This window comes from Lucilia cuprina, chromosome 3, assembly GCF_022045245.1.
Source record: "Lucilia cuprina isolate Lc7/37 chromosome 3, ASM2204524v1, whole genome shotgun sequence".
NCBI classification, from domain to species: Eukaryota; Metazoa; Arthropoda; class Insecta; order Diptera; family Calliphoridae; genus Lucilia; species Lucilia cuprina.
The window spans coordinates 64,894,237-64,966,325 of record NC_060951.1 but is presented as its reverse complement, the minus strand read 5'-3'; the positions used below and the strand labels follow the sequence as shown (position 1 = coordinate 64,966,325).

Below are 72,089 nucleotides of genomic sequence, written 5' to 3'. Positions count from 1 at the left end.
ATGCTAAAAACTAATATGTATAAACGTCGGGGTCAGGGTTTCTGCCAATATCCTGTTCTAAGCCACAATGTGCAATAAAATACAGAAATAAAATAAAAAAGATTTAAGTTCAAATCAAAAAAAAAAAAGGAAAACTATTTGAAGGAATTTAGCAATTTACATGAAATTACAATAAAAGCAATTTTACGCACATATGTACGCACAAAAACACATACATACACACTAACAAAACCCAGTAGTTTTGCAGGGGAACAATGTATACAACAATTTTTAATTGTATAATTTCTTACTTAAATACACATATTTTTTAATATTCTTTTTAATTATCCTGTAAATATTCAATTATTACTTTAGTGTTTGTAATAATGCATTTAGTCTACATAAAAGAAGTAAAGTTTTAATACAATATGAGACCAAGCAACACGCCTAAACAGGGGAAACCTCCAACTACAGGAATGTGAGTTGTACATACATACATATGTATATGTTTGTAATACTATACACTTACATTTGTAAATACACAAGAGTATAGTTTATTTGGATTGTTAAAGGCGAAGAAGTGAAATCAAAATATAAAACCTATTCGAACGATTGTTTGAGAAAATATTTCATTTGTATTTATTTACTATATTTTCTAAAGGGTGTCGCAAAATTTTTAAAAATATGATACCATTCCAGTTGCCTATAACTGTTCTTAAAAGTTAGTAGTAAGTAGAAAATTTTTATTGATCGTGAGTTTTGTAACACTCTTTATGTAACAGTTAGTGTACATATATGTAAATGTAACTATGTTGTTTGTCTTTATTGCTGTTGTGTTTGAAATTGGTTTAAATCAGTTTGCAAATTCTTAAATACTTTCTACAATGTTGTGGTACTTTCATTTATGGGTCTTGTTTTCGTAACAATTTTATTATGTTTATTTTTTTTTATTAATATATATATATATATATATATATATATATATATATATATATTTTTTTTGTTAGTTTTTTTAAAAAGCAAATAAACATTGGTTTAGGTAAATGAATCCTTTTTTAGTATTTTGGTTATGTTACAGTAAAACCTAGATGAAATTAAGAGAATTATTTGATACAAAAAATACATAAATAGTTAGTAACGCTTTTCTGCTTAATTGCCTTTGGAATTCAATCACCCACAGTTTGATTTTGGAATTTCAAAAGAGGACTTCATTTCAGCCTCTGCTCATGCTTTGTTATTATTAAGCAACGATAAGCAACATCGATACTTCAATTCCTGCCTTCTCTGTTCATGTTTTTTAGATATTTTATAAAAAAAATCTCATAAACTATTTGAGAATTATAAATCATACATCTGAACTTAAACCAAACAGCAATTTATAATTTGCTAACTTTTTATACCCTACACCATTAAAGTGTGGGTATTATGAATTGGTGCTGAAGTTTGTAACACCCAAAAATATTGGTTATACACCCACATTAAAGTATACCAATCGTTTCGGAATTACGGAATCAGAGTCATTTTAGCTATGTCCAACTGTCTGTGATTCCATGTTGAACTTGTGCGCAGGCTACAAGTCGCAATTTTCAAAATAATTTGATGACTTTTGATTACTTTTCTTTGGTCCAGGAACGAACGCTATTGAAAATGGTTGAGATCGGTGCATTATTTCTTCCCTAAAAATAGGTCATTTGAGCACTATTGTAATGCAGGGTATCATATGGTCGACAATGCCGTACTATACTTTTCTACTTGCTTAAATACAATTACGGTTTTCCTTTAATTCAAGTTTCCTCTGTATTTCTTAATATTCATATTGAACATATTTTGGTTTTAAAGAAAATATGTTTACTTATGTTGTCGGAAAAGCTGTTCTATTTTTATAAAAAGGTCTCTGTATGAAATATAAATTCAAAATCAAAAGTTCGGATACAAACATTTGTCAAGGAAATAAAAAAGGAACAAAAGAATATATAATGTAATATTCATTGTTATCACAGTAAGCTTTTTAGTATTTGTTTGTAATAATGTGATTTTTGATAAATAAACAAATAAATAGAAACAAAAAAGTACATTTGTTTACAGTGTGGGAGAAAAAAAATATACAAATTACAAACCAATGCTGTAGTTGGACTATAATTCACAGAGTAAGAATAAATAATATCACAACAAATTTTTTCATAATATTTATCAAGATATTGCGTATAAAAAGTAAAAATTAAATTAATTAAAAAATATAAGTTTTTCTTTAACGAAAGGTATTTATGTTTCACAGTCTTCTGACTTGTTTTTCATTATTTTATTACAAAATTTCATACATGACGCGAAAAAATTCTTAATTTTTAATTAGTTTTCTTTGTTTTACATTCATTACTACGAACATTTTTTATTACATTATAAATTTTAAATATTCTTTATAAGTAATTTCTTAAAATATCAAAATATCTTTGGTAGGTCTTTTTTACATATGTTTGTCTGTTTGCATTTAATTATGCCTTAAACTTATTTTTTACACTGATATCATTGACATAAATGTCAAAAAGTTAACTTTATTAACACAAACATACTAGTAAATGTTATTACTGGCATCAAAAGATTCGTGACATTATTATAAATTGATGATGCAAGTGCAGTGATATCGAAAAGTCGCCTTATATATCCTTACTACAAAATGTCCTTTAGTTAAAAGTAGTCCATTAAGTTATATACCAACATTACCCTGTGTTCTATTTATTTCAATAAATATATACATATTTGCTTAAAGCATTTTTATATTTTAGAATTTTTAATCCCTAATTTAAAAAGTTTTCTCAAACTTTATAAATCACAAATTTCAATGAAGACGGTGTTAGAAATAATACATTTGTAGGAAATCTTAGAAAAAGGGTTATACATATTTTAAAATAAATTTAAAGATATTAAATCTTTTACTAAAATATCAGTCAAAAAACTCATCAAATATAATTATGACGTCATAGCGGTTTTGTATGGGGACTGCGTGATATAACGAGCTGATTGCAATAGTTTTCAAAAGATTTCGTCCTCAATCCAAAAAATCAAAAAGACAGCTAGGAAGCCTGAAAGACATCCGGACAAAAGTGCAGACAGAAGAACACACTCGAGCCGATTGGTATTAAATATAAAATTTTTTTACAAAAATATGAATTTCTTAAAAAAAAACACTCTTTAACTTAAAAAAGTATTAAATATCTGTAGACATGTTCTAGTATAAATACAAATAAATAATTTTTTTTCTTACATGAATATAACTATGTTATGTTGGTGCCACATTTACTTTTTGCTACAAGTATCTACAGCCAGTAACAGCACTTGAGTAAACCCAGGAAAATAGAAAGTGAAGTGAGAAAATAATTCAGTTACAAAAATATTTACAACATGACATTAATAGAAATCTAAAGCTTAACTAAAGAATACGCTTTAGATTATGTTTTCTTTTGTATAAAAAAATATATATCTTAAAAAATAAACATAAAAAATCAACAAAAAAAAACTAAAGGAAAAGTTTTAAAACATTGATTGAGTAGTTTTTAAGTGTTTATTTTAAGGGTTTACGAAAGGAATGAATGGATGGATGGCTTTCAATCTACAGCTAAATAATGCTTATACTTTCATGTCTGTCCTCATTTTTCTTTTATGTGGGTGTTTTTTTATAAAAATAAACTTATGTAAAATAGTTTTACTAACTTATTTAAAGTTTGAATTGAACCCAAAATAAAATTTATTTTAGGTTTTAAAAACCACAAAATTTTGGTTTATAATTTAAAAATTAAAATATCAAAATAAATTAATTAGTTTCATTGATATTGGTACAGTGGTTAAAAGTAATGTATTCATATAATACTATGTACACATATAATATGAAATCAATAAAAATTTAATCAATGATTTTAATAGTTTTATTATACCCTTTAACTCATTGAAGTTCGAAAAGTAATAAATATTGTCACAACATTATTTAAAAAAAAGGAAAAAACCAGCAGGATAATATTTCATAATAACAACCAGAACACTTTTTGAAAAATCTTACAAAGAGCATGAAAATGAAAAATAAAGAGATTTTTCTTAAGGGCAATATACAGTAATAAATTTTTGTTTTTCATTAAAAAATAATCATAATAAATTAAATTGTTAAACACAGTGTGATATTTAAAATATATTGATAATTAAATTTCATAATATTCGAAAATATTAATATTCCTATGAAACATTTAAATATAAATCTTCAATATTTTGAAAATATTTTTTTTTAATTTTGCATCTTGAGAACCAGGAAAGCAAAAAATTAAATATAAAATAAAAACCATATTCATAAACAAATTTTTATTTTATAAACGATTTATAAATCAAATTTCGTATGAAAGTTTTGTTTTATAAGCCCTTTATAAAAAAAATGCTGTCTATGAATAAGGGGATAATTGTTTAATTGCTTAAAGTGCTGTAGAGTATTACACCATGACCGGAAATTGATATGGAGACACCAACCACATAGAGCATATGATCAACAAGGAACATCAGTGCTAATAGAATCTGAATCTTAGTCCTAATATTACATAATGGCTTTATAAAGGTGTAGTTAAAAAAATATAGCTTACACTTCAATAATATGACTTTCCCGTAAAATATGCTATTCTTTTACAAAAGTATAAAAAACAAGTTCTTAAAATATTCGAGAATATAAATTTCCCATGGATCATTTAAGCAAAAATATTTAATATTTTGAAAATATCTTTTCTAAGTTTGCCTAAAAATAACTTCTTGGAATATTCATGAGTACCCGGAATGCGTGAAAATAATATATTAACTATAAATCGAGTCACAAAAGTTTATAATTATAGTTTTATTAAGTTAACTTATTTCATATACAAAGTCAATTCTTTAAATAGCTGTACAACACAAATTTGAAAATTAATATTTTTCAGTGAACAGTAGATTGAAATTCTAAGAAATGTTCTTAAAATGTGATTTTAATCCTCTGGTTTCTGCGTGACAAATAGTTTCTTATTTTTTATATATAAACTACGACAGAGACTCTAGAGACAGACAGCATGGGTATAAGTGGTGCTGCAATGAGTACTATGTCCATCAAGGCTGTAGGACCTGTCGTCGTACACATTGACATTGAACGTGCCTGATCGCTGATCCCAGGAGGAATGTCTTCGTCACTTTAGAGTAAATACTCTTAGAAATCCGTTCATATACGAATTGCTCAATGTAGATATGTACCTAATCACAACACAAGCTTCAAGTCAAAATTTTAGACAGGCCTTAATATATTTACCGACAGCCAAAAGCCAATTTAGTCGATATCTGGTGATAAAGATAAATCTATGATCTTATTAGATTGTAAGAATGCATTAACTGAATACTCTACCAGAGGTAAGGTTTGCATCATATGGATAATAGGTCACTCGGGAGTAGTCAGCAACGAAAGTCCGAATTATTAGCTTTAAATGGAAGGGAGATCGAAATAGTTAGCCTGAGGAATGCAAATTATTTAAAAATTAAGGTCACCCCTTAGGGTAAGGTAATGAGGGCAAGACGACAAATCTCCTAAAAATTACCAAGTCCAAGGTTAGTATGATGGAACGTAGAGTAGACACATAGGATAAGGGAAACAAATAATTGGTCAATGAAACTGTGGTGCACATTCTTAAGCACTGTCAGGTATTCGTGAAAGTAAGATCCAAGTATCATTATTCTGGAAATAGCATTCCTCTCAAAAATTCTAAGGAATTACATACGTAAAACTGAATTTCTGATTATTGAAAGATAATAAATTCAGTGAATTTTTTTACCAACAAAAAATTTTTTCTTGCTTGAAAAGAAGCGCACAACAGTTATGGCCTAGGTGTATTTCATCGGATTTGATGTAGTATACATCCTCCTATTAACCTTGTTTTAACAAATAAAATCTAAATGCAAATATTAATTATTAAAAATAATTAAAATTACACCTGTTTTTACCTTATTACAACTTTTTAAATAACAACTACTATTTTAAAAACTTTTTCCTATAAAAACAAATGTTTTAATTAACATAATAAATTAAACTATTGTTAATATGTATATTTAATTAAGATTTTTTACCACTTTAAAAAAAAACATAAAAAAACTAAGCTTATTATAAAATTTAATTAAAACTTGTAATTTATCAAAACACATTTGCATTTTCTGTCTAATTTAAATAGTGGATATTATATTTTGTACAAAAAAATAGGATTATACAAAAAAATCCGAATTTTAATAAGCTTGACGTACAAAGTATGCAAATAAAATTATGAATCCCCGTCGCCTAAAAGTAGGCAATGAATAGATGAACAAAACTTTGTATAAAGTGAAATTAACAAAAGGCAATATACAACTAAATCTGGACATAAAAGAACTGTAAAACACAACTAAATAAAGTGTTACGGAAAAAATAAATAAATTCTCAAAGGGATCAAAAAAAATAATTTAATAAAAAAATATTTATACGAAGATAATTATTAGTTAAGGGGAAAAGTAAAATCCTAAACTTAAAAAAAAAAAAAACTAAAACATAAATTAAAAATAATTTGCAATTTGTCTACTCTTTCATTAGTTAAGTAGTTTTTATTTTATGATTAAAATAAATTTCATGTATGTCCTCCGATTAAAAGAAGCTCTTTTTCACTTTGTATTTTATTAACACACCTAACCAATTATGACCAGTAAGCAAGACGGTTTGAGATTAACCAAGTTATGAATAAAAATATGCTAAATAGGCAACTATTTCTTAAAGCTTTTTTGCTATTTCGTTTATAAAATAAATAAAATAATAAAAGCAAAATTGTTGAATACTCACTTTGAATTGTATAGAGTCTGTAGGAAAGTATTTCTTTCTTTTTATTATCTATATTTGGTTCATTATTTGGCGCTATATTGTCCACTCGGGTCGCATTCCAAGGATCTTGTTGTTGCTATTTTTGTTGCTGCTGCTGGTGTGAGTGTGTAAATAACGCTGCTGCTGGTGTTGGTCGTATTACAGCTCTGTTATTTTGTTTGGTGTTATATAGTCAAATAAGTATCTTTGGCTTTTGTTAAATTTTAAGAATTTCTTTACTTTATTTTTGGCATTTTTTATAGCTTTCACTCTTTCTTCTTTATTTTTGCGTTTTATTTTTATAGAATTATTTTTGGGCAACTGCCATTTTTATTGAAGCACAAAATGGAGACTGGAAAAATCCCCAAACAAGTAAGAAAATAAAATATTAACTATAAATCATGGCATGACTAAAGTTAAGTCATTATGTTTTGTAACGATAATGCGTTAAGTATATAATTCACACTTTAAAAAAAAAGCTTTGCTACAGCAGCAAAAATTGTTTAAGACAAATTTTAAAGCTAAATATTATGTTCAGTCACAGTGGGTTTAAAAATAAAATTTCGTTTTATAATAAAAACTCTAATATTAAATGTTATTATAAGTTTAGAATGAAATCTACTAACGGCTCTTTTAATGATAATTCAAAATTTTATTTAAACATTTCACTCTTAATGCAGAGTAGAAATCTTGATTTTTATATAGATTGTACATAAAATATGCAAATAAAATTATAAATATATACTGCCTAAAAGTAGGCAATTTGTTAACAGTTGAGCAATAAAGTATAAATGTTGTGAAATTTGTTGATGAAATTTTGTAAACGTTGTTCCGTACAAAATCAACTATTGTGAATGAATTGTTCACAAGTTCACGATGCAATTTTCCTTCGAGGGAAATGAAAAGTTCAAAGGAACACAATTTTCACTTCTATTGGCGATAGGATTAATTAATGAGAAGAAAGTAAAGAGCATAGTGAAAGCAATGACATAACAATCCTTTATTTAGATATCCCGAATGGTGTTTTCAACTTTCAAATAGCTTCATCGAATAAACCGTATAATGCCAGTCTAGCATTTCATTGACACAGAAGCAGCGTTTGGCTGTAAAGAAGTCCAAGAGGATATAATTTCGCTCTTTGAAAAACTCTAAACTGATGCATATATTCGTGTGCTATATAAAAATTTTAGTAGGCATTTCGATCGAACTACCTATTTAACCTCCGATTAAGGGCTACACCCGACCACCGACTGTCCAGGTGATTAGCAAATTTAATATTTTCCAAGAGGGAGTCGATCGTCACCCTATAGATTACAAAAAGACAGTCAAAAGGCTTAAGTTGGTGTTCTGTTTGCATGATTTGGTGAAGAGCAACTTTTGTAAGATCTCTCATATATTTGGGGCCGAAAGAATAAGGAAGACTGATATTTGACCACCCATACTGGTGGAGATTTGTAGGCGAAAATGGTGTTGACTAGTGCTCAATCATGAGATGAAGGAGCTCAGCACACAAATGAAATAAAATTAGTTGTAAGAATAATAATGATTATTGGAGACAAAATGGATTGAATTTGAAAAAGATGAAGAAACCCGACTATTTGATGAAGAAATCTAAATCTAAAATAAGCCTTTATTCCGAACTTTTGGACAAACTATGCACCATCTATAAAATAAATATGTAACTAACTTTTTATATGAATGTTATTTGTCCTTATTCTTAAAAAAATAAAATTTAAAATTTTTTGCTGCTTTTAATAATTTCCCAAACCAAAATCAAATTTAAACCACTGTGATTGAGATTTTTACAATATTTTTTTTTTAACCATAATGACTTAAACCCCTAAGCAGAGTAAAAGGATATATTCACTTACACTCTTATACTTTAACACAATACACAATTTATAATATTTTTCACTCTTTCTTTTTTTGATTCTTTTAGGAATATATATTTTTTTGTAATTTTTTTTTATTATAGAATATTTTATGAAATTGATTTTTTAATGCTGCTGCTGCGGAAGAATATTTGCTTGGTTGTTTGTTGGGTTATTATGTGTTAAACAATTGTGGTTTTATTATGCATACTTTTGCGGTTTGATTAAACGTATATAGATTTTGTTGCTTTTTCAAATTTGATTTAAGCTCTTTTGTTTTATGAATTTAATTTTAATTTGTTTTAATTTAATTACTGCTTTATTATATTAAACATTTTATGGTGTTTAGTGATTTAATAAAATGTAATAATTAATATTGCACTCTTCAGATAAACAAAACACTTTATTTGCACAAATTTGTAGCATTAAACTCTTTATTGCTTTTTCACGAACATTAACACAATGTATTCTTTAGGTTTTATCCTGTTATATCCTGTAGAGAACATGTTTTTTTGTTTGAATACTTTTTTTTTTTGTTCATATTATTGTTGTTCATTTCATATTTGAACTAGTTGTTGTAGTTATTTTTAATAAATAGAAAATGGAGTCCAAGTAGAAGAAAGAACAAAAAATTGAAACAAAGAGTAAGTTTAATATAACAAACAATAACGATGATAATAATGATGATGATGATGATTAAATGGTTTTCTTTTTTGTTGTTTCCTGTTAATGGTTTGATATTATTACATATTTTTGTTGCTGATGATGTTTTGCTGTTATATGCTGCTGTTTGCTATTGTTATAAGCAATGAATTATTGTTGTTTTATGATGCTGTAAAATAAACAAGACAAGACAAAACAGGTGGAGTTTGAGTTTTTTAATAAATTAAACAAAAAAAAAATAAACGAGTTATTAAATTTTAAAAACAAATTGTCTGTTAGCTTTGTTACATTATGTTTTTTCACAAAAATGTTATGTGAGCGAATAAAGCATGAAAATACTTTGTGTTTAAAATATGCAAATTTCCTAATGAATTTTTTAAGTATTTTCTTTTTTTTGGGTTAAAATGAAAAAAAGGTTTTAATTAAATTGTTACGTTTTGTGGCTGAGTGTAAAAGTTGGTTTTGTTTTAAGTAGTTAATTAGTGAAACACCAACACACATTATTTGTAACAGTTTTTTGGTGTTTAAATGAGCCGTAAAGGTATTCAAGTTGATAGATGGTTATGAGACAAATTAAAAAGTTGTTATTCGTTAAAGAGGATTTCTTTGTGGTTAGAAATTTGTGATTTTTATTGTTTACCTTTTTGTACGTAATTGCCTTATTTATTTTATGTTTGCAAATTCTTAATTAAAATTTAAAAAAAAGCTGCAACAATTAGAGTCATCAATTTGATGGAAATGGAAAATGGAATGACTAAAAATAGTGGGCGTGGCACGTATACAACTTTTTAATGCCGGTTTTTATCCTCATACTAATATTTCAGCTATTAGCTAAAAAGTAATTTTTTAAAGGCCACATATGGGGCCAGGAACAATTATAGCCCGATCCTTATGAAGTAAAATTTAATTATTACAATTAAATTTTACTTCATACAATTTTGAAAAAAAGCTTTCACACATAGAAAAGTTGATATGCTTGTGAAAATAGATTCCAGTTATAGCAATTCTGCGTACTCTGATTTTTTAATCCTAATGAATTGAAATAAATCATATTATTTTGAAGCTGACTTTCGCATCTTCATTTGATATTAACTTTTTATATAAAATTGAAACTCCATCTTTATGTCCTTTTAATATTAAACTGAGTACGCATAAAGAAAACTTAATATAGGGATAGTGTCTATTATGAATAGATTTTATAAATATTGATCTATATCAACATGGCTACTTTTAGTCATTTATGAAAGTTAAACTTATTTTTTGATAAGGACCCCATATATCAAACATAACCTGATGCTGATGACATTAAGGGAACTAGAATTATATATGTATGGACTGATATCATACGTAGACCGATATTACTGATTTACTAACCGAATGTTTTTAAGATTTGGTAAGACATCAAAACTTAATTCAGACTCAAAAGGCGGATTGCACAATCCCCCCTATATAGGGGGAAGGGATCATATATAGCCAGAACCTAATGAAGTTAAGACTAAATTTGGAAGGATTTCAAACGTCATACTTTATTATGTTATTTCTGCGTACATGAAACAAACTTGTACGAAAAATGCATGTAATCCGGAGCCTCATGTATGGAAATAGGTGAAAATTTATACCGATATTGCGTATTTTGTTAGTATGCGTTAAATAAACTGACAAATTGTAAACTGTAGTTAGAAAAAACGTTAAAAACAATTTAGAATAGTCTTCCACCAACGAGTTTCAGAAGATTGCTGTTCAAGTAACTTTGGCTAATCTGTTTACGCCACTTCTAAAATTATTTAACTTCAACCAATTCTGTAAATTTCTAGGAAATATTTAAAAATATTCACTAAAAACCTTCCTAATTTAGTAACTCTGCAAAACTGGTAAACTTAAATTCGTCTCCTACATTTTAACAGAAAACTTAAAAAGCTAGATATGACAAGTATTAAAATCATATTTTTATATCTATTTAAATGATGTATAATAAAATCTAATTTAAAGCCAACATATTGTTGTCAAATAAAATACGTACTCTGCTTATAAACACACAATAAAATACAAATAACAATTGTAATGAAAATGTGAAAATATCACGTTTTAAATTAGATTTTTGATTTGTTTTAAAGTCCACATTCAGAAATGAAATTAAAAACTTGTTTAAATATAAAAAACAAGAATAGAAAGTGATAATATTTACAATTTTTTTTTTTTTTCAAAAAGAAAATTTTGCTAAATAAGGAGAAAAACAATGGTTTACGAATAAATAGAAAACAAAACTAATTTTGCAATTTGTCTTTTATAATTGACATTTTGAAATATTTTTGTGTAATTTATCCTAAACAAAAATAGCACAATTTGTATCTTATAAAAAATCAGCATATTTCTAAAATAAGACAAAACAAAGCATAAATTAACATGCTGGTAAAATGTCAAAGGGTTTCACATTTCAAAAACAAAAGCATTTTTAGTTAAAAATTCAGAATTCCTAGAATTTCAAAAAAAAATCACAACAGCACATTACTAGCTCTCACAAAGTAAAATAACCAACCATACCATACACTTTGTTAATGTTTTTTGTTTTTAACTATGTTAGCAGCAAGCAAATTTGTTGCATTTGCTTAAACATTCTGTTTTTTTTTTATTTCTTAATTTTATGAATATTTGATTATGATGGCGCTGGATGAGCTGTTTTTCATTCACCCTGCACTGCACTTTAAAAATACCGTATATTTTTCATAACTCTATTAATCCGGTATAATAATGACTGACTGATTCGTTCGCCACTACGCACAGAAAACACTTTGTATTTGTTGTTTTTTTTTTATTTAACAGCAAACGTTCGCTGTCGTAGTCGAATGGTAACTACTACTGCTACTTGTTGGCAATATTTTGTTATGCTGTGTTTTTGTGTCAGTCTTTTTCCTGTTCTGTTTTTCTTGTGTGTTTCGTTCGTTTTTTATTTCTGTTTTTAACTCCTTTGGAATGCAAACCAAAACATAACAGCACATGTCTGCAAAACAACAGTTACTTGAAGTGGAAAAAGTAGGACAGAAGAAAATAACTGAAAATCCCAGCAGACAAAGGACAACAAAACACAGCAACAAAAAAAAGAGAACCACCACATTTTTAAGAATTTGTTGAACATATACAATAGAAGAGATTTTATTGTTTACATTTAACTATTGCTAAAAGCTTTTTTTGTTTTTAAAAGAGCTTAAAAGCTTTATTTCATCTTTGTACTATTATATTTATGCTTTCAAATTACTTATAAGTTTTTTCTGTTTAAATTTGAAATAGCTCATACGCTCCAGTGGCTGTTTTGTTTTTTTATTTCTTCTCCCAAGTGTAGAATTAACCAAAAAAATTAGGTTAAAATTAAAACAAATTTTGATACACAATACTGTATGAAAATCTAACAGAAAATATTAAGCCCATATTTCTTCTTTAGCGAAAGGGAAGAATTATATGAAATTTTATGGTATTTCAGTGGTTTGCCATTGCAACGTTTTACAAATTGCAACGACCCCGATTTCGTTTCGGTTGCGCAAATCGAGCCCGTACAAAATCCAGTAAAAACAAAAACAATACACAACGAAATGAAACTAACATACGAAACAAAATACATAGCGCAATGAAACCAAATACATCTAAACATACATCTTTTTTCAAATACACAGTGTTGTTGTTGTTGCTTATTTATCATAGCAGGAGAAAAATTGTCTTTTGTTTTGATGAAATTTTCAGAGGTCGTCATTTATGATTGAAAATTCGCTTCTTACATATGTCTGTCGTCTTCTAACAAACACACATACCATGGCTTAATCGATTTCGCTACCTATAAGGATCCAGAGCCCGTTTCTTGTTTTATACTACAGACGAAGTATGTTGATAATAATCCATAGAACCGAAATAAAAGTCCATAACTCCCTTATAAGCACTAGTATTGAGTTAAAATTAGTCATTAGTGGCTTAATCGATTCTGCTACCTTTAAGGATCCAGAGCCCATTTCTTGTTTTATACTACAGACGATGTATGTTGATAATAATCCATAGAACCAAAATAAAAATCCATAACTCCCTTATAAGCACTAGTATTGAGTTAAAATTAGGCATAAATAAGTTTTATATAAAAGTAAATTATATATGAAGTTAAATTTCATAAGGATCTATCAATTTTTAATTCCAGTTTAAATATAACACCGTCAAATTTTTCTTGCGTGAAAATTCGAACTTCTTCCTTTCTGAAAAATTAGCTTAATTTGTATTTTATGCAGTTGGTATAAATTCATTTCATTATGGGATGTAACTTCTTACTGATATTACATACCTACATAGAAATAACAATATACAACTGCAATTGGAATATTCTTTTTTTAATGATATTATCTATATAGAGATAACAATGTTAAAAATGCTTCAATCTTTGATTGAAATTGTATTTAAATTATGTGCAAATTGATTTATTGAAAACAAAATTTAATTAATGGTACAAATTGTTAGATGATTCCGTTAAATATTAGCACTTAATAACAAGATGGGAATATAGCCGTACAGTTAATGCTCATATCGGGCTTGTAAAAATAACTGTGTTTCCGCAAACATTTGTGCCATTTCATAAGTTTTAAAAAGCGTATGCTTCTTTTTGTATTCCAACAAAAATTCGACAAGAATTTTTTGGACATACAAGTGCAGGCAGTTAAATTTCTATTCTAAATAAATATTAATAAAAAAATATATAGTACCTTTCATTTCACCAATTCTCCTCTATTTTGTAGGCGACATCAGCAAATTCATCATACATTTCCGTTTTATAAAAATACAAGTCTTTTAAGGTCTGTATTTGAGTATTACCAAAATTTTCCACATCCGAACGTAAAAACAGCAAACCTGTGGTCATACATAAGATGTGCCCATCATCTAAACATTTTGGCAATTGGGCAGCTATGGACTGCAAATATGTCAACAAAGAAACGGTACAGAGGGTTACCTTTTGCATAATGGAAGCGGTAGAAAGACTAGCAGCAGATTGTGCAATTAATAATTGCGACAAATCGACTGCAACCAAAGATGGCAATAGAGACCAACTGTGCAGTAGTAATAATTTGCGAGAAATCTCATCAATGGTTTGGTAATACCTTAAAAATGAATACCTTTATAATAAATGCTGGTTTAAACCGAACAACTTACATTATAATTAAGTTTTTCAGTAAATCTTTGTTAATGTCTAATTCCAACAATAAATTGGAAAAGTCATACAACTGCGAGGTAATGATTGCTATTACCCGACCATTTTTCACTTTTGCCAGGCACAACTGAAATGGTATAAAAACAAATTGTTAATAAATCCAAGAAATTATGTTTAATTTTAACCTTGTATAGTTGTGGCAAATAATCCGATGAGTTTGTAACAATTAAATAGTTTCTTAAATAATCTGATAAAGAATTCATTGGAAATTAAACTTTGCGCGCAAAACAATGTTAACTAATGAGCGATTTTTCAACAAACGTAACGATTTTATAAAACAAATGATATTGTAGACATACATGTATTTTTGAAATCTGTAAAATTCTTTAATTCGATTTCAAAATAATCCAAAAAATGATTTTAACCGACATTATGATAATTTTTTCAACACAAATCGTTTTTTATTATTAATTTAAAATACAATTAAAAAAAGATTTTAAAAAAGTGTATTTAATTTTACATTTTTTCATGATGGAATAATAAGGTGAAGTCAATTCTACAAAAACAACAAATGTGGTATACCTATGTCAAAAATAGTATATATGTTGCCAGCTTAAAAAAATACTCTTCAACGCGTAGAAATTCTGTTTTTTTTTATATACTTCAATTGAAACAGTTTTCATAAAAACTCACGGCATACAATAATACAACCCTGTCAAATGCAGAGTGGCATTTCTACGGTGTAGCAACGCCTCAAAATGGCGTCACGTAGTTGCCAGTTCACCACGGTACATGAAAGACAAGATAAAAGAAAAACAAGCAAAGAAGAAAAAAAATTTTTCATCAAGTGTAGAGGCGACAGCAAAAATATATTCTAATTTTAATTCTTAAATTTTACTCGAATTTTTAACCATTGAAAATTTGTAATTAATTGTCAATAATTAACGCAAATTATTTTTTATTGTCTGTCGTATTATTTGCTTGCACATTTTAAGGCCCACTGCATAAAAATAAATAAAAATCTTTGAAAATTTTTTCTTTCTGTCTTTGACATCAAAATCAATTGACGTGAAAATCAGTTCACAGCGTTTTACGACGAGTGTAGAGGAGAAAACACGTTCCAGTATTCCACAGCCGTCTAAAGTTTATACTTTTTCTCGGCTGAGGAATGACAAGAAAAGAAGGTGTAGCTACTATTAACCTCCGTTGAAAAGAAGAAGAATTTAATTAAAATCTGAAAAAATATTCAAAGATTTATAGAAAAGTTGCAAACAGAAAATTTCCAAGGGGCCTCAGCGGAACGTCAACGGGAAAAGGGCGGCACTCGGCCACCCTAATTACAATATTAGATCGCCCCAGGGCCTATTAGGAAATTTCGCAAATCTCAAAAGGAAAAAACTGCATTAAATTAAAAACTTATCTAAAAACTTGGATATTTAATTGGACGGAATACAACAACGTAAAAAGGAAAGGAAATTGTGGCGTAAACATTGCATTGATGGTAATGCATGCTAGAAAACCGCAACGCATGAACGATGGGTAAATAAATTTTATAATTTTAAGTTTTTTTTTAACTAAATTTTAAGTTTATATATACGGCATTTTTTTCTTCATTTAACTAGCATTTTTTACAGTTTTGCTTTGTTTTTATTATTTCACCTCAAACTAGCGCTGTCATTTCTTTTCTTTTTATATACACCACCTTTAAGCAGCTCTGCAGCAGAGCTGTCAACTAGGTGGAAAACACAAAAAAGAAAAAACTCAATAAGAAGCAGTAAAAAATTAAAGTAGTGTAGCAAAATTATTTAAAGAAATGTGAAAAATTTAATAAGCAAATTACAAGTTTTATGGTGAAATTAGTGATTTTGTTGTGTTTATAAGCAGAAAAAGTAAAATATTTACATTTCAAAGAAGTCCGTTCGTATGCATAATCATTATTAACTTCTTTTGCCGCTGCTGCTGCAGCAATCCACTTGTATCTACTGTGAGGTTTCCCCATAATACATATTTCATGGTTTTTTTTCTCTGTTTGAAATATTATTTTTCATTTTCCTGTGTCTCCTCCACTTGTGTATGTGGAGTCTGTGTATAGCTCTATACATACAATTTGTATTTGATTACTTCTGCCTTTGTGCTGCCCGTCGCACCACACACCATTTCGTACATGATTACAAATTTATGTTTTTATTAAATTTTGCTGAAACCTTCGTATAAAAATCTCTTCAACTACTTCCACACACACCAGAGCTGTCGTCGGCATAAATACTAAATTCATCATTATCGTCATCTTATGCAGTCTGCATCCACAACGACGTTTCTATTCTTAATAAACATTTTCTAATTGTTTATTTTTTTTTTTGCTTTTGCTGTTAGCTGCTGCTCGGTCTCATTTCCTTTTGAAAATGCGGTAAATAATTATTTTTCTTTTCTGTGTTCTCCATTTTTTATCAATTAAATCTCGTGAATAGTTTTGTAAACAATTTCAGTAAGGAAATAGAATTTAATTTATTTGTACTGTCTTCATTAGTTTTCTGATATTCTGTATAAACAACTTAACTCTTTGCAATTTGTGGGAGGGATAAGGAAACTATATTTGTTATAAGAAAAAAAGTAGACTAAAGTAGTATCTTTCGTGGTAAATAATGCTTTAAATATGATATTTTGGTATTTAGTGACAAAGTTTTCGGTTCATTAATTGTATTTTGAAACAAATTTTCTAACTTTATATTAAAATCTAAGTTTTTTGTGGCCTAAGCAACTAGTATTTGAAGTACCGTTTTTATCATAGAGATCTTTCTCTGGACTAAGCGGAGGATGTTCCTAAATATATTCAATTCATTAAGGATTATATCGTAATAAGGTACCTCTTCCCGCTTTTTTTACGATCAATAAAGCAGATCCATTTGTGTCACACCCCTAAATATATCATAACTCGACCTCGATATGATACCAAATCGTCTCAAAAGTTGTGCAAATTTAAAAACAAAAAGTAGGAGCGCCATACTTAGATTAAGTAGAACACCGTTAGTGTGTAATAAAAAATCTACTTACCGCGACAACTTATACAGAAGTCGTTAAAAGAAAGAAACGATTTATCTTAGAGATAATTACAGTATTGTTCGAAACCTAAGCAACTTTTTTTGGCATTGTATACAAAGTGCTATATTTTATATTTTAATTGATTTATTCAAAATTTTATAATTGATAATAATAATATTATGTGTCTACATTATAATAACAACAACAAAAGTTTAATTCCATTTCGCTGTGAGTTACAAGAATGCCGTCTTGAGTCGGGAAATTTTGATGGACAATCAAATAATTTGGGTCGCATTACTCGATGACTACTCTTAGATCAACTTTTGCAAAGGTTTTGGTACATTATCATGCTGAAAATCGCAACAAAGTAAATTGTTCTGTTCGTTGTTCTAAATCATATAATTCATTTTGTCGGCGAAAAACGTCCCAAGAAGAAAAACAATCCAACTCTGTGAGAAGGGTTAGTCCTGTTTCAACATCAGGACTAACCCTTCTCTTCAAAAATCATGGCCGCACCCTTAAATTTTTGCTCTACATTCATTATTGGGCCTTCACTAAAAGGATATGTTATAACATTTCCTTCAGCCTTTGAGACTCACATACTTTGCCTGCATTTAAGAAGGAAAATGTGGACCCGTTTATAAATAAATTTTTTTTTTATTAGTCTTGCGTAATCTATTTCAATATTCTACCCAAAATTGTACAGAATTTGTAAAAAAATCGAATTTCTTTAAGTAAACTTTGTGCCATGTCACTGCGGGATTCATATGCGGTTACATGATCGTACATTAAAGGCTTAAAAACATGGAGGTCAAACAATTAAGGTTGTGGGCAAGATTTTTGGTGAGTAGAGAAAGTCCTGATGTTAAAATGCAAATAAAATTGGATTGTTTTACTTTCTGGTACATTTTTGGCCAACAAAATGAACCATAGGATTAAGTACATTAAACAGAACAACTTACTTTATTGCGATTTCCAGCATGATAATGAACCAAAACCTTTGGTAAAGTTGAGTAATGGAACCCAAACTCTTTGATTGTCCATCAAAATCTCCCGTCTCAAGTCCCTTAGAGATGCTGTTCGGCATTCTGAAGCACTGGGTCGAAACTCGCAGTTTTAGAAAACATTGCAGCTTTCGAATGGCTTAAAATCCGCATGAGATTAATAACGAACTACTCTAGTAACTAATCTATTCCATAAAGGTGTTTGGAACTCAAAAGGACCAAAGATTTTTATAAGAAGATCAAAAAGTTGCTTAAGTTTCGAACAGCTATTTATGGAGTTAATTCAGTTATTATTTTCTTGTAACTCACGGCGAAATGAAATTAAACATTTGTTGTTGTTAGTATAATGTAGACACATAATATTATTATTATCAATTATATAACTTTGAATAAATCAATTATAATAGAAATTATAGCACTTTGTACACAATGCCAAAAAAAAAGTTGCTTAGGTTTCGAACAATACTGTATATAATATGACATTGATCATTGAAAGTCTCCTCAAAGTCACTGCACTATAAGAAGACAAAATAATAATTTATTAACATATATGTATGTCGCATATATAAAATAACAACAGGTCCACATGATACTCTTTTGCATTCAAAAGTCCGACAAAAGCATCTGTTAATATTATTGTTTTTTATAACATAACGTAAAAGAAACGTTGGACTACTTACTGTCTTGCCCATTGTGCTAATTGTTTCTATCCAAAATTTTTCACTAACAAATCGCGCTTTACGTTGACTATTTTTTCGTCTATGGATGATCAGTTTAAGGTAAATCGCGATCGTGACCTATTACATGCTGGCCGTGTTGTAATTAAATTAGGATAGATAGATAGATAGATAGATAGATAGATAGATAGATAGATAGATAGATAGATAGATAGATAGATAGATAGATAGATAGATAGATAGATAGATAGATAGATAGATAGATAGATAGATAGATAGATAGATAGATAGATAGATAGATAGATAGTTAGAAAATAGATAGATAGATAGATAGATAGATAGATAGATAGATAGATAGATAGATAGATAGATAGATAGATAGATAGATAGATAGATAGATAGATAGATAGATATATAGATAGATAGATAGATAGATATATAGATAGATAGATAGATAGATAGATAGATAGATAGATAGATAGATAGATAGATAGATAGATAGATAGATAGATAGATAAATAGATAAATAGATAGATAGATAAATAGATAGATAGATAGATAGATAGATAGATAGATAGATAGATAGATAGATAGATAGATAGATAGGTAGATAAATAAATAAATAGATAGGTAGATAGATAGATAGATAGATAGATAGATAGATAGATAGATAGATAGATAGATAGATAGATAGATAGATAGATTTTAACTAAATGAAGTATGGACTGATCTAAAATACAACAGTAATTTACTCATTAAAACCAACAAGTTTTCAATGCAAGATCAATTACTACATATCTTTGTAATGACAGTAAACTAACAAGGTGTCAAGTATAAAGGATAATCTCCTTATACAGTTCAATTCTAGATAAGAAACAAAGCTTTTATATTTGTTATCCATTTGAGTGTGAACAAAAATTTTATTAAATAGCATAAAAGAACTTTGAAATTACAATATCATACTCATAAATGCTTAAAAAAGTTATTGATGGTTTATTGTAGGAATTTTGTATGGAAAATGTGCGTAATAAACCTAAAATATTCGATTATTATATTTATAAATACGGGGGTTATTCTTTAGAGATGTTACATATGATTCAAAATATATTAGAATTTAACCTTTTTCAAAACTATAGACAGTAGAAGATAACTAATGTAATGTTTTTTCTATGCTTACTTTGTTTTTATCATTATTTAGCTCTTTAACATTTTGTTACAAATGTTTTATATATTTTTAATTCTTTCAAATACACATCTGCTCAAAATAATAGATACACCTAAATATATTTTTTTAAAACGTAGAAAAATAACAGTATATTGTAAAATCAAAAAAATTCATGCGATTTTATTCAAAGTTGAAAGAAAAGTAAAAAACAAACACAAAATATTTCAATATTAATAATAAATATTATAAACTAAATTAAATTTCGAAAAATTTGGTGCTCATTATAATAGATACATTTTTAAAAATTCTTATTAAACAAAAGCTAATAAATTTTTTCTTAAAAACAATATTTAATTATTAAAGTAAAGCTAGTTTCCAGTGTATCCACCTTTATTTTGTAAAACTTTCTCCACTCTTCTGGGCATACTGGATATCAACTTCTGACACTTCTCCAATGGAATCTCGTACCATATTTTTTGCGTTTTCTCCCACAAATCATCTTTACTTTTGAAAACTTCCTTCGAAAGCCTTATCTTTAATTCACTCCACAAATTTTCAATTGGGTTCAAATCAGGGGATTGGCTGGGCCAGCTTAATACACGCACGTTATTCTCCAGGAACCAGTTTTTAACCAATCTTGAACTATGTTTCGGGTCATTGTCTTGCTGGAATGTCCATATTAATGGCATATTTTCCGATGCATATGGAAGCATTACGTTTTCCAATATGTCTCTATACCCACTTGCGTTCATTGTATCTTTTATTCGGAATATCGGACCAACACCGTTCCATGAAAAGCAACCCCAAAACTTTATGTTTCCTCCGCCATGTTTTACCGTCTTTTTTGTAAATTTAACGTGGAATTCTTTTCCTTTTGGACGGCGTACATTTCTTTGGCAGTCGTTTCCAAACAAATTTATTTTTGTTTCGTCGCTCCATAAAATATTTCTCCACTTTTTTTCGCCTTCACACCCTGACCATTGTACGTGCTTTTAGCAAATTCTAATCTCGTCTTGATATTTTTTTGGCGCATTAGTGGCACTTTTCTGGCAATTCTTCCGGGCAATTTAGCTTGTAAAAGACGACGACGAACTGTTTGTGGACTGATTTCATTAGATAGTTCCGCAGAAATAGCTTTCGATGATATGAAAGGGTCTTTTTTAACCATTAGGACGATCCGCCTATCTGTTTCTGGACTTGTTTTCTTTGGTCTACCGCGAGTTTCCCTTTTTTGTTTTTTTGATAAAGCATTTTGGACAAAATGTAATGATCTTCCTATGCTCTTTGCTATTTCTCGCAATGATTTTCCTTGATTTCTCATTGTTTGAACAATTTTTTTCTCATCTTCGGTACAATGATGATTTCGTCCCATTTTCGTAAAAAAAAGTCCTATTTTTTATAAAATTGTTGCTAATATTTAAATTATACTTACCGTTTCACGTAAAAAGAAACAAAAAATTGCACAAAAATAACATTTATTATAAACAAAATTTCAAATTACTGATGTGTATCTATTTTTATGAGCAAACAATTTTTTGTAATTCAAATAACTTCGTTTTTTAAATCAACATGAAAACAAAAAGTTGGCAGATTTTTGGCTTAAAAAACATTGCCAGATAGAACTTTTAACAATATGATGTATTCATAACGCTTGAGTGGAAATTTTAAATGTTACCGTCATTTAAATGGTTTCCAGTTAGGTGTATCTATTATTTTGAGCAGATGTGTATATATAATAAAATATTCAATTAAATCTTTCTCTATTTTTTCAGCTACTTTGAGAAGCATCAATCTCATTCGTATCAGGTGAGTTGTATTTAAAATTGTTGAGATTTTATTTTTGTTTCTAGTCTGTGTTTGAATGAAAAAAGCATTTCTATTTTAATTTTATAACAAAATCATCATTTCCTTTTAGAGCAATTAGAAAACATAAAAATTATTTAATTCATAATAAACTTAAAGTATCTTTAAAAATATAAAGCAAAAGTTTTCTGAAATCATATTAAATAGAATTAATTAAATATACTTTAATATTATTCTATTACTAATTAAATCCTTAAATATTTCTTAATTAAACTTAATTTTATATTTGTATTTTAAATTCTTGTATAAATGTGCAAATTTTATTATTCGTTTATTTCTATATAAAAAATTATAAGAAATTAAAAAAAGAAAACTGTTTAAAATTAAACATTTTAAATCCAATCAAAAGACAAACAGGCTGAATTAGGATAAAACCAAAAGCATATTGCATCTGCTCCTACTCCTAGCTCCTAATAGCAATCACTTCATTTGTTGTTTGTTGTTGTTTGTAGTCATCAAAAGTTTTGTTTATTGTATTGTTGTAAAAAAAAGTAATGTCATCATTTCATCAAAGTTAAACAAACACTACTACTCGAACTAACCAAAATTAACCAAAGATAACAAATACGAAGCGCCCCATCAACTAAATAACAAACAAACGAAAAGAACGAAAGACACAAATTCTAAAACGAGCGGGTGCCTCGAAAACCCACTCCCGTACAGTTTATGTCTGCCACAAATAGCATTGCACTTGATATCACAACAACACTGGCAGCTGAGTGTAATAAAAATGCTGCTGCTGTCGGACTGTGTCGTATCGTAGATGTAAGTAGTGGTCGTTAGAGGATCAAATAAGTTAAAAATTAAAAAATATTAAAAAACGATACCTTTTACACTGCTTACAAAATTAATTTTTATTATTAATGTTCTGTTGTTTTGTTTTATGTTTGCCTACAAAAATTAAAAAAAAATGATAATAAAAATTACGAAAATGTTTATATTTTCTTTTAATTATTTTCCAAAATTTCTTGGTCACAAACATGTTGTTTGTTGTTCAATTTATACAAAAGAAATCTAAAAAATATTTGCATCTCTTTGGCACTATCATAATTTCATATGTTTGTCTCCTGTTTTGTAAACGAACAACAATTTTCTTATTTAGTTTTAAAACATTAGTCCTTCATTGATTAAAATTCATTTTATTTAAAAACACATTGGCTCTAAATTAAAAATAATGCTTCTTTTTCTCTAATAATAAAAATACATGATTAATAATGATTGTTTATTTAGTTTGCTGAAAATAATTGCGAAACATTTTTAATTATGTATTTTTCTATTTCGAGTATTACATTTTTCTGTAAATGTTTATTTTAGATATATAACATGTAATATGCTATTGTTATCTTTTTTGTTGCAATTTTAGAGTTCCAAGTACAGTTCAAAACGAGATTATGAACGTGATCGCTCATCGAATTATCGCGAACGCGACCTTTCCCCGGCTGGCGGTGGTGGACCATTAAATAATGGTAATAGTTCATCGTATCGTTCACAGTCACCTGAAATAGATTCACCATCATCCAGAGGACACGGTGGTTCACACGATATTAGAGATCGTGGTGATCATCGTTTCAGTTACATACAAAAAATGAGAGATCGCGAACGCGATATTTATAAAAAGGATAAATATTCAGGTAAGTTGTCATGGATTAGAAAGAAATCATTGATAATATGTTATAATGATAAATTGATTTCGTTTAGACAAACGCGATCGTCGAGGTGGTGATCGTGATTCTGAATCCCATCGCACCAATCATGACAGGATTGATAGACGTGGTGGCGCCAGTGGTGGCAGTGGTAGCGGAGCCAAGCTCTGTTCTTCCGGCAGTAGTGGCGATAAACGTTCTGGCTCCGATGACCGCGATCGTGAACGAGAACGTGATCGTGACAGAGATCGTGATCTAAGAGACAGCAAACGTGAAAGAGATTCTTTAAGAGAACGTGATCGTGAACGAGATCGTGACAGGGATCGTGATAGAGATCGTAGTAATCGTGGCGGTGATGATCGTGAAAGAGATCGTGGTGGTGGCGGTGGTGGAGGTAGTGGCGAACGTAATGATCGTGGTGAACGTATTGCCAGATGTGGTGATTGGAGTGAACATGTTAGTTCATCGGGTATGTAGAAAATTATTTTATTATCTTTTATAATTAGGCTTTAATTAAATTTGTTGTTGTTGTTGTTTTAGGAAAAATGTATTATTATAATTGTAAAACAGAAGTCTCACAGTGGGAGAAACCAAAGGAATGGGTTGAACGTGAGCGGTAAGTTTATGAAATGTTTTAAGTATATCTAAGTATTATTAAAAGTTGAATTTAAGGGAAATTCATTCTCTTTAAAATATTTCAATCTTACTGTAGATTTTTTAAATATAAATATTGTTTCATTTATAAAAAATAAAACATTTACATTTTATAGTAATCTGGCGCGTGATCAACACCGTGAAAAGGATTATCGTGACAAAGAACGCGATAGAGATCGCGAAGAACGCTTTTCCAGATCAAGTAAGGATTTCTACAGATTTCTTCAAAAACACATTTGCCATAAAATGACCATAAATATTTGATTTTCTTTACGCTTTAAGCATACAAACATTCCAGTTCTCGTGGCAATTCTCGACTGAGGTGGAACTATGATAATGATAGCGGACCACCAAATCACAGAAGGCGTATAGATGGTAAGTTGAAAGTAATTACTCTCGATTTAATGACAAAATACGAATATTATTTTTTCTTTTTAACAGCTCGCTTAGCTGATAATGCCGATATGGACATTAGTCCAGGCGATTCCACGCCCACATCTGAGGCCAGTTATTCACTGACTGGCACACCAACAACCCATGGCGGTGGCAATCAACACAACGACCAAGCATTACCGTCAACAACAGTGGGTTTGCCTAATGCGTTGCCACGCTTAGCTTCACATCCCAATGCCTCTAGTAATATGACCTCTTCCTCTGTCAATGCCACAACACCAAGTGTAGCGTCATCATCTATGCACTATGCCGTGACGTGTGCTAATCCCGCCGCTAGTACCGTAGGTGGTTCAGGAGTTGTTGCCGGCGGTGCAACAATGTTGCCCACAACTGGTCTTGCTTCGTCGAATATGCCAGCGGTATCCACACAAGGTGTTTTGCCCAACAGTGGTAGCAGTAATCATAGAAAATTGGATGCGGTAACGTCGTTACAGCATCAATCACACATGATAGGATCGCCCAATGTAAGTTGATGTTGATTAAAAACTGTTAATAAAATTAAATAATTGTATTTTGTCTTTAGTCCACTATACCATCGTCATCGAATCAAGGGGATCATCATCTCAATTCAAATGCACCTGGTCCCCCAAAAATGAGTTCTAAAGATCCTACACATTTAATGCGCCAACAACAGCATCATCATCATTTAAATACACAAGATGGTCATCTCATTTCTTCGTCAGCTGGTGATAATCATGCTGCCGCTGGACAGGTTATGAATTTAAGGTACGAGTTTCTTATTTTTATTTTTTTAATATTTTGTCCAATAGCTTTAATTATTTCTTTTAAATCAGGGAAAATGCTTTGAATTCCCCTTTATACAATATAACGCATTCTCATGGCATGTCTCCCATGGGTTATAGTAAAAGTCCCATAACATCGTCTGCCCCGGGTAGCAGCAATAGCGGTGCTGTTTCTATGACTATGACACATGCAAATAATGTGGGCAGTGGAGGTGGTGTTAATATGGTCTCCTCATATTCCTGCACTAATCCCTATGGACTTAAGACTGTCGATGGTGGCGTCAATAGCAATGTTGGCATTAATTCTCTCAATGCTGCTGCTGGGGGAATTGTTGGTGTTGGTGGCAACAATGCTTTATGTTCCTCATCGAGTTTATCTGTTACTCCCAATATTAATATAAGCGGTGCAATTGGTAGTGGTAGTAGCGTTGGCGGCAGCAGTAGTAGCATGGGAGTAATACCCGGTGAGGGCCCACCGACTCCTACACAGGAATTAGATTTAAGTGGTAATTCATCATTAGAACAACAACAAAGAAAATGTAAGTAACTATTGACAATTAATCCAATTGAAATTATTTCTTATATTTTTTTATATTTTCATTCTTTAGTGGATGGTACATCGTCGGCTTCTTTAAGTACGCTACAAAGTTGTGTTTCAAATTCAATACAAGCTGGTCGCTCGCAAGGTCCCGAAATCTCTACAAAACTTAGCAAGTATTTTAGAGCCGATTTAATAACACATGTTACCAATTGGGCAGCAGATCAATTAGAAAAACAGGTAAGATAAGAACTCTATACAGTTTTTGAAGTCTTCATTTAAGTGTTCATAAGCACAGACCACAGTCTATAGGCAGTTACAGGCTAGACTAAAATATAGTAGACTGTAGTCCTGAAGTCCAGACTGTAGATTGTACTATAGTCTACACTATATATTAGAAGATTATAGTTCAGAATATGTTGTTGTTGTAGCAGCGATACATGTAAAGTCGGTGTGGCTGGGTTGACAATCCTTTATTCGTTGAACTCCGAGTCGTTACGATGTGATGAACCGATTGTCGTGGGAACGTCAGACTATAGACTAGACTGTTATCCAGACTATACACTAAACTATAGAGCAGTCTACAGACTAGACTATAATCTAATTTATATTCTAGACTGTAGAGTAGATTGTAGTCCAGACTATAGATTATACTATAGTCTAAACTATATACTAGATTATAGTTCAGATGGTAGACTAGACTAAAGTGCAGTATACAGGCTAACAGACAGACTAAAGTCCTGACTAGTCTTGATCAAGACTACAATGCAGTCCACGGAATATAGTCCAAACTAAAGGTTTGACCATAATCCTAAATTATAGTGTTGACTAGGAAAAAATCCAGACTGTATATCCATAGACTATAGATGGACAATAGTCCAGAATATAGACTGGACTTCATACAGATTTAAGTCTAGTCTATTGTCTAGGTAGACAATAGACCAGATTATAATGCAGATTGTAGACCACTCTTTAGACTAGACTAGACTAAACATAGTGCAGACTATAGAGTAGACTATATCCCAGACTAGACTATAGTCCAGATTTTGTACTAGAGTATATACATAATATAGAATATACTCCATATAAATCTAGTGATTGCAACCGCTCAACGAACTTGATTTAGGAAATATTCTTTATCGTTTTAAAGGTTTTTGGTTTATTGCCCAGTTACTAACTTTTTTAAAAACGACTTAATTTTATTTTCACTTTAATTTTTCAGACGCAAAAATGTTCAGAAGAAGCACATTTATATGGAGATTTACAGTGTACAAAAGTGTCGGCGGAGTTGAAATGTGCGAGGAGTTTAGTTAGAATAACTGAAATAACAGCCACACTACAAGAACAAAAGTAAGTTTTTTCCTCATCCCCTTTCAAACACAAAAACCTTTTAATTAACATACCCTCATCTTTATTATTTTAGGATCATGTATTTGCGCCAACAAATACGTCGAATAGAAGAATCAAAATCACAAAATTCATTCATGTCCGATGATCTTTAGCCAATTACTTTTAGAGCAATCTAAGGCGTAATAATAGAGAGATTCTGTTTACACAAAAAGTAAAATAATGAAACAAAAAGAAATGCTAATTGCAATGTGCCCCATATAATGTTTTGAGGTAATAAAATAAATACAGAACAATAGATAAAAGAAGAAAAAAAAAGAACCATTTACATTAAAAAAACTCTGCATTCAGTTCAGCAAACATTTTTTTAATAAAAAAGGAAATAGAGATGAAAATAGTAACACAAATAAAAGTAACTCTGCAAGAAAGAAAAAAAGGAAAATATGCAAAAAATAAAAAGAAAGAAAAAATAAATAGAAATGAATAAGTATAGTAATATTTAAAACCGTAATTATAATAACAAAAAGTAAAACAAAAATAAATAATAAATAAAATAAAAATTATAAAAATAACAAAGCAAAAAGAAATTATTTAAATAAATACTAAAAAAAGAGAAAAAACTAAATAAAACCAAGCTATTCATTTTTTCCTTTACACTCATTAACAAAATTACTGTCTAGGATCGATCTTACTTCCTCGCACTAAAAAACAAAACTGTTGAGCATTTTCTTTAGTAATTTTTTTTTTATTTAAAAATTTAACTTAATAAATAAATTTTATACTAATTTTTTCTGGTTAAATGCCTGGCATTGACTTTACTCTCCAAGAAATTGATAAACTATTTATGTTTTTAATAAGAAATTTGTGTGTTGAAAATACAAATAAGAAATTTTATTAATAATTGCTAAATTTTACTTTACATTATTGACAGTTAACTAAAACTGTTTGATATTTCTTTTGTAGATTATTTTCCTTTTTCTTTTTTGCTTTTTTAAAGCAGTTTATTTTAATTTTATTTTATTTCTTTACAAAAAAAAAATGAAAAACTTTATAAATATTTTATTTTTTTCTATAGTTAGTTTTTTATTTTTATTATTATACTTATAATTTATATATAATATATAAATAAATATATTAATTAATATAATCTTAGTTTTTTACACCTTGTAGATAAAAAAAAACAAAAACAACAAAAAAAAAGTACGCAAAAAGGAAAAAAACATACAACATTAATAAATAAAAACATAAATAATTTAATAGCATTGTAAGTAAGCACATTATTACATTATATATACTAAATTTATTATATTATTACCATTAAAAAACAAACAAAACAAAAAAAAGTAATATAAATAAGAAGTGAGTGTTATAACATAAAATATTATTATTATATATAATTAAACAAAAACTAAAAAATCTATCGTAAAAGAAACCAACAACAACAAAAAATCAAAAAACCTAATCAATAGAAACCTTTAAATTAAATTTTTTTCTTGTTTTCGTTTTTTTCTTTTGTTTTATTGGTTAATTTAAAACAAATCCTGCTTCCTATAGTTTATAGTTAATATTTTTTTTTTCAAGAAATTATTTTTTTTATTTTTATAACCATTTTTATATTTTTAATATTCTTGTTTTTAATTTTTCTATAGAAAAATAATTAAACAAGTTGCAATTTCTTTATTATTTTGTTAACAAACAATAGAAATCAAAATCACTCCTTTCTTTATTGTTGTATAATGAATGTGGTGCTTTTAAGTAATAGAAATAAATAACTTAAATTATAATATATATATTAAAAAAAGCTTAAATATTAGTTTTTGTTTTCAATAAATATTAAAATTAATTGTTGTATAAATAAATAGCGCTTAAGTTTAATTAAAATTAGTAGGATTTCAACTTGAAACAAGTAAATAGTTAAAATATCTAGCAGTTTGGGGGAGGGACACACTAGCTATTTAACCTATCACCAAAGTTACCTCTTTAGTCAGCTGACGAACTTTTTTAACATGTTTTTGTTTTAGAAGGATTATAGAGAACATTTTCGATTTTTTTACTGCGTGCTTACACTTTAGTTTACTTGGTGACAGTAAAATGATTACTTCCTACTCTAGTTTACAAAGTGTACATTCCAAAAGGAATACGATTACGAGCTAACAAGTTTATTAAACGTTGATGGAAATTACTGTCATTTTCGGATTCATGTACTCTTTGTCAAACTGCTCTTTAGTAATTAAAGAAATAGAATAAAATTAAGCAAAAGAACAGAGAGCGCATTGTGTAGTTATTCGTTTTTCGACCTTATGGCTATAATCAGCTTAACAGCTACATAGAGAGCTCAAGCCTTCATTTGGAATGAAGTACAATTTTATCAAAATGCTTCTAATGCATCGCTGTAAAGGATTTGCGCATCTGACGCAGCACAGTCATGAAATTCTTAACATAATCACCACTATCGGCAATAATAGTGAGAATTTTATTCCCTTGAAATTTTCATTTCCCTTGAAAGAAAAAATGCTATCGTGAACTTGTGAACAATTCATTCACAATAGTTGATTTTGTATGGAACTGCTGTTTAATGTTAATAAAAGTTCCAGCAACAAATTTCACAGGGGAAAGTTAGTGAACGAAAATAGTGAAAAGGGAACATATTTCAAGTGGAATGATGATTGGTGATGATCTCTTTTGGTACTTTACGAAATAACATTCTTTTCTTTTAAACGATGCCAGTGGAAGCAAAATGCTTTATAATGAGACTTTTTTTTCAAACAAAGTTTCGATCACGAATATTCCAAAAACTATTCATTCACAATAGTTTATTTAATTGCTAACAAAATTCTTCTGTTCGGAAAACGTTTTCATTCGAATAAATAAAGGGAAAAAAAGAACATATTTTAAATTATATTTTTTTGCGAATTTTGTACTAAATTAACTTATTTTACAAGTGTCAAGTGTAAATAAATATACAAAGAAAATGAAAACCTAAAAATATCCCGAACACCTATCATATATAGTCCAACATTCCTGTAATAATTTCAAACGAGTCTTTAGCTGTTGATTCAATTGAAGCACTAGGCAACAAATAACCATGCACACCATTATCGGCCAATTGTAAAGTATAACTAAAGGGTATGCCTGCTTCGTAGGCGGCAAAAGCATCCGAACAGCCTTAATATAAAAACGAATAAAGGAGTTATAGTAATATTTGAATTCTACTAAATTAACAAAACTTACCCGATTTATTTTCTATTAAATCATTAGAAGAATCAATTTTATATCTTGATTTACTGCCCTTTTTACGCAAACCATCGGTGCCCACCATTGCAACATCCAATAGATCATCTAAGCGTTCAGAATCGTAGGTGGTATTGGCCTTATAGGGATAACTTATAATTTGTCCATAAGCTTGCATAGACACGAAAAGCTAAGAAAGAAAAGGTTATTATTAAAAAAAAACTAATATTAAAAGATTTTAAAGATTCTAAATTTCGATTACGATTTCAGTTACGCAACGATCACGAAAGTATTCCAAAAAATATAAGAAGACAAAACAATTCCTTTTTCTTTCCAAACCTACGATTCCGTTCCTCATTTTTTTCAAACATTACGTAGTTGAATGTGCAAACGTAATGGGAATATAGAAAACAGCTGATTATTTTTTGTAAATAAAAAACTAACCTTAATTTGCGTTCGATAATCCATTAGAAATTCCGATAAAGCTTTTGTTTCCGGTTCTGAAAATGGTGTGGGACCAGCATAGAACTCATTACAAGGCGTTTTAGAGCTGCCACGTTTACCCCACTGATAATGCCAATTGCGATCTAAATCAACGCCAAAGCAAACCTTCTCTTTTGTTCGTTTCTTCTGCAACCAAGTCATGGCAGAATTTAAGATACCCGAAGGTCGAGAAATATGACGAGATCTTGATTTCTTCCAAAAACGATCATATTCATGACTGTAAACATAACCGTCGGGATTCAAAACTGGCATAATATACCAAGTTGTATTGCGTATGAAACTCTGGTCGTCGGTAATATTTTCTGAAAAATGGAAATTTTTTACTTTTTGATGAGTGAAATTTAAAATAAATTCAAAATTCAAATAAAAAACAATTATTTTTAAATAAATTTTATTCATATTTTCTTAATATGCAAAATTCCTGTGCTTTTCCGGCCACACTTCAGTGTAAATTATGTGAGTTTCCACCCTGTAATTGTGAAAAATGCACAAATCTTAGATCAAATGGAAAACCAGATCAAGAGGAAATTAGAAAATGTTTTAGAAACTCAAATAATGCAACTCTAAAAGAGGCTAATGATGATCAAAAAGCTAAACCTTTACCCACAGAGACATTCAATATTCCTAAAACTAATTTTAAGGAAAGACTTTTAGGAATTCGGAACGTCAAATTACCAAAATTCCAATTTATACCTTCGGATCTAAATTCTATGCTATTTGATATAGTGGGAATTATTGCGTAAGTATTGATACATTTGGTTTATGCTAAAAAGTTTTGAAATTTTGTATTTTTTCCAAAAATATTTACAGTTTTTTCATTATGGCGACATTTTTGTTTTGGTTTACTATTAGTCAATATTTAAGGGATTTTGTGTACTTGATCTTGCAGTGCGGAAGGTACATTCGTAATACTTTTTCCTCAGAATAATTCAATAGTTTTCTGTCTAATTTCTAGGAGAGCACAACTAATCACTTCAATATTAATGCTGTTACTTTGTGTCAGCATTACATTTCATGCTATTAAGGGCAGACATCATCGCTACCAAATAAATCAAAACATAAAGAAAACTTCCGATCCCGTTTTAAACCATAACACTACTAACACCAACCCACTACCTAAATGCTCCCATTGTAAATCTTGTCAACGTAAGAAATGTTCTCATTTTAATTTACAAAATTCTAAAGGTTGTGGTCGAGGATCTAAAGAAAGTCTTTGTACTTTAAATAATAGAGATAAAACGCAAAGTAATAACAACAAATGTGATAAGTGCAATGGAAAGACAGAAAGTTACAACTACAGCTTAACTAAGAAACAAAATCCTTCTCTGTGTGATTTGTGTGCTAAGCATATGAAGCAGGAAACTCGATCCATTTTAAGTGATGACGAGGCCCGTGAAATGTTTAAGAAGTATAGACTATATGCCGTTCCAACTGAAATGAAAACCCCACCATCCTTTACAAATCTTATTGAATTTTTAACTGGACTCTACAATACTATATCAGGCTCTAGTAGAAACACACGTTCCTAGGTGAATTAAAAATTTAACCGTGAATATAGTTTAAACATAAATTAAGTACCTGTAAAATTTAAAAAAATAAAAATTGGAATATTTTAAAATGATTTAGTCAACAACAGCGGTATATAGCGAAGAAATTTTGAACATCCTAATTTGGAGTGGAAAAAGTAAAAAAAACTTATGCTAGACTGTAGACTACACTATAGACTAGACTGCAAAGTACACTATAGACTAGACTATACCATAGATAAGACTATAGACTACACTTTAGACTATATTTTGGATTGAATTATGGACTAGACTATCTATTATATTATAGACTACACTTAAGGCTAGAATATCGCATAGATTAGACTATAGACTAGTCTGTGGCCTACACTATAAACTAAGCTAACGATTAGACTATAAAATAGACAATTAAATAAACTATGGACTAGTCTATAGACTATCCTACAGATAAGACTATTGTTTATACTATAGACTAAACTAAAGATAAGACTCTAAATTACATTGACGCTCTAAGATACAACTATTACTTACTCTTCATAATCCTCAATAGCTCATTTATAATCCAAGTAGCCGTTGCTGGACCAATCCATTCCATGCCATGTGTACCAGCCTCTATAAAAACAGCATTTGCCAAACCGATACGTTTCTTATGCCTTAACTTATTACGCTGATGTGCCGGATAATGGGCCGTATTCACAGCAGCCGCCTCCTTACTTTCGATTTTCATAACAATCAATGGTCTACCCTCATAAGAACGACCAATATGTATAAGTTCCACCAAATGGGGAAAACGCATGCGCATGGTTTCCAGAAATTTTATAATATCATCGTATTCGTAATATTTATGCCAAGTCATGCCGGTAATGGGGGGAGTTTTACTAAGATGTTTCTTAGGCTTTTGGGTAGTAGTAAAGAAATAATCTTCTTTGGTCTTTTCATAAGCTATAGCTTTACCCACATCGAATATCAAGACCTCATGATCAATTAGTTCAAATGTAAGGGAAGCTTGAAAATCCACCAACATTTTAGGTGGCACCAAGACATCAGTTAAACCTCTAGAGAGATAGGAAGAGTATTAAAATCTAATCTATTTAAAGAAATACATGTAAAATGCTTACCTTAAACTGGGCCCTTTTAGCCATTGTAGCTTTATGCCATCTTCACTTTTCTTATATTCCTCCAAAGCCTTGACCTGACTGTCATCTTGTGGTTTGAGTCTCCATATCTGATATTTATCGTATGAAATTTTTCGTGGTATTTCAGGATTTTCCGTCGTTGTACTGGTGACTTGATTCCAAATATCTTTTAAAGGATTTGCCGTGGACGTGGAGGTATGATTAATAATATGATGAGCTAATATACCTATCCAATTTTGAGGATTCTTCATGGGATCCACAATGGTCAATATGGGTACATGTGGTATCTGGGTGGTAGTTGAAGTTGTTGTAGTAGTTCTTTTTCTGGCTTTTGGTTTCGTTTCTCCAAACCAACTGGCAAACCATTCTAGTTTTATTAAAATTAAAATCAATGATTATTTTTTTTTTTAAATCTGTTTTACTAAGTTGTGCACAAGTAACTAACTATAATTGAATTTGATAGAAGTAATATACTAAACGTTTATTTAAACAAAGAAAGCGTAACCTTTTTCTTAACCTTCATCCATAGAATATGTATGTATAACATTCATCCGTTATAGGTTCTCTTGTCTGTAAGTCCGTCTACTGTTCGCTTGTCTCTTTTACTACTTGCAAAAAAAAAAAATTATGTTCTATGAACTGGTTGGTTTGTTTTATGGTTTAATGTGTCACTGTAAAATGGCGGACAGACAGAGTGTCATAATAACACAAGCAAGTATGAAAGTGGTAAATAATTTAAAAATTAATTTACTTAATTTACCAACGGATTTACACTTTACTTATTTTATGAAATTTTCTTTGAATGACATTGTAAAAAAGTCATTTGTGATATACCATTTTAAAAATCTCTCATACATACATACATACATGCATACATACATACATACATACATACATACATACATACATACATACATACATACATACATACATACATACATACATACATGTGTATGCAAATGAACTCAAACAGTTCAGTTTTAGCACAAATAGCAAGGAATTATTAATCCAGAGACCAAAGTATTGAATCCTAATCTGCTAAGATTTTCACAATCACTTCATTACAAGTTTTCGAAGTATCAGAAGTGGACCTTAGTTTGTTTTGCGGCCAATTTCTAATATTCGAAAGCGATCGAAATTTTGATTAAATTTTTCAGGCCTGTCACAGAATTTCATTCCGATCGAAAATATAATTATCTTTCCTCATTTTCTTCTTCTTCAAAAAAAATGACAACTTGTTGAGAATGAAACCACTTCAAATTTTCAACGTGGAATTGGCATTAGTTTAAAGTTATTATTTTTTTAATTTTTTATCGATTTATTTACAAGTTAAAATTTCACTTTCGATCGGAATGGAATTCTGTAACAGGCCTGTATATTAAATTCTATTTAGTTTTCGATTGCTGTCGAATTCTTGAATTTGAAACTGATGTCGTTGTTTAGTAATGAGTTATTTATGATTAAATAATTTTAATAATTATAGGTAGATTAGTAACAATTTTGTCTGGTCCAGAAAAAATATTATTTTTTATATATAAAACATGTTTGAGTCCGTAGAACATACATAGTGTTAAATTATACTCCGATGTCATTATTCAGTAATGAGTTAATTTTAATTTAGTGATTTTCATAAGAATCACAGAGTGATTAACATATGTACCAACCATATTTGAGTCAAATATTATACCGATATCAATTTTAATTCACGAGTTATTTAAGATTAAGAAATTTTTTTAAGTGGACTCTTCATGGCATCTATAAACAATTATGTGCTGATCGGGAAAGGTATATCCGAATAATTTGTAAATTTATAAAACATATTTAAGTTTAATTTTATCCTGATATAGTGATTAGTTAATTTATTACGATTGTTTTATTGGTTTTGGGAAGTGTCCCATATGTAGGTTTATAAAAAATGGACTCATGACAAAGCACTTTGTCGAAATCTCATTAAAATTTAAAAAACTCGGCTTATTTGATCTGACAATTTTACATTATCAATAAGTTAAATAATATTATATATTTAATTCGCACTTAATTATATTTCTATCACATTTTTTCTTAACTTTTATTTGCACCAAACAATTGTTTGTGCTAATCGATCTACATTACTGCTTTTTAAATATTATTCAATTATCACACAAGAACATCTAAATATCAGTTATTGACGTAAAATAAAAGAGAAGTTAACAAACAATCAGCAGCAATAAAAAACGTGACCCATTTCATTAAGTGTATCCATCTAAGACTGGCTTTATGATTTTAGTAATGATGACAAGTTTACAAGTTAATTACGACCTAAATTGAACACATGTTGGCTGGATGTCGAGATCAATTAAGTTGTGTGTAATTAAATTTGATCGTTGGATTGGAATCGTATTGAAAGTATAAGTAATTAGAAAATGCTATTGTTTTCTTTTGCTCTATTTAGAGAAAAAAAAACTATTTTTGATATATTGCCAATAAATTCTATATTCTATTACTCGAATTTCTAAATCGTTAACATATGCATTAACTCAATTCTTTTACTATTTTTTGTAATCAATTAAAAATCAAATGTTTTTTATGAAAAATTTAAGAAATTTATTGGTTCGAAGGACCAATTTTATGAAGTTTATCTTTCTCCGAATAAAAATGAAACAGTTTAAAAATGACTTGTAAAGTGCACTTGGTGTTCGTTGAAATCTTTTATGGATAAATCTGTCAACCAGTTTCTCTACTTTTTAATTGTTATTATTAAATTTAATTGTGTTTTTATAGTTCATGATCTCTAAAGATATTATTTATTTTAATTATACTTCCTTTATAGTTAATATGTTTGAAAATTAAAAAAAAAAATCAACTTACTATCATATTCATCATAATCTTCGGTAGAAGCTGCATCTGTAGAAACTTTGTCGTTTGCACCAAAACCTAACCAAGATGACAACCAACTAGTAGACGATTTTGTAGGTTTCACTTTAATGGGTGCCACTGTAGTACTGCCAATTTTCTTATTGCGACGATTTAAACCAAACCAAGAACTAAGCCAGCTGCTTAGAGAAGAACCGGCAGATTCATTTGAATCATAATCTTCATCATATTCATCACTAGAATGTTGTTTTAGAGTATTATGATAGGATGTATATTGTGTATAGGGATTAAAGGCGGGATCATCTTCTTCCTCGTCCGCATTTTTGCCTCCAATCGAGTCCATAACACTGGTCATTACCACTTGTATGGGATAGAAAATCATGCGAAAAAATCCTCCCAAATTTGCAGACATACTACTGTCATCATCGTCGTCTTCGTAGTCATCATCAATTTTAAATTGTGGTGGTCTGCGGCGTATGCGTTTTTTGATATAAGCGGATTTGGTTTTTAAACTAAGTGGGCCCGAATTATCATAATCTAAAACAGGAGTTTTAATATCCACACGCTCTATTTCTACGGCACCTATATCGGCCTCCTCTTCCGGTGAACTGCTGGTTTCTTGTGTAGGTTTTTCACTTAAATCCTCCAATGATAAACTCACCTCACTAGTGTGCGGCACTCCACTCTCTTCATAATCATAGGCTAAAATTTCACCATTATCTTTATCATCCTCTTCCTCATCTTCGTAGTCATCATCATCGTCGTCGTCTTCATCCTCCTCTTCTTCATCATCATCATCATCATAGTTTTCACCTATACCAAAAAAATAATATTCTGTATCTTGTTGTCTTTCCGATTTTTTCTCTATTTTTTTGTTTTTGTTGTTAGACGTTCTAGTACCCTGCTTTACAGTTCTGGGGGTAGTAGTTAAGTTAGGAATAGCATTTGTTTTCGTAGAATTTTGTTTTAATTTTGAATTTTTATTTACTTTCATTTTGGATAATCTTTTACGTTTTTTCAAATGTTTAACACGTTTTAAAGATCTTTTGCCACTATTGGTGATATTAACTTTGGATTTATTTTCTGATTTCAAATTAATATTTGTTGTAGAAGGTTTTACATAAGATTTTAAACTTCTTTGCTGATCGGAATTTGTTATTGTATTATTTGTTTCTGTTTCATTAATGGTTGATTTTTTAATAAATTTTGGTAACATATAATTATTTTCTTTTAAATTCGGAGCAGATCTTTTATTTAAAAGATGTTTAGTATTCAAAGTTTTATTAATTAATGAATTTTGTAAATAATTTTCTTTAATTTTTAAGTTTTTTAGATTTTTATTAGTTAAATTTTGAAAAAGAATTGTGGCATTTAAATCACTAGATATTTTTAAGGAGGTTTTAAAATTTGGCATCTGAAAATCACTTTTTAAGTTCTGTTTAGTTTCTAAACTATTTTTGGAATTATTAAAATTATTTACTAAATTTTCAGTATTAAATATATTAAAATTATCCAGAGTTTTCTTTGACTTATTATTTTCCGTATCTTTTCTTAACAAGAGCTCAGTTAAGATCGAGGATTTGTTGGTAAATTTCGTGGCTAATGTTGGTGGTTTTAACTGGGTATCAATATGTTCTTTCTGATCTTTTAAAATGATTTCCTTGAATTCAAAACTTTTTATTTCTTCCTTAGCAGATCTTTTATTAACTCTGTGATTATTAATAAATAAATTTGGATTCAATGATCCTGCTGGAAGACTAGCTGTCTGTGGCGCTACAGCACTGGAAAATATATTATCAAAATTAGGTTTTTCCAATTGCGTAGGCAATTTTTCAGTATTGGTTAAAGGCTTCCTAGTTGTGGTTCTAGAACCCATTATAATAGCAGGACCTTGAGGATGATTGGGTGAAATAGGTCTAATTGTGGTGGCCACAGTTTTACGTCCAGGAGTATTTTGTTTTTTGATTTTACGCTTTAGTTTTGTTTTCTTTTTCTTCTTTCTTAAAGGTCTAACAGTAGTTGTTTTCTTATCTTTGACCGTCAATTGGGTCTTTATCACCACCGGAGAGGGTTTCTTTAAAGGATTAGTGCTAGCAGAAGTAAGAGGAGAAAATTTCGTTGTTAATAAGGAAGTGGGTGAATTTTGTATTTTTATGATTTGTGGTCTGGTGGTAGTACTGTGTTGAAAGTTTTGACATTTTTGTTCATATTCATTTTTCAACTGAAATATATCCCGTTCATATTGTTCTTTAGTTATGAATATAGGTATGGTGCCATTAGTTCTGGTAACATTTTCCGTTGATTTACCCACTTCAGTTATTGCATAAACTATGCCTGTGGCGGGGTTGGTGAAATATATAGGAAAATGTCCTTGACTGTTATTTCTATAGAGATTATTTAAAGAATATTTGTTAGAATTTAAAATATCCGGTTTGGCTATAGGTTTCAAATTGATTTCGGGCAAAGCTGGAGTAAAGGGTTTAATATCCATAATAGGTTTAGTGGTGGTGGTAGGCACTGGCGGTTGCCTTATTAATGAATGTTTTATGGACTGGGGTGTATTGAAGGCGGATTCTGATTCTTCATTGCTAAAATAATTAAAATCCAAAGAAGAACCAATATTTTGCAAAGGCACCACCGGATGTTTCTGCGATGAAGCTTGCTGTAAATCGTATTGATGTTTGTTTGGCAAAGGATTCTGAATAAATTGATTAAATTTCTTTTCATTATCATATTGAAATTTTGGCACAAAATGTCTTCTGGCTTCAGATTTTGCACGATTTTCTATCGCTATATAAGGACGTTGAGTAGGACTTGTTAAGAGACGATCTCTTTCGGCTTTTAGAAATGTATGAGTCCAGGTACGACGCGTTTCGCGTAACAGATTATCAAACTCCTCGGCACTAGGATGATAACCATAATCGTAACGCGAAGCCGTGGTAAGACCCGTTAAACCGGCTAGTAATATTTTTAATATTAACAATTTTATAACAATAAAAAACCAACACATTTTCACACATTCACACTTTAATTTAAATTCATTTACAATTGGAAATTTTCTTTAAAACACTTCCTTTTCCTTTGTTAAATCTTTTTTCAAGTAGAATTTTAAATTTCCGTTTAAACGTTTCTTTTCACACACAACCGTTTTGTTCAACTTGTTCTCGTCAAGTGATTTTGTAAAATTCAAGTGAAATTTTACTTCAGTTTGAAGTTTGTTAAATGTAAAATACCGCCTCAATTTTCTTTAGGTCACAAAGAAAACACATTTTAATGGTTCAGTGACAAAATGTCACAAACGTATGTATTACACACATATTTAACACACGAACGAAGGTTTTCTGTCGAATATTCCACACAAATTTCGATATTTATCGAAGCATTACAAATTGTTAATAATCTAATCATATATCTTGATAAATAAAACTAACATTTGTTAAGTTTTTAAGTAAAATTTCGAAAAACTTTTACTTTTTTTCATCCCGTTTTTGTTTAAAATTTTTTAGTATTTAAAATTTTCCAAATGAAATTTCTTTTATTTAAGTTTAAACATATTTTTTTATTAAAACACTACATCTTTTAATCTCCTGGTGTTATATTATATCTTTATTATATTTTATTTTATATTTTTGTTTTTCTTTTTTATTTGTGCGTTTTTAATAATTGTTTAATTTTGTTTATTTTGCATGTGTTGTTTGTTGTTCACTTTGATACAGCTAATGTTGGACTGACTGAGTTTGTGGCCAATTTACTAGAGTCTTAGTGAAGTCTTTACAGCTTCCTTTCCACTTTACTTGTTTTATTTTTATTGCGGCAAAACGAGGTACATTCTTCGAAAATCGATTGAAAGCAGTAAACATATTTTGTTTAAATAAATAACTAAATTTATATAATTTTTGTTAAGTTTGATTCGAAGATGGTTATATATACTAGTTTATTATGACCCTAACTAATTGAATTCGAGGAACCTTAGTCACACCGGAGAAATTCATTTTTTGTAGCACAAAAATGTTTAATAGTTTAAAGGTAAAATGCAAAAACCACAAATTACCCTTAAACAAATTTCCTTAGTTTATTTTATTACCATGAGATTTTATTTGAAGAAAAAATTTCTTTACTTGTTTAAACTTTGATGAGGCCAGTGGTCATTATCAACTAACTAGAAAAATTCTAAATGTTTTTCAGGCAGTAGTTACATCTAATACGAGGGTTGCATAAAATTGTAAACAGATGAACGAAACTGGAAGCTTAAGTAACTAACTTACTAACTAATGAACTAACTAACTATATAACTAACTATACATCAATCTAGAACTACTAACCCAGGAACACATGTACGTAAAAGTGCAGAAAGTATAGTTTCTTCTTAGGTCAACAACCCTCGTATTTTTTAACTCTTAGAGAACTCTATATAATTTAAAACAAGTAGGAAAGTATAGTCGGGCATGGCCGACCATATAATACCCTACACCATGAGTATATTTTTAAAATTTTTACTTTTTATAAAGAAACTTTTATGTTGAACATTATTCCAAAATATTTAAGCAATTTATTGATTAAAAACCAAAATTTCTAAATGAGGCTATATATAGGTCAAATATGGGCCGATCCTCGGTAAATTTGGAAAAAGGATATATTTTTAAATAACAGTTAGTTTTGTTGAGTTTCATTGCGATACAAATGGTTACAAGTCAATTTTAGACTTGTTGGAAGGGGGGTTTGTATGGGGACTAGGGTCAAATAGGTAAAATAACTTATTTGTACCAATTTTTAGAAAGATAATAGAATATTTGACGTAATTATGGCATAAAAGGTTCAAATCACACAGCCATCCGGACGGACGGACAAGTCTTAATCGACTCAAAAAATGATTCTGAATCGATCGGTATACTTTAAGGTGGATATTGGACCAATATTTTTGTATGTTACAAACATCAGCACAAACGTATAATACCCTCCCCACTATAGTGGTGTAGGGTATAATTATTCAAGATTGTCCAATAAATACAAAGTGTTATTAAAAGTTTTTGAAAAAATATTTTTGTAGTTTTAGGCCAACTTATTTACGTCAAATTGGTATTTAAAATATAGTCCTTAACAAGTTTTTGCATACAAATATGTATTTGTGAATATTTGAATAAAATCTACATAGTCTACTTTTATGCATATGTTCATATAGCACAAATATTTGTTGTAATAAACATAAACATTATTTCTAGCAAATGTTTAGTTTTCGTATCTTTTAATATTTATTTAAAACACATATTTTCCATAAAGGTCAAGAAATTTTGAATCTAATTTGGAAAGGTTTTAAACCTTGTTTAATACTTTTAAGTATTTTTAGTTGTTGGGTTACATTTCCAAATGAGAAACATACTTAAAGGAAGCTAAATTATCATCTTCTCTTTGTAAAGTTTAATTCATCGAATATTTTAATAGTGTGAAATAACAAATGTTTAGAATGTAAATTTGCCACAAGTTTTTTGGTAATGCTGCCTCTTTTTCTCAGTTATATGCGTATTTTTAACACAAATTCCTAGAACTCCAGTGACCCATATGTATACGTTTTTTTTTTTTTTTTTTGGTTACTTTTAATGATATTTGTCTACAATTAAAAGCTTTTTTACTTCTGTTAAATTCATTGGCCTTCTCAAAACCAAAATGATCATAATACATAAATTGTAATCGTTTGTGGCCGGCCATTCATCCTCGTGGCTCATACAAACATTTATACATTTGTTGCTACTTTATGTTGCATGCTAAACAGGTTGGTGGTGTGTTGAATGAAGATGTGCTCGTTCGTAGAAGTGGCATCAATGAAAATAAAAGTGGCTGGCTGCTGGAACTGACTTGGAAACTTGTTTTTTTGCTTTTCTAAATATCTACATCATCGTTTTAACGGTTTGTTGATGTTTGTAATTGTTTTAAGCTATAATTTTAATTTTAGTTTTTTGTTGCTATTTCGTTTAAGTAATATTTTCAAGTGTGTTTTGTTATTCCTCGACTAAGAAGAGATCGTTAAACTTTTTGTTGAATTATACATAATGTTATCTACCCATCCATACCCACCGAAATCAAGACATCAGATAAACATTTATTTATTTATTACTTTCTTTATGCAAACCTATTTGCAGATTGTACATACATACATAATATTTTCATATATGATTTAAACTTATATTTTTTTTTTTGGTTATTTAATACATATTTCAAAATAAAGTTATAAAATGTTATATGATTTTCATTTAGGGGAATTTTTTGATAACGAACTTTAACTATTTAAAGTCAATTCGAGAAATTAAGAAAGTCATACATATGTATGTATATAATGATGTCATTGTAATTCAAATATAATTTTCTGAGTTCTTAATAATGTTAAACCGTGATTTATATATGTAATTTATAATGGTGCAATTATTTTACTGAAAATTTTCAAATTTATATAATATTCTAGACAAAATACTTTTTAATAAAATGACTTTAACAGTTTAAATAATAAATAAATGTTTCTTAATTTAAGTAAAACAAACAAACAAACAAATTATATTATACATGTATATTTGGGTGGCCCTGAAAAACTTATGTCCCATCGTAAATAAATGATTTGTTCTTACCAATATTGTGTAAATCGTCTTTGCAAGAAGTACCTTTTTTATTTATTTAATTTTATTCATTCCAATACAATTACAAATTATATTCTAACCTAATTTACCGAGAAGGGTAACGATGACCATACGCCTGTTGTAGTGCAACAGCCCAGATTCTCTGGTGGGTATCAAATCCACAACCCCCTGACTGACACCATGTAGCCTGCAGGGGCACCCTATGTACCAAATATTAAGGTCAGAACAAAAAGAATGAGGAATGATACGTTAGAATGAATTAAAATTTCGATGAGAACATCATAACTTTCGCTTTGGGGCCAACCTAATGTTTATAAATAAATTGCTACTAATTTTACACTACTGATAATAATGAAACAATGCATGTAATTTTTTATTTAATACATATTTTCAATAATTATTTATTATCCAAGATAAGCAGTATCAGGAGGAAATATTTATATTACAATAAATTTTAAAAGTAGTTTAAAATACCTATGTATGTAATGCCTATTATATACGATATTTGCAAGTAGACAAACATATTTCTTTGATTTGTGAATTAATACAATACATATTAGTTTTTTTATATAAAATTCGATAATTTGATGGAAAGTTTGAATGATCATAAGTTTGAATTATTTTCTTTATTAGAACCAAACTTAAAATACTTCTTCCAATATTAAAGTTTCATATTAAAATCTATTTTAATACGACACATATGTCACTAATTTACTACAAGACTGAATAATGTCGACCGATCCTAGCACCTGTACAAGTGGTCTCCAGAATACATTTTAAGCACCGATACCAGTTTTAATAATACCAGTAAAGTTACAGAATTCGATATAAACAAGTTTCATACATATTCAAAACTCTACAAAATTTTATGACGATGTGGTCATAATTGATATAATTACCCGTATTATCCTCTTCAAAAGGCTCATTACTGTCTCAAACAAACTTTTTACTATGTTTTATGACGACCGAAGATCGGTCGATACTGGCCATTGAGATTGGTTATACGAGGTGTTGGTGTACTTGTATCTGATGGATTCTGAGTTGTATCTGAGGTTAGTCGAATGCAGTGATAGCTGGAGTGACGGAAGAGAACTGAACTTAGGTTTGGAAAAAAGGAGTGATATGGTGTAAGGTCGTCACTGCCCTATCTATAATTTATCAGCTATTTCCCTTAGTGGTTGAGTGTGTTTGAGTTTAATCTTTGTGGCCATTGAAATACACTTGTCAATTAAAATTGTCCTAGTTTCGTACTACCAATTACATGTGAAGTTTTCCTTTGTTAGGGTTATATTGAGCTTGCTCATGACACCTGTCCTCTCGGGACTACTATGGCAATCGAATAAATAGTGCACGTATACTGGTCCGGAAATTCCATATACGTAAATTTCCACCGATGTGTAATATACAAAACGGGGCCGTGGTAAGTCGTTCACCCAGTTGAAAAAGACCGTCAAGGCTATATTTCAAGGTAGAAATTCGATACAAACAAAATTATACGAAGTGATATTTCTCTACTGAATCATAATTGTTTTTTTATTAAAAAAATATTCTTGAAAATTATGTATCTGGCATCACAAACTTTATGCAATTGCAATTTACTCTTAACATTTGTTAAGTACTCTTAAAATAACTCTCTCTTTAACACCAAATCAACTTACTGCTCTTTTGTAAACTAAACAAAACCAATTGGAATTTTTTACGTTTATTAAAACTGACACAAGTTTGCCTTAATTACAATAAACAAATGTAAATGAATCAAAACAATAACAAAATTTAACGCCAATTGTCAATTAAACAAAACAAAAGTAATAAATGAAACAACAATGAATGTACACACACACATGTTTACTTTTACACAAATTTGAGGTAAAAACTAAAAGATAAAAAACATTGCAAAAAATTTCAGATTTTTTTAAACAATTGTAGAAAAAAAGAAACAAAATTAAAAAAAAAAAAACTTTATAAAAAATCTACAATAATAGAAATATAAAAGTGATTGTGTGGCAATAGAAAGAATGATCTTAAAATTGTATGACTCTGGTTGGCGCGTCGTCTACACTACAAATAATAAACAGCAGCAGTGTGCACACTCTACATACCGTATGTAGAGTAGAGTATGGCAAAATCTAAAATTCTGGCTGACTGACTGTTTGTTTGTTTGTTTCGTTGTTTGGTTGGCTTGCCTGGCTGGTGGTTTTATGGTCGACGCTGGTAGTATGACTGGCTGGCTGGTTCGGTGGCTGGTGGGGCAACTAGCCAGAAATACATTCATACTGTATATTTATTTACTTACTTTAGCGTCTACTTTTCATGGGACAATCAGTCTTAAAGATTTCGTGAAACGATTAACACAACATTGACAGCAGAAAAAAATAACGCAAAATAAAAAAGATTTTATTTTAAATTAAGATACAAAAAATATATCTAAAAAATAAAAACTAAAATAGAAAGTGTTTATTTTAAATTAAAAAAAATAAATTAAAATAAAAAAATATTACGCCAATTTACTTATAAACACCTACAAACGCGTACATTTTTTTTTTTTTGATAAAAAAACAAATTTTTGGCAGAATTTTTATAAAAAAAATATTATATAAATTTTGAAATTTTTGCTAAAGCAAATAGAACAAAACTTTTTTAATAATGGCTCAAATTGCAGAGGTGTGTTCTTTTATTTATATTTGTATACCTATTATTATAATAAATACTTGTTTTATATTAATTTGTTTCAATGTGTTTGATAAACATTTAATTAATACATTTTTAATCATTAACGGGTTTTTGTCTTTTAAATGTCCATTGACCTACTAAATTTTGCGTATTAATATAATATTTATAAACATATTATTTGGTTAATTTTGATTTTGCCCATACCACACAATACTTTCGTATACATTTTGTACGTTTTCAAACCCAAACATTTCGAATTGTGTGTGCTGCTACCAAATTGTTTGAAATTTTACAGTATCGAGTGGAAAATTCCCACATCTATAAATACTGTTTGCAAATGCATGCATACGCATAAAATACAACAACAGCACCAAACAAACAAACTATATACAACAATAAAAACAACAACAAAAACCAACAATAACAAAAAAACACTTGTTGAGTGCACACCAAGAGAATCAAGCAACAACAGAAAATACTAATAACAACAACAAAACAACTGCCGCAAAAATATCGCTAACTCTACACAGTGGGGTGTCCATAAGAAATTTATTAGATCGTGGTACTTTTTTTGTTTTGTAAGCAATTTTTTGTTTGTGATAAAATTTTTATGAATGTGTATGCATGTGGGGAATATAAAATAGTTGGTACTTTCAACAATCACTTGGTACTTTAGGTACAATTCGGAAATAGTTTCATAAAGTTTATTAAATAGAAAAAATTTGGTTCATTCATATGTACTTCGACTAATCATTTAAATTTAACTAGAGTACATACCGTCATAAGTAGGGTCATATTTTTTTAATTAAATCAAATACTCTTATAAAGTCACAAATCCGATGGATGCTTCCATTATCGCTAATCGTAAACATATTTTTCTATCATTAAATGGTAACTTTATTGTAAATTGAACGAATTATTGACATATTTGGAGATCGTCCTTCTTAAATCATAAGTTATGTATACAATGTTGTCAGAAGTTACAATGTCAGAGCATTGCAAAACAATAATATTATCAGACATCTAACAATCGTGTAACATATTACGTTGTCATTGCCAGATCACTGTTAAGCCGTCTTTATACGATCACACAAGTAATATGATCTGTTAAAATTTTGTGTAGAAGAGTTTGGATAGGATCATCTAAACGCAATATGTAATGAAACCATCACACATTCAAGGAGAATACGGATGGAAAATTTGACAGTCTCTCTTCATTATGATGAATTAATGATTCAAAAAACAAGCGGGTCGCATTGGATAAAGGATGTATTTTTATGTAAATACATACATACATACAAAAAAGTAAAATAGCTGTTTCAATCTTACTTTTTTGTTATACAGATGGAATTTCATTTAATTTTTTTATTACACTTTACGTACGTAAATTGTGATCGTGTGAAGTGTCCTTTAGTTTATTATCTGACAATTTTTATTGTTATGGTACCATTGTAAGTTAAATTATTTCAATTGGCAACACTGTTCATTAAAAGAAACATATTTAAAATTGTCATACAACTTTCTTACAAAAGTGTCAAATGACGACTTTTGTAGGCAGATAAAATAAATTGTAAGGATTTCCTGTTGCTAACAACAGATTTGACAACATTGTAAGATCTACCAACCGGTTACACATAGTTTGATCTTAAATTCTTAACAAAACTTATAAGAATGAACATGGATGATCCTCAAGACGGACCATAGTCAATAAACATGGTTTAAGCGTTGTATTACATAGAACAATAAAACGAAGTTTCTCTTCAATATTGGTACAATTTTCAAAATTTTGTACCAAAAAAACTGTAATTTGGTTTACACATCACTGATATGCAAGTGCAGATACATACAAACATACAAATGTATGTATTGTACGTACATGTGTATGTATAAAATTGTTTGTTCTTTTTTTAATATTTTTTTATTCACAACCACAAGTGATGATGAGGTTCTATAAAAGTTTTATCATTTCTTAAAGCGATTTAGCAAAGTCTGTCTATTAACTGATTAGCTTTGTTTTTCATACAAGTTCACAACCATATAACTGTTATAAAATTTTAACCGTTTTTTTGGTATGTATTTTGAAAAATATTTTTTTTTTGAAAGTCTTTTGTTCAAACATCACCTGCCTCAATAAGTTCTTAGTTTTCAATTCCAAGTAGGTACTTGTACGTAATCTCTGTTCGTTTCCTGTTTAGTTTGAAGGTCTTTTGTATTTTTTTGTTTCATTTCTAATTTATTGTGAATTTATTTGCACCACTTTATTAAAGTTAATTACATGTTAATCTTCTCTTAAAAAATTTATTAGCAATTTTTGCCGCTTTATTTAAAGTAGTTATTTAAGTTAATCTTCTCTTAAAAAAATTATTAGCCAATGTATTTATTTTTGCATTTATTACTGTTGTTTCATTTTAATCTTCTCTTAAAAAGTTATTACCAATTTTATGGAAGTTGTTTATAATATTTGTTCATAAAATGACACGATTTTAGCACTTTTCTTATCTATCTTAAAAAAAACACAGATTTTATTACGGGTATTACCGGTTTGTTCGACAAACCAACCCTTTGTACGCTTATATCTTTATATATTGTATATAAAAAAAGATCTGGCACAATGATCGTCACTATGTCGAAATTTAGATCATTTGTATTGGTGACTAGAAGGATTGTAAAAATTATCGTTATTAAACTAACGAGTTTTTTTGAAAATTTTTATCTATTTTCAATACAATTTTTCAATTTTAATAATAATAATTCTAAGAAATAAACTCAATTACCTTTCAAATAAAGTTAATACGTTCAGTATACATATTTATAAATGCAATTAAATAATTAATTAGCAATGAAAACTATCTGTATTTAAATCTATCTAATTGATTTTTTCATACAAAAAACTAAACAACCCGTTAACCTTGTAATATATCAAATCAATACGAAAACTTTTAAACAACACTGCAGTTTACGGTAAAATATTCAAACAGTTCTCACACGAAACTTATAGATTCGTAAATGGAAATATCTCATATGTTTGTATGTTGTTTGTTTACGAATTGAATTTAAAATGAATGGGAAAAAAGATTGTACACAATTTATTAAAAAAAAAAAACAAATATGAAAAACTTTAAAATGAAAACAAATAAATAAATTTATATTTTTGCAACTTTATCGTTATTATTTTGTTTAATATCAAACAGCTGTTGAATAGCTGTCAAGCAAACTGTCAAAAAGATAATAATAAAGTGTGAATAGGTATAGATTTTCAGTACGAGATTAGTTATGTAGACGCATTTTTATCAAAGTTTGTTTACGTTTGGTATCACGTGAAAGCTTTTATAATGCTTTTTGTATTGGAATATTTCTAAAATTCTTCAATTATTTTAAGACAAGTGCCGAAATAATCTTTATTAGAAAAGAAAAACACTTAAGCTTAAACAAATAATAATTATTATTAATTACCTTTAGCTTTTGCTACATGACTATTCACTATTAAAATACATATTTATTTTATGAATAAACTTTATCTTTCACTTTTTGCTTCACTATGCAGACCTAACAATGGTTTTCTATATACAATTTTTTCAAGTTCATTCTTATTATTATGTATTGCTATTATTTATTTTTTGTTTGTATATAATAGTTTGCAATAAATCAGTCTATTGTTAATTCATTCATTTTTATTGCTTTTTAGATAAATTCCAATTTAATCTTTATTGGTCAGATAAAAATTTTGCAGACATTTTTTAGAATTTGTTGTTACAACCAATAGCTAAAGTTAAAAAAAACTACAGTAAAAGCTTAATAAATTAGTATATTGCCTTAAACAAATAAAGTCGCAAAAAACTTAATTCTTATTAGAATTGAAAGATAAAATATTAGTTTATACATAGGGGATATCTGATCATATCTAAGCCCATGACAAGATTTGCAAATTACTTCACATTTCGAAAGACTTTTCGAAATTACTGGAACTGAAATGAGGATATTTCACTGACTATAATTTAGAACTTGAAACTATAGACTATACAATAGACTAGACTATAGACTAGACAATAGACTAAACTATAGACTAGACTATAGACTAGACTATAGACTAGACTAGACTATAGACTAGACTATAGACTAGACTATAGACTAGACTATAGACTAGACTATAGACTAGACTATAGACTAGACTATAGACTAGACTATAGACTAGACTATAGACTAGACTATAGACTAGACTATAGACTAGACTATAGACTAGACTATAGACTAGACTATAGACTAGACTATAGACTAGACTATAGACTATACCATAAACTAGACTATAAACTAGACTATAGATTATACTATAGACTAGAGTATGGACTAGACAATGGACTAGACTGAAGACTATACTATAACTTAGTTACTTTATAAGAAAAAGTATCGCGGCAGTGAGGGGTAGCGATATCGATATGAAAAAGTACCGACAAAAGTACTAGAGTACAGAACTTTGCATGTCTGGTCGAAACTATAACAATTTCTAAAACTAGTAGGTTTATATATGTTCTAATACTTGTTACTCACAGAATGTAAATCATTAGCAATTTCAAAACAACTTATTATCCATTCCTTGTCTAAGATAAATAGTTTTTTCTCTTTTAACCACTACAAATTATGTATTTTTTGATTTGTAATTCAAAATCGTATTCCGAAAGAAATACTTATAAGTGGCGGACGTGATAAATTTAAATTAAATATAAAAAATAGGCAAAAAAAAAAAAAGAAATATTCCATAAATTTTATGGTTTTTCAAGCAGCATTAAAATACAATTTTTGCACAAAAAATTTTCCACTCCTGCTGGCGTCATGTCATGTTTGTGAATATTTTGGCAGCTGTATTGAATTGTCACGATAGAAGAGGGTATAAAAAATTCGTCTCAGCCGATTATGTATAAAAAAATTTTGAAATGTTTTTTACTAGTTTTTTTTTTAAATGTTTAAATAATTATTTATATAAACACTAAAAAACAACGAAGTTATTTACTTTTATTTTATTTTGAATCAATTTGTTTTGTTAATTTCTTTTTTTTTTATTTTCTGTTTTTTTTTTTTTTGTTAATTTAAAAGGTAACTGACCTCTAAGCTGTTTAAGCCATAACACATTAGAATAATTAATTATAATAATAGAAATTATTTAAGCCAAAAAATAATGATTTAAGCTTCAATGATTTTATAAATTTTAATTTATTAACACTTTGTTTCAATAACAAGTGTTTATTTTAATAAAATATATTTAAAATTAAGGAAATTTAATTGAAATGGTTTTATACTAATTTAATAATATGTAAATATGTACATATTTATGTTTGTATTGATGACCTAGTGTATCGTCATTTATTTCTAGGTTTTATTGTACATACACACATACGTACGTACGTACACATGTATTTATTAGATCTATATTAAATGTATATATATATAATTTTTTTTTTTATTTTAGTTTGTTTGTTTGTATTTTTCCTTTCTCTCTTTTTTTTAAATTTTGTTTGGTGGGTGAATATTTTTATTTATTTTTGTTTTTATTTTCATTGTCAATGTTAAAAAAAAATTGCTGTTTTGGTTTCGCTGATTTGTTGTTGTTGTATTTTCTGTTATTGTTTTGAGGAATTTCATTCAAAAGTTTTTTTTTCAAATATAAATGATCTTGATTTATTTCAAAAATAATACAAAAAGTTTCCTATTGTTGGTGCTAAAAAGAAAATCGTGTCGTCAATAACAATTAAATTTTTAACAATTTTAAAAATCTTTAAATATTTTATCTCAAAAAATGTTTATAATTTAAAATTTAAATAAGTAATTGTTTAAATACAGTACAAGTAAATACATACATTTGTATGTATGTAATTTAAATACTTTACAATATGCATTAAAAGCGAGCAATTCAATTAAACTCAATTAAGTTTGTTATGATTTATGTATGTATTTTTTTCCAAAGAGATGCATATTTTGATTTTTGCTAATTGTAATAAATAATACTAATAAATGTTTAAAATTTAATTTGTTTTAATTGTAAGATTTATTTCCGGTGGCAAAAAAGTGAAATCAAATTTTGCTTAAATAAAAAAATATATTTTAAATCGAAGGACAAGAACTTGTTAAATCACATCATTTGGAAAATTTATGTTTATGTTTTAATTTTATTACTATAATTATTTAACCATTAATTTATTTCATTTCGACTCTACAATTTTAATATAAAAATTGTTTAGTGTTTGTAGCGAAGGCTTTTATTAATCAATGTTGTAATCTATATTGAACAAACCTTAGATAATAAATACTAGGGAATATTTCCTAACTTTTATAAATTGGCATTCTGACGATTTTTTTATAATTCTCCCTAAACTTATCAAATATCATTCTCATGACAATTCTTTGCTCCGGAAGGACCCAATCATACTTGACCAAAAACTATTAACTCAGGAATTATTATTGTATGTACTTGACTCATTATGGTATGACCAATGTTAATTTAGAATATGGATGATATTTTCATCTAGAACTGAAGATGTCATTGGTTATAAATTAACATTTATCAATAGTTTTGATTTACATGTGGACCTAATAGGCATTAGCTAATGTTGCTGCTCTAAAGGGCCTTTCATACGATCACACTTTACCTACGTAAAGTGTAATGAAAAAGTAAAAGTAATGTGGATGGAATATCCATATAAAAAAGTGAAACAGCTGTTTCACTTTTTTGTAAGTGTTAACATAAAAATACATCCCTGATCTAATGCGACTTGTTTGTTTTTTGAATCATTTCAAAAAATGAAGAGAGCCATATGACTGTCAAATTTTCCACCGAATTTTCTCTCATTCATTACTTATTGCGTTTAACAATACCATCCGTAATCTTCGACACAAAATTTTGACAGATCATATTACTTGTGTGCTCGTGTGAAGCCCGCTTTATAAATGGGCCCTGCATACTAATGTTAAATTTTCAATTCGTATTTTCTCTCAATGTGTGATGGTTTCATTACATATTCCATTTAAACCCTACATCGGCAGAGAGTAAAAATTAAGTTTTCAATTTTTTGCCTATCAGGGGTTTAAACGATACCATCCGTACTCTTTTACACAAAATTTTTATAGGTCATATTACTTGTGTGCTCGTGTGAAAGCGGATTAAGGGTGAAAGTTCGCCTAAAACTGAACTATGACAACAAGACATTAAATTTCAAGTATTAATGCCAATTTGGATCTATGAAATAAAAACCACCGATTAAAGAAAATGTTTTGGGTTGTAAAGTCCTATATAAAGCCATGCATTTAAATTTAGTTTACAACAGAATGAAGTCCATTAATCTACAATAATTCAACAATTGGATTAATTTTTATCTAAAGAAATATCCACGATTTCAGACCTTCGATTAAGGCAAATTCGAGACTATGTTAAGAATGAAATTTAAAGGGAGACTGGCTTAGGAATATTTGACCTACATTTAATACCCAAATAACTCTTACTATTAATGCTTTTTCAAAACTATAAAAAAAACTTACCATTTATGCGAACTCGGGATAAAATTTAACGCTTTAGACTGTTTCTAATAATACTTTCAATTAAACAAGTAACGTCAGCGTAATACTTTACATTCCTTCAAAAGACAATATAATATAACCGACGACATTTTCAAGTATAAACAAAACACTACTTTTCACACGCAACTGACCGATAATAATTAAGTGATTTGATATAGTTGTAGCAGTACTTCATTGAACAAAATCGTTAAACAAATTTTGATTCAACTTAAAGGCTAACTATCGTATATAGGGCATCTACATAGTTATGTATGTTATCTTAACTATTGGAAATCTACAAGTAAATAACATAAAATATTCCATAATTCTTAAGTACTATCGTCAGAGGCCTAATAACATTTACTTACAAAATAACTGGTTATAAACTAGTTTAGGCACGAATCCACGGCGGGAGGAGTGGTTAAAGGGAAAGTAAGGTAACACTTTTGTAATAATTAAACTATTAATTCAAATTCCTGTATGAACATTATATAGAAGCAATTTAATAGAATTTGCACCGGAAATTGCATTGGCTACTATGTATATTATAACAAAATAAATATGTATTCCCCTCCCTCATTTGTTAGAGGTCAGTCTTTTTAGCGTCATGGGAAAAAATGCGTATTTTAGTTTGACATCAATAATATATTTTAAAATTATCTACTCATATATAGTACATATTAATATATGTGTGTATATATATATATCACAGTACATAGCTATAGATTTTTATATTTCTTTAACCTTGGGGCAAATACTTTCCTGTTGCCAGAATTTTTTTTAATTTAAAACATGTTTCGAATTTTTAAAGTATTTATGGATCTTTTGTTTTTTTGGGTTAAAATGTATATATTATTTTTTTATTAAGGATTGATTTTTTTTAAATGTTGTGGGTTTTTTTATTTAAAAACATTTACGTATGTTTTTTTTAATATAATGATAAATAAATCACAGCTGTTAAATCATCATTTAGTATAAAATGAATTTTTTAAAAATAACGTCTACAATTTGGGAACCCCCCACCCGCACTGCTGCTGGCGTCAAATTTTAATAGGTTTAATGACAAATTCCATGCAAGAGGCAAAACATTTATGTATAATAGCTTTTAAAGCAAATTTTACTTAAGAAGTATATACGACTTAATATAGCAATTGTAAATTGCAAGAAGAACGTTATACCCATGATTCATATCAAGGACTTTTTACCAGCAATTAATAATATTATACTTTTTTTAAATAATTAATATATTTTACTGTTGTATTTGGAAATATTAAACAAAATTTTTAATGTATTTTTAGGAATAAAAATGTTTTGCCCAATTCAGAACTTGTGTTATATATTGTATAGGTTATTAAAATACTGAATTATAAAAGTACAATTATATTGAATTATTATATCAATTTCACTTTAAAGCTCTTTTTAAATTGTTTACTTTATGAAATTATTGCTTTCCTGTTTTAACTTCTTTAAAATTGGGTATTCACATGAGAATGATTAAAATTGAATACGAAATAAATAAACATAAGCACTAGGGTTCTAAGTTGAAACGATTAATTCGACTTTTCGACTTTTTTCATTTAATTAAAAGTCGAATTTTCGACTTCTTCTGAAAATTTTTTGACTTTTTTCGAGTTTTTCCGAAGATTTTAGAGTTTTTAACTTTTTTCCACTTTTTTTAAAGTTGATTTATAGAACCCTTATCGCTAATAGAAGTGAAAATATGTTCCCTTGAAATTTTCATTCCCCTCGAAGAGAATATTGCTATCGTGAACTTGTTGTGAACAATTAATTCACAATAGTTGATTATGTATGGAACAGCTGCTCAATGTTTACAAAATTCCATCAAAAAATTTCACAACAGGGGAAATTTTTTACGCCAAAAAAAGTAAAATGGAAACATATTTCACGTAAAATGATGATTGGCGATAGGGGTGATGAAAAAGAAACCTAAAGTTAAATTCGCATTTGAAAAAAAATAACGATTTGATAAAAATTGCATTTCAACTAAAAAACAAAATCGAGTTTTTTTCGTTTTCTTACGAGAAAAAAAAAACAATTAACTGCGCAGTTTTTTAATGATTGAAATGTAGCGATCCAAAGGTTTTTCCGCTTTATTGTTTTTATACAAAAAAATATTTACTTAAGGTTTTTTTTAGTAAATATGCAAATTTATTTCAATGCTTATTTTTTAATTCCGACAAATATCACGTTTTTTTTAAATATTTATTTTAGTTAATTTAACAGCTATTTTAATAATTTGTTTATATTTTTAATAAAAAAGTTATTAAAAATACAAGTAACAAGTTTTTTAATTAATATTCCTGTATTACATAAAATACTGTCTCAATTACTTTATAAAAAAATATTATTACAAATATAAACTACAATTACAAATTTACAGTGAAAAACTTTACAAGTTGTAATTTATATATAATTAATGTTGGAACTAAAAAATACAAAATACATTCCCTTCCAGTTTTGTTTTCGTTTTCTACTACATAATTTAGATTATTTTTTTTTAGAATTATTTAAAGATCTTTGATTTGGAACTATAATGAATACATATTACAGAATAGGTTAATTTCGGAGTACGTACTATATAAGTATATTAGTATATAAAACTTTTTTAGTTTTAGTCCCTGTGATTTAAACATACATATGTAGATATGCATGTCTCAATTATTCAATTCTGTAACGTAACATTTGGCACCTCTTCTCTGAAAGAGACTTGCAATGCTTCTGCCAGCAGTTTTAAAACTCAAATTTCAAACTTTTTTTTCAAAATTTTTTTTTTTTTTAAAAATCTATATGTTTTAAAACTGTAAAGTCAAAGTTAAATTATGTATTATTGGAAAACATTCTTGAAACTGTAGTGATATATTTTTAAATTTTTAATAGATTTGAATGAAAAATCTGTAATAAAGAACCATATTTATAATGACAAAGATATATGCCCTAAATATTGAATAGCATAATTAGTTAGAAAAATGATATTGACCAAAACTTTCAAAATGTAGTACACCATTAGTTAATCCGTTTAAGAACTGATCTAAAAAAAATTTTTTATTATATCTTTTTTTTTGAATTTCAGTTTTTGAAACAAAAATTGTGCTCTCTTTTAAAAACCTTTCTGTATTCTCTTGCTTTACACATGCGTACGTAAAGTATATGAAGTACTTTAAGTAATCACCTGAGATGACGACCTTATTTTACGGTGACACTTTTACAACCACTGTTAGATAACTCACCACGCCCACTTTCATTAAATAAGCCAAAGACTGGTTGTTTCTCACAAAAATCACATTGTGGTAATTCTGGTATTAACATAGTAAACCAGGAACATTTTCTTCAACCTCAACATCGCAATTTAATCCGGCGCACGTCATTTTCTAAAAAAATCATAAGGAAAAACATCCGACACTCTCACTGTAATTTTTGAAACTCCAACTCCAACGCTTAGCCCTACAGTCAATCCTCTACCCAGTATCAGTTGTCTTTTACGGCAACAGCACCGAAAATATTAATAGATTTCGCCGTGTATCAGAATTTGAACTCTAACTAATATAATCTTGACGCGGGTTTGAGTTAAACCTCAGTACGTGTACCCCGCATGATTATAATTACACTGATAAAAAAGGTATAAGTTTAACGATCATCTACTGCTGCTGGCAGAACCTTTCTAGGAAACACAGTGGTAAAGAACTGTTGGCTTAAGATGAATCCTATAATTATTTTAATAATATGTACATTGTTTTGCTAGTTACTGTATAGAAATTATAATTTAAATACGTATATATGTACATACATTTATAAGAATATGATTCTAAAAGTACGTTAACAGTAACAGGTTTTTTGACGCTTTTTAAATTGTACAAAAGAAATATCACTGTCATTGTCTATTCTGAGTCGTGTATAACACTTGTGACGATAATATAAGATACCCTCTCATTCTCCAATGGATTAAGTCTGTTATGTACACAGAAATGTTTTAATGAAAATAAAAACATATTTCTCCTTTTAAATGAAGTTACTTTTCCAACGAATTCTATATATATTTTCTTAATGAACTTGATTTATTTTTCCTGAACGATAATGCTTACAATATTTTTTTTTTGTATTATATCCCCTTTTTAACATATTTTTGGCGTTTTAATTTCTTAAGTGTGTCGGCGTGTGAATTAATTTTTATATAAAAAGATATTTCTTTTATTAAAAGAAAAATGCAATTAAAGATCATTGACTTTATACAAAGATTAAAGGTATAAAAAAGTTTTTTTTTATATCACAAAACTTTGAGTTGTTACATTTTTGCCAGTTTCTTTTTTTTGAAAAGTCTTTAAATAAAATTGTATTTCTTTTATGATTTCGAATTCTATTAATTAATAAAGAAAACGTGATAACAATTTATTACACTTTTATTATTTTTATAAAGATCTATTAATATCCATTAATTTTTTTTAAATATTTTAAGTATTTTTTTTATATTGTTTGTTGTCTTCAACCCAAAATATATTTTTTTATTCATCATCCACATATTTGCAAAACGCGTGACTACATTTTACTTTGACTTAACGTGTCATTTGCCCGGTCCAATTAAATTTCAGACACATTTTTTTCTCTCTCTGTCATTCCTCTTATAATTTTTCCATTTGTCAAGTGTTTAATTTGTTTGTACAATTTTATAAAAATAGTAAATGTAAAAAATTATTCTTTTGTTAAAAAAAATATAGTTTTATTTTTCGTGCATAAATAAATTTGATTTATTTATTTGTGTTCATGTTGTAAAAAAAAATAAATATTTTATTTACAGTGGTCCATTTAAATGGTAAATTGTTGAGAAGATTTTATTTTTTACTTTTTTGTAATTGTATCAATTTTCTCCAACTATCAAAGTCCATTATTGAAACGAAAACGTCAATGAATCAATGTTATTAAAAAAATACTTTTTTATTTTCGTTAGTAATACAATTCAATAAAAGTGTTTAATACACAGTGGGTTGGGAGTAGAGAAAATGTAAACAAAAACTAGTTTAGACAGAATAGCCACCAAGCGTAGAGGTGCTATGGGTAACATGTGCTTGTCCTATGAGGATGTCAATCATCACCCCATAGATCACGTTTATAAAGTTTACACTAGAGTGAACATTGTCTTCACCCTCCGTGACGAAAGATGAAATAGAGGTGTTTTGACGTAAATGGAAATCACTGTCTTTTTTAGACCGATATAGGGAATATTTTAATCTGTGTTCCTTTGCGATGTACTAACTGGTTTTAAGACAGAATAATCTTATTTTGATAAAAGAATGGCAATGACAGATAATGTGTTACACATTCACCTAAATCCGTTCGTTCTATTGTGTATAGTTGACTCCGTAATAATGTATGTTATTCTAAACTCAGACTTTCTCAGTCTGAGAAGACTTTTCGCCGTCCTCTCCTTGTGGTCAGTCCATAGGATCGTTCTTGTTCTACACATCGTTTCATTATTTCAAGTGGAAGGTTTTTAATTCAGCCTTCGGTTCGTTATGCATTAATCCGTTTAACTTCTCTTTATAACAAATACATTCGCATTTTCTTTGTCGATTATCCTCGAGCGATTGGGAACCCATATAGTCCTGCCCATCGTTAAATTATTCTAAGTGGAAAGTTTTTAATTAAACACTCGATCCGTTAAATGGTTCTGCAGTTTAATTTGCATTTCTTAGCCGATTATCCTAGAGTGACCTGGTACACATATGATGTAAAATTTACCTCTAGAAGAGTATTCGATGACAGTTCAAAACAGTCCTAGATATAGCTTAATCAACTGATTTCGCCCTGATTGCCTTCTGGGCGTCGGAAAATGTGTAAACTTCTGTTGGCGTCATATTTTTGTGTGGTCTATTTTGCACATTCCGTTTACATGGACTTTGGTTTGAAAGCAATTCTGAGATTAGGCTGACAGATCTAGATCTGTTGGCGCCATATTTAGTCTAGTATATTTTACACATAACTTATACTTTCGCCTGGAATATAGTGTCTTGATAAGGTACTGTTGTATAAAAATCTAGATAAAACATGTGAAATTTTTTATTAATTGTATTTTTTTAAATATAATTTTATTAAAACTTTATACCAACTTCTTTATTCTTCCAGAAAAAGAAACCCAATGATGTTGGTTTATCAGAAACTCCCAATATTCATGATCACATCAAAAAGGAAATACCCACCAGGTAAATATTAAAAAAAATTATATATCTCTAAACGGATAAATCTGTAAAAAGAAAACAATATATAAGTATAAATCTACATCCATCCACAACATCTACAGTTATTTTCAGTCTATTATACATCTCTTTAAGGGCAACATTGGACCTGGCCTCTTTGCCATGGGTTTCGCCTTCAAACATGGCGGTCTCGTAGTGGCACCCATACTAACGGTCGTCATAGCCTTGATCAGCATACATTGTCAGCATATGTTGATTAACTGTTCGGTTAAAATGAAAAATCTTAAAAATACCGAAAAATATCCGGATTTTGCCGAAACTGTCGAGCAGTGTTTTGAAACTGGGCCGCCGAAATTGCAGGGTTGGGCGAAGAGCATGAAGACCTTGGTCAATGTATTTATAGTTGTAACGCAATTGGGTTTTTGCTGTATATACTTTGTATTTATCAGTACAAATATTAAACAGGTGAGTTTTTTAAGAAATAAACTAAAAAATTTAAATACAATTTTTAATTTTCACATTTTTTTAATTTAAATTTAAAGATTTTATCGGCCTATAATATTAACGTTGATGTGCATATCGTTATGTTGGTAACGTTCATACCCATTTGGCTGAGTTCCATGATTACCAATCTAAAATGGTTGACTCCGGTTTCATTTATAGCCAACATTTGCATGATTTGTGGTTTGAGTATAACCTTGTATTATGGTCTGAAAGATGGTTTGCCCGATGTTGCTGAGCGTAAACTTTATACCGATCCCATGCAGTTGGCTTTATATTTTGGTACGGCCATTTTTGCCTTTGAAGGTATTGCTTTGGTTTTGCCCCTAAAAAATGCCATGGAAAATCCCAATCATTTTGATCGTCCTTTGGGAGTTTTGAATGTGGGCATGTTTTTCGTAAGTTTTTAATTATTTTTTGTTAAATGATTGCTTTTTATGAAATGTTTATTTTGATTACAGGTGACTTTAATGTTTATGCTTGCCGGTTTTGTGGGCTACATGAAATGGGGCGAAAATGTGGCCGGTAGTTTGACTTTGAATTTGGGTGATACCATGTAAGTTTTAATTTGTTTTGAAATAAATTTACTTTTGCAAAATCTATCATATACTTATTTTTCTTTAGTGGCGCACAAATTGTTAAGATCATGGTGTCCATGGGTGTACTCTTTGGTTATCCTTTACAATTCCATATTGCCATACAAATTATGTTGCCATCAGTAGTACAATTATTCAAATGTTATACTCATCCCTTTACCGGAAATTTAACATTCCGCACCATCCTAGTAGCAGTGACCTGTAAGTTTTAATTAACAAATTAAATTTTAAAGTCGAAAGTAAAGTAATTGTTAATATCTATTTACTCTCTTTTTAGTGGGCATTGCTGAATTGGTACCCGCTTTAGGTCTCTTTATCTCACTCATTGGCTCATTATGCTCCACTGCCTTGGCCTTAGTCTTTCCGCCCATTATTGAAATCATTGTAAGACGTGACATTGCCAGCCAATCGATGAGATATTTAATGTACACTAAAAATGTTGTAATCCTTATATTAGCCTTAATGGGCTTCTCAACCGGTACCTATGAAAGTTTATCTGAAATTGTTAAACATTTCGGTGAAGAGGAAAATGTTCTCAATTTAGATTCATAAGATTTAGTTAACAATTAATTTAAGTAGTTTATGAATAATTATCATTATTAATAGTGTTAAGTTAAACGAAAGTTAAATTGTAAATTTAAAATTACCTCAAATATTTAGTAAATAGCTTTAAAGCAAAAACACATACATTACACATAAATACATTAATATACAATTAAAGAATTTTATTTATTAAACGGTTCTAAACTGTTTAATTACTTAAATTTAATGAAAATACAAAAAAGTCAATTAAACTTACTTATATTATTATAAAAATAGAACTATAATTTCAAATATGTAGTTTTAATTAAACTATGACAACTTGGACATCAATTAAAATTAAACAAATTCTTTTTGCTTTTTACAATCTCAAATGTAAGTATCTTATATAATTAATGCTAATTTGTTGAAATTTTTGTTCTATACTCATGCTAATTTTCAATGGTTTGGATTGTAGTAATTTGTATATAGTTTCTAATACATACATATAACTGACCTACCATGACTAATAATTTGTAGAGATTTTGTCAAGGTTTAAATGATTTTTATTTAACTATAATTAAATTATGTGGTTAAACAATAATATTTTAAAATAATTTTTATTTATGAATACAATTGTCCAATTAAAGGCAAATGGAAAGGGAAATCGAATTTATTTTAAGACAAATTAAACTGTAGTAAATCAATTAATTTATGAATTATTTTTGGAAATTTTATATTTCTTGGTGTAATTTCATATTAAAAAAATGTTCATCAATAATATGATTCAGAAGAAATATTTCTAAATTTGCTGATTTACACAACTAACGAGTCATAAAATTACAGAGATCTCAATTTTGAAGAAATCAAAACAGATTGATCCACATAAAAGGTGCTGTTTTGAATATGATTAATATTTATAAACTTAAGAATAGTAAATTTGAAAGTTATAAATTTTATGACATCCCTTAGGACCTGTGGAAAACACCTACCCTTTATAATATTTCTTTTATATTTATCTTAATTTGTATTATATATATTAATGTGGATATTATGTCAGCAAAATCTGAAAATCTATAGGATTGAGCTGTGAGTATCGAATAATGAAAAAAATATAACAGACTTTATTTAAAAGTAGACCTTTGAATGTTCTAAATTTGTTTTTATACAAATCTATGTATTTACGCTAATTTAATAGAGAAATTCAGATTCGCACTTAGAGCAATTCCTTAATCCGTTAAATTATAATACAGTGATCTCTCAATGAAAAAATGTGGCTGTGTTATCAGAGGAGGAGTTCAATTGACCGAACTTTTCTACGATAATAGGTTTTTCGCACCGAACGACTAGCAGTTCAACGAACAACGATTAAAAATGATAAAGATAATCTTCATTCTTTGGTTAAACCTGGATTAATATATGTTTCGTGTTTTTCAGTTATCAGTAAAGTTACTTATTATCTTAGTTTAACTGAGTAATTGGCCAATTAAACTCAAGTTATAAGTGAGAAAACACAATTAACAAAAACAATAAAACAATGATTTCGGAAGAACAAAAACTTAATATTTTAAGTAAATAGCATTTTTCTGAATTGTTTTGTTTTATTTATTATTGTTTTAAATGTTTATTTAACATTTTTCAAACATTTTTCATTTTACAAAATTATTGTTTGCAAAAAACAGCTGTTCATTGTTTATGTTTTTGAGTGAAAATTTGGCATTACTAACAAAGTTAACTGAGCTTAAATCTAAAACTGAAAAACACAATTATCGGTTAAAGTCCGCCTAAATTTGTTCCGAGTGTAATCTAATAGCAAGTTAAACCTAGTTTAACTGAGGAGTAAGAAACCCGCCCTTAGTTATATCGACTATACACGTGTCACAGCTACAATATTTTTGTTATTTTTTTTTTTTTTTTGAAGAATTTTATCTAGAGATAGGGTCAATTATGGACCCATCCTCATTGATATTGGTAAACAAAATTGTTGATGAAAAATTTTTCGGATTTGATGTGTATACATCCTCCTTTCAAACTAACTAACAAAGACTTAGAACAAATAACCCTTTTTCTGGGTCTATGATTAATATTATATTTATTAGAAACGGAATGACTTAGTGGGTTTTGTTTCTATCAAATTAATATTTTGTTAATTAAACTTCATGAAGATCGCTTAATAATTGGTCCGATATACTCAAAAGGGATGTAGAATATAATTTAAAAAACACTATACTTTAGTAATTGGTTTAATTGTCAATTAACGAGTTTTTATATTTTTCGGCAACTTTATCTAAAGCTTTTTTAATTAAACTTCATGAAGATCACTTAATAATTGATCCGATATACTCATATCGGATAAAGAATATAATTTAAAGAACACTATACTTTTGTAATTAGTTTAATTACCTGTTATTTAAATGTAACGAGTTCTCATATTTCCCACAAATTTAGCTAAAGCTTTTTATTTTCAAAAATTATTAAAGCTCAACTTGCAAAAGCTTATTTTGATTCAAAAAACAACTAATAACGATTAAAAATAAAATATATACGATGTTTAAATATTAATTATGTATTTACAATTAATTTGTGTGCGCCTGCGCAAAAGGCAATTGACCCCGAACTTGAAATTAAAATCGATGACTGTCTGTCCAGCGATCTAATCCAACATGTTGCGATCTAAATACGGACAATATACGAGTGCGAATAGACGACCAAAGTTTGTAATATTCAAGTTGAAGGTAGATCAAATAATGTTCGATTAATGTTGTATTTCCGCTTTAAGTAAAACAAATTGATTTGTTTGTAATTTTATAAAGAATTTTATGCTTAATGCAAAAAAAAACTCAATAAAAATCTGATAAAATATTGTAAATTTTAAATTTTTGCTATAATTTCCGAAATCATGAATCAAAATGTAAACAAGGTACACTTTTTCATTATTATTATTGTTGTTGTTAAAAGTACGTACGTATGTAAATATAAACAAATACATATTGGTTGAAAACGAATTTAATATTTGTTTGTCGTTCTGTTACTGATTTAAGCCAACTTTTTTCAAAACTCTGAGTCGTTCTTAAGTTCTCGTTGAGTTCAGTACGAAACAGCGGAAAAACAAACAACACGTTCTAAATTAAAACGAACAATAATACAACAAACAAATAAAAGTGCATTAAATAATTAAAATTGCAATTAAATTTTGCCATAACTCTGTTTTCGCTTCATGGCGTTATAATATCATAAATATTTAAAATGCTAATTAAAATCAATTATTTTATATTATAAAATAATCGCGATTTTGTTTTTTTTATACGCTTTTTTTGTGTGTTACATTTGACATGTTGATGTTATAGATTTGCCGTGAATTATTTAATTATTGAATTATAATAATTACAAAATAAAAAGAACAATAGTTATTTCTGAAATTGTTATAAAAAGTTTTTAATTATAAACTGTAAACAAATGTTTTGAATGATTTTTGAAACATTGTGTGAGTAAAATATGTAATTTTTAATAATTTATAGTTAATAATTAAAAAAACAGTGCTTGAGATAAATCTGTGAAAAAATTATTTTATTGTTTTGATACAAACCTCACACATAAATTAGATTTGTGTGTTAGAGAACAAAGTTTAAAATCTCTTTTTTAATCTATTCCAGTTATCAGCTTAGATCTGAAACATATTCTTGATAATTTTTTTTATTGTTATTATAACTAAATTCTACCTTTTTATACCCTTCCGTATAGTTTGTCATTCCATTTGTAATTTCTTTAATATAATTTTCCGACCCTATAAAGTATATATATATTCTGGATCCTTATAGATGGCGGAGTCGATTAAGCCATGTCCGTCTGTCTGTCTCCAGATATCTTCGAGATCCAAATCTTCAATAATTCTGTTAGACATGCTTTCGTGAAGTTTCCTATTTAAAATCAGCAAAATCGGTCCATAAATAACCGAGATATGGGTAAAAATCTGAGACTACCTCTGAAAATTTCCTCAATCCTCGAATCGATTCCGAGTCAATAAGGTTTTTGCCGATTTTCAATATATCAAAACATCTCTAATTTGTAATTTAAAATTTATAAGTTTATATTGATGATATTATTTCGTGTGCAACACTTTAAAAAATTTACTCATAGACCACATAGAGTAAATATGATTTTAATACGATCTACCTTGGTTTTAGATAAGTTTCAGCACAAGTTAGTTTTAAATTCCTAGAAAAAGTACACTTTAGTTTCCAGGTTTCAACTTTTTTAAAATTACATTGGCCTTTGTCATTATTCAGTCCTTATATCGGAACTATGTTAAATTATGAACAGATTATCTGAAAAATATAAATTTTACATACATATTTAACATCGCTTCGTGAAGAACTTTATATTAGTTAGGAACCTACATCATTGGTTTTAATAAACTTAATCATTGGTTTTAAGGCTTAATGAGAAATTGTCGTGAATATTAATTGGTCCAACATTACTTGATAACGCCGATTAAGGGACAGCGATAAATTGATACGAAAAGTAATTCTTCAAGATTTTCGAAGATTTCCTCTGTTAATGTTTTTGACGCCAATTTGATATAAATAAGAAAAAATTGTAATTACTCCGTTAATTCATCAAAAATGATGAAAACTATAGTAAAAAATTAGGGAATTATCAAAAAATTCCCAAAAATTTTCTAAAAGTTCAAATTTCTTAGATGTGCATTTCTTAATTTATAAATTTATATTTACTGTTATCTGCAATTAAAAAGTCACACGATTAAGTTTACAAATATTGCTGTTGACGTACTTGAGGATATGACAGTTTTATATATGACATTTCCTAATACTTGACGCAAGAATCTATAATAGAAATCCTCTAACTTTCACTGATTTTTAAAAAAAGATATGAGAAATTGAGTTATTATCAAACACATTATTTTTTTATTAATTGATAAAGTTAAAACATATGTTCAAAAAAAATCAATGAAATAAAAATATAATTTAACAAATAACATGGAATAATGCACCAAGTAAGTTTCTTAAAGTCTAGACGATCAGAAATCTAAAATCTGTAATGTGAATTGTTAGATTTTTTTGTAGTTTTTATCAAATGTTTATATCTTTCTAAATTTAAGCGATAACAATTTAATATAAGAATGTAATCATTTGATTATTGATTTAGTAATTGTGATTTTACATTTTAGTAAATAACTTTAGTTTAAAATTCAAAACAAAAAACAATAAATATTATCGCTATGTCTCACAGTGGAGAGTTCCCATTGAAATAATATCATTACGACTTGTTTTGATAGACTGAAAATATAATTAAGATTATTTTCTGTTGTTCTCATTTTGTTAGAAACAAAAAACTTAAAAATTATAAACTATTTGCCAACCATTTACCTTAATCCCTATGTTTTTGTAAGAACTTTTTAGTAAACAATTATATTCGGTTGCCAAAAAAATTATTTAGTTGCCTAAAAAACAAGTTTTATCAGCAGCAATTAAAATGGCAGCAGATATTAATCAGACAATTAAAATATATATGCATTTTTTTGTCTGTTAAATCGTAAGAAGTATTTTAATACGAAATTCAATTGATACTTAACAGGCAGTAAGTTAAGAATCAAATTGATTTTATTATTCATTGCGATCGTAATATCAGCTGGTGGGGGAAAGTATTTACAGGTTATTTCGTGAATTATTTGGTTAATGAACCGAATTTTTATTAAAACGTAATTTAGTGGGCATTTAAACTAAAATTGTTTTAAAAGTAAATAATTTTTCGGCTTTATTGATGCTAAAAAATAATCATACAATAGATAATAAATGTTTTGAAAAAGGCACGTTTCAGTTTAATTTTTAACAGATTTCGTGTTAAACAAATAATATTTCAATTCGATAAGTCATTAATAAACAAACATGTGACAGATGTTTACAGAGAACACAATTTGCATTATATTGAAATTTATAACACTCAAGTATATAAGGAAAATAAGGAGTTTTGATTTTAGGATTTCGGTAATACCCATTCCTTGAGTAAGATAATATAATTTTTGTACATTAATAAACAAATTTTTGAATTTGTTAAAAAAACTAGTTCTATATTTTTCTAGAACTTGTTACTTAGAACACTGCAGTGGTTCCAAAATGCTTGTAAGAAGTTATCAAGGAACCAGGGGGGTTATCCGAATTTCGATCCAAAAACGCTTTTAAAAACGGTTTCTTCCAATTTGGATGTAATTTGCAGCAAAGTTTTTGGACCAAATTTGACCACCTCTAAGTCCAGCAGTTCTTGACCGATAGAGCTGAAAATTTGTGTCTGTTGTACTCTTTAGTAGTACTAACTTTGGTGCAAATTTCTTTCAAATCGATTTTTGACTGGGATCACTTGACACGAAATTGCCTATAAGAACTAAATTTCAAATCGAATAAATGATTTTGACAATCGCTTATATCTATGGAATTATATAAGGAAAATGTAGATTGTTACGTGTACGTAAGAAGAAGTTCTTATAGAAAAATAGTGGAAATAAATTATTATACACCACTTTAGTGGGTAGGGTATTATACGTTCGTTTCTGATGTTTGCAACACTGATCGACTCAGAATCACTTTTTTAGTCGGAGCAAGACACAATTTTCAAGATAGTTTAATGAAACTTGAACCAAACGTGTTTTTGTACAGGGACGAAGCCTTTTATAAATGGTTGAAATTGGTCCATTATTTCACCTAGCCCCCATACAACCGCACCTTCTGATTTACACTTTTTATGCCATAATTACATATCTCTCCAAAAATAAGTTTTATATAAGTATGAATGACCCTGATGACCCAGATTTTCGTAAAGTGTGTCCCTTATTTGGCTCTAGCTCCCATGCAAACCTCCTTGAAAAAAAGTCGTAAACGTCCAAAATTGACTTATAACCATAGTATCGCAATGAAACCTTCATAACTAACTGCTATTTAAAAATATATTATTTTCCCAAATTTAATAGGAATTGGTCCACGTTTGACCTATACTCTTACAAAAAGCCTTATTTACAAAATTTGTATTTTCATCAATAAATTACTAATTAAGGTAAAATTCAAAATAAAAAAATTTCTTTATGGAAAATAAATAAAATTTTTGAAATATATGTACTTAGGGTGTTATATATGGTCGACCATCCTCGACTATACTTTCCTACTTGTTTCTAATTATAATCGAGCTAATTAAAGTTCAGCAACTCTATCTCAAAATTGGTCCTAATCTTAACAACTATTGACAAATGCTAACAAAGTCATTGATGAATGAATTGGTTCCAGTACCATACCATAGAACGATTGTCGATTTTATAACGCTTTCTCAGAACTAAAACTCAGACTCAAGTCGATTCGAGTGTAATAAATTTCGAGACTGTTAAAATCGTGCCACTTATCTTAATTGATCAGTAATTTTTATTTGTTTTAAAGCTTCTTAATAGGATTAACACTATAATCTATATTCTTATCATGCTGAGCAACATAAAAAGCTCGTATCCTAGATCTTTTGATAACCATTAGATGACTAAATACCTTAACGGCCAGTCACGTAATAAACCAACAGCCATTAAAAATGAACGCCATTTATGCTAAAAAATTGATAAGCTATAAACTTAATAAACAACTAATTGTTTAAACTTTATCACTTTATCTAAATATCATTGTGTACTTTTTTCCCAAATTATAAAATTTATGTTTATGATTTGTTTTCATTTCTAATCAAATTGTTTTGGTTCCGTGTTTAAAGGTAAATTGCTACGTCACTTTCACACTTTCAATATTGTTTATGCCTAGACCTAATCTCTCTAATCTCAAAATTAATGGATGCGCGTCTTTGACAAATCTTATCAAATTTGCAACGATCTAATCGAATTGGCTTTAAGGGTTAACAAGAAAAATGCTATACTTTAGGTTAAAAGAAAAAATATCTACGTTTTAATCTTATCATTTTGAATGAAGTGTTTTAAATATTTGATGACAAGAACATTGTAGGTTTTTTTCCACATAACTGACAGGTGGATGGTGGACTGGTGTTGCGCTATAAATGCCGTTGTGAAATTTAATGCTATGTATCTAACGTTTTGAAAAAGTCAAATAAAATCTAAGACATTTCCTCTAAACGATCCGAGTATTACTAGATGATATATACAATTTTGTTGATGATATATCAAATATAAACAACCACACGTAACCAACTCCTTGCACACACCACCTTGATGTTCAGTAGGGTGTCTAAATTACCGTAATCTTAAATTGAATATTTTTTTTGCAGGTACTTCAGGTAAAGTGACCCAATAACATTACGCTATAATAGATAAAAGTAAAAATTACCTTACACTAAATTTAACACTAAGTCTTTTATTAAAGAGTGCGATTTTACCAAATTCATAAAGTTATTGATGAAAATTAGTGTTAAATAAAACATTGACGTGAGCACATCGTTTGAGAGAAGTGATGCATTTTAAATAAAAAAGGATAATTCATTTTTAAATCCTTTTAAAATTAATCAAAACTTATTAAACTAAATGGTTTAATTTTTATATTTATGGTAATTTTTTATATGCATTCTATTATTAAATTGATATCAATATAAAACATAATTTTATAAATAAAAATAGTTTGAAATTTAAAAAAGTTTACAGTGATTTATCAAATTAAAATATTTATAAGTGTTTTTAAATACCAAAAAGTCACGTTCTTTTAAAGTGAATTTAAATGAATGCAAAAAGATTGTCTTAATCAAATGGTACGGTCTTAATCAAATGCTAAGATTAAATATAGTTAAAAAATAAATTAATAAATAAAACTTAATTGTTAATTAATGTCTTAATTAAAAACTCCAGAATACAACAAAATTCAATTAAAAACGTCTTGATCAAATATCAAAGTTTCTGAAATAATATTTGTGAAAAAATGTTTGTGTTTTGTCTCTCCCCGTATTCGACTGAGTCTGAAATAAGAATTTGTCAGAAAACAGTAACATCAAAAAAATATTAATCCAGGTCCTATCTATTGGCTTTAAATTCCTTCTTTGGGATATCTTTATATAAAATTTGGTGTAAGACTCGGACTTAGAGTAGCGAAATGTAAAAAAAAGTAAAACTGTGTTTTTTCACAAAATTTTCCAACGTTTTTGTTCGATTTTTTAATAAAAATAAAATATTTACACTCCCAGAACCCATAAAAGGAAAGTTTGTATGTTTTTGCATTACGTAGAGTCACCTTCTGAGACAATTAAGACATGTCCGTTTCAGTCCAGCTGGATGTCCACGTAAACCTTGTGCGCAAGGTCCAATCAGCTATTTTTATGAAATTTGTACCAAAACTTTTTTCCGTCTAAGGACGTCTATTGAAAATACTTGGAATTGGTCCATTGTTTCACATAGCCCCTTCCAATATACTTTAATATCTTCAAAAATCAACATATAAATGATATAAATCAATTTCCCATTCAAACTCACCTTTAGACGTCTATTCACGTCTATTATTGGTTTATTAGCATTAGTATTGAAATCGGGCATTAGTTGGAGAGCGAGTTTCGCGTGAACCACTTTGTGATTTTTTAGGATCTGCTCATATTTGAACCGAATTTCTATATAAAACGATTATTACAAAATTAGTTTTCTAAATGAGTAAGTATAGCTTAGTGTAGGGCATCATATGTTCGGCCATGCTTTAGCAATATATATAGTAATGCTTGTTCTCAATTCAATTTAAAAGTATTTTTATTCTTATTTCAATTTATAACCACAATCCATTCAAATACGAATAAAAACCAGCATGTAAATTAACTATTTAGTTGTTATAATTATATAATTATAATTGTTATAATATATTTATATTTCTTATACACAATATGCAGATTTTCAATATATTTAGGCAATATTAAAAGTTTTCTCTTGTAAACAATATTGGAGTATATGATCCGTTTAGTAATATAGACATGGATCATGTTTATTTTTGAACAGTTTAATCAATAGCCTGCATTACACAGAACCACGTTGTGGATCATGTACTTCTATAATTTCGGCAAAATTAAGAAATATATGTTTTTAGATTCACTTAACTTATTATCCATTAATGTTAAAAACTTAGTTAGTCGAACCAAAAAATGCGATATTCAATCGTGAGTTTTTAAAAAACTAGTTCTAAAGTTTATACATATAATATTTCTACAACCAAAACAATTCATTTTTTTAAAAAACTTTAAAAGTTTTCATATTGCTACTATTTTTTTTTTTGTAAAAATACTTTTTGTATAACAAATTTGTAAATTGCATTAGATCGTGTGCATTTCTTATTTTCACAACAAATAAAATATTTTTAAGGAATTTAATTTGTTATTATATCGTGATTATTTTAAATTTTGATTAAATATTTATAAAACAAATATACATAGAATAATGAATGTTTTTCAATCATTGTGTTTTAAGTATTTGCAATTAACTTTAAAAACTTATTAAAAAGAAAGGATTATTTGCAAAACATATTAAGAAAATA

General features: G+C 28.4%; 6 protein-coding genes across 13 annotated transcripts in view; 3 read left to right on the top strand and 3 right to left on the bottom strand.

Moving 5' to 3' along the window:
* LOC111674948 (venom dipeptidyl peptidase 4) overlaps nt 1-12,158 on the bottom strand; it is a 269,708-nt gene extending 257,550 nt beyond the window's left edge. The window contains exons 1-3 of one of the 2 annotated variants that reach the window (XM_046946152.1): nt 11,912-12,158; nt 8,713-9,544; nt 6,824-7,193 (exon numbers count right to left, since the gene is read on the bottom strand). The gene's annotated coding sequence lies outside the window, so the exon portion shown is untranslated. The remainder of the gene's footprint in view (nt 1-6,823; nt 7,194-8,712; nt 9,545-11,911) is intronic. The other variant, XM_046946151.1, reaches the window with a different exon arrangement.
* Nucleotides 12,159-14,102: 1,944 nt separating this feature from the next.
* On the bottom strand, nt 14,103-14,945 carry LOC111675023. The gene is made up of 3 exons (XM_023435721.2): nt 14,734-14,945; nt 14,551-14,675; nt 14,103-14,498 (listed from the first exon to the last, which is right to left on the bottom strand). The coding sequence occupies exons 1-3, from the start codon at nt 14,809-14,811 to the stop codon at nt 14,114-14,116; spliced, it is 588 nt and encodes a 195-aa protein (XP_023291489.2). The 5' UTR covers nt 14,812-14,945; the 3' UTR covers nt 14,103-14,113.
* A 441-nt stretch (nt 14,946-15,386) lies between these two features.
* On the top strand, nt 15,387-27,882 carry LOC111675076 (WW domain-containing adapter protein with coiled-coil homolog). Of its 4 annotated transcripts, none has more exons than XM_023435794.2 (13): nt 15,387-16,087; nt 22,206-22,239; nt 23,660-23,927; nt 23,995-24,408; nt 24,480-24,555; nt 24,710-24,795; nt 24,876-24,968; nt 25,035-25,510; nt 25,570-25,772; nt 25,841-26,328; nt 26,398-26,567; nt 27,550-27,677; nt 27,751-27,882. In XM_023435794.2, exons 1-13 carry the CDS (start codon nt 16,047-16,049, stop codon nt 27,827-27,829), a joined length of 2,556 nt encoding a protein of 851 aa, XP_023291562.2. In that variant the 5' UTR covers nt 15,387-16,046; the 3' UTR covers nt 27,830-27,882. The 4 variants fall into 4 exon arrangements, with proteins under 4 accessions (XP_023291562.2, XP_023291569.2, XP_046801911.1 ...); XM_023435801.2 differs by lacking the exon at nt 15,387-16,087 and adding an exon at nt 16,348-16,955; XM_046945955.1 differs by lacking the exon at nt 15,387-16,087 and adding an exon at nt 22,811-23,061 and having other exon boundaries at nt 22,223-22,239.
* A 1,497-nt stretch (nt 27,883-29,379) lies between these two features.
* LOC111675157 lies at nt 29,380-40,953 on the bottom strand. The gene is made up of 7 exons (XM_046947143.1): nt 38,168-40,953; nt 36,919-38,137; nt 34,054-34,438; nt 33,467-33,990; nt 31,350-31,711; nt 30,906-31,095; nt 29,380-30,839 (listed from the first exon to the last, which is right to left on the bottom strand). The coding sequence occupies exons 1-7, from the start codon at nt 39,932-39,934 to the stop codon at nt 30,676-30,678; spliced, it is 4,611 nt and encodes a 1,536-aa protein (XP_046803099.1). The 5' UTR covers nt 39,935-40,953; the 3' UTR covers nt 29,380-30,675.
* On the top strand, nt 31,723-33,030 carry LOC124418820. Of its 2 annotated transcripts, XM_046946413.1 has the most exons (4): nt 31,723-32,148; nt 32,220-32,306; nt 32,365-32,555; nt 32,641-32,866. In XM_046946413.1, the coding sequence occupies exons 1-4, from the start codon at nt 31,820-31,822 to the stop codon at nt 32,712-32,714; spliced, it is 681 nt and encodes a 226-aa protein (XP_046802369.1). In that variant the 5' UTR covers nt 31,723-31,819; the 3' UTR covers nt 32,715-32,866. The 2 variants fall into 2 exon arrangements, with proteins under 2 accessions (XP_046802369.1, XP_046802368.1); XM_046946412.1 differs by having other exon boundaries at nt 31,725-32,148; nt 32,365-33,030.
* Nucleotides 40,954-46,149: 5,196 nt separating the features above from the next.
* Nucleotides 46,150-61,813, top strand: LOC111674988 (proton-coupled amino acid transporter 1). Of its 3 annotated transcripts, none has more exons than XM_023435680.2 (7): nt 46,150-46,208; nt 59,895-59,971; nt 60,070-60,430; nt 60,508-60,864; nt 60,928-61,022; nt 61,091-61,263; nt 61,340-61,813. In XM_023435680.2, exons 1-7 carry the CDS (start codon nt 46,191-46,193, stop codon nt 61,612-61,614), a joined length of 1,356 nt encoding a protein of 451 aa, XP_023291448.2. In that variant the 5' UTR covers nt 46,150-46,190; the 3' UTR covers nt 61,615-61,813. The 3 variants fall into 3 exon arrangements, with proteins under 3 accessions (XP_023291448.2, XP_046802907.1, XP_023291456.2); XM_046946951.1 differs by having other exon boundaries at nt 60,080-60,430; nt 61,340-61,812; XM_023435688.2 differs by having other exon boundaries at nt 46,165-46,208; nt 60,101-60,430; nt 61,340-61,812.
* The last annotated feature ends 10,276 nt before the right edge of the window (nt 61,814-72,089 follow it).

Excerpts from the sequence above, each read along its gene's own strand:
- LOC111675023 (XM_023435721.2), bottom strand. The coding sequence starts at position 14,811 with ATGAATTCTTTATCAGATTATTTAAGAAACTATTTAATTGTTACAAAC. Across the intron at positions 14,676-14,733 it reads ATTTGCCACAACTATACAAG|TTGTGCCTGGCAAAAGTGAA; the intron begins GTTAAAATTAAA and ends ATACCATTTCAG. Across the intron at positions 14,499-14,550 it reads CTGAAAAACTTAATTATAAT|GTATTACCAAACCATTGATG; the intron begins GTAAGTTGTTCG and ends TTCATTTTTAAG.
- LOC111675076 (XM_046945955.1), top strand. The coding sequence starts at position 22,963 with ATGTCTGCCACAAATAGCATTGCACTTGATATCACAACAACACTGGCA. Across the intron at positions 24,409-24,479 it reads TGAACATGTTAGTTCATCGG|GAAAAATGTATTATTATAAT; the intron begins GTATGTAGAAAA and ends TTGTTGTTTTAG. Across the intron at positions 24,556-24,709 it reads GAATGGGTTGAACGTGAGCG|TAATCTGGCGCGTGATCAAC; the intron begins GTAAGTTTATGA and ends TACATTTTATAG.
- LOC124418820 (XM_046946412.1), top strand. The coding sequence starts at position 31,820 with ATGCAAAATTCCTGTGCTTTTCCGGCCACACTTCAGTGTAAATTATGT. Across the intron at positions 32,149-32,219 it reads GATATAGTGGGAATTATTGC|TTTTTTCATTATGGCGACAT; the intron begins GTAAGTATTGAT and ends AAATATTTACAG. Across the intron at positions 32,307-32,364 it reads TTGATCTTGCAGTGCGGAAG|GAGAGCACAACTAATCACTT; the intron begins GTACATTCGTAA and ends TCTAATTTCTAG.
- LOC111675157 (XM_046947143.1), bottom strand. The coding sequence starts at position 39,934 with ATGTGTTGGTTTTTTATTGTTATAAAATTGTTAATATTAAAAATATTA. Across the intron at positions 34,439-36,918 it reads AGATTATGATGAATATGATA|AATGGTTTGCCAGTTGGTTT; the intron begins GTAAGTTGATTT and ends TAATAAAACTAG. Across the intron at positions 30,840-30,905 it reads TTTAATAGAAAATAAATCGG|GCTGTTCGGATGCTTTTGCC; the intron begins GTAAGTTTTGTT and ends TTTTATATTAAG.
- LOC111674988 (XM_023435680.2), top strand. Across the intron at positions 60,865-60,927 it reads TGAATGTGGGCATGTTTTTC|GTGACTTTAATGTTTATGCT; the intron begins GTAAGTTTTTAA and ends TTTTGATTACAG. Across the intron at positions 61,023-61,090 it reads TTGAATTTGGGTGATACCAT|TGGCGCACAAATTGTTAAGA; the intron begins GTAAGTTTTAAT and ends ATTTTTCTTTAG.